Source organism: Pelophylax lessonae (genome assembly GCF_965119305.1).
Source record: "Pelophylax lessonae genome assembly, chromosome: 4".
NCBI classification, from domain to species: Eukaryota; Metazoa; Chordata; class Amphibia; order Anura; family Ranidae; genus Pelophylax; species Pelophylax lessonae.
Genome location: NC_138771.1, coordinates 565939050 through 566011138, shown reverse-complemented (window position 1 = coordinate 566011138; position 72089 = coordinate 565939050). Strand labels below are relative to the sequence as shown.

General features: G+C 45.4%; 1 protein-coding gene across 1 annotated transcript; it reads left to right on the top strand.

Annotated features, from left to right (window-relative positions):
• Nucleotides 1-18323: 18323 nt before the first annotated feature.
• Nucleotides 18324-56398, top strand: REEP4 (receptor accessory protein 4). Its single transcript, XM_082255472.1, has 8 exons — nucleotides 18324-18391; nucleotides 28403-28475; nucleotides 39813-39889; nucleotides 40131-40251; nucleotides 44376-44489; nucleotides 46403-46535; nucleotides 50436-50596; nucleotides 56084-56398. Exons 1-8 carry the CDS (start codon nucleotides 18360-18362, stop codon nucleotides 56147-56149), a joined length of 777 nt encoding a protein of 258 aa, XP_082111598.1. The 5' UTR covers nucleotides 18324-18359; the 3' UTR covers nucleotides 56150-56398.
• Nucleotides 56399-72089: the final 15691 nt, after the last annotated feature.

Below are 72089 nucleotides of genomic sequence, written 5' to 3'. Positions count from 1 at the left end.
CATTATGCTAAAATTTGCTAAAACAGTTAATATGGCAGCCTCCATTTTGATTAGTGGCACATTTCTGGTGTTTAATCTTAGTAGTTTACAATTTCACTTAAACTATATCCAACTGCCCTCTGAAGGGTAATAATATGAAAAGCGACCCACTATGTTATATTTATTTATTTATTTATATATAAAGTCGGTCTTAATTTATATATATATAAGTACATATTTTATAACCTCACAATTTTAATATAATCCATAAGTATATGTTTTAAGCTTTTATATTGGCAATCCATAAACATATTAATTGTACTGTTTTATATAAAAAACCTAATATGATCGTCTTAATGGGATAATCACGTCTATCTAATGTGTCATCTGAGTCAATCTATAGGGGAATTGTTGAATTACATTTTTTTATATATTTTAAATAATGAATACAGGGGGTATTATTATGAACTTATGCACATGAATATGCACTATATGCTATAAATAATATCTTGGGGTTGTTATAATTTGGGGTCTAATGTTTTAGTTTAATCAATTTCATGCTATCGATCGGTATATAATATGAATAATAACAACTGCTAGTATCTGGCTCAAATAGCGTCCTCATTACTATAACAACGTATTTGCATACGATTAATTGGATGATTGTAGGGCGGAGTGATGAGCGGTGTCTTCTGTATAAATACTAGCCAGTGCAAAGTGCCTTCCTTCCTACCTTTTGAAAACGTCACAGGAAGTGACGAAACGCATCAAGGTTGTGGAACGCACGTCAGTACTCTACTCACTACGTGGAACGCAAGCCGGAACACTTCGCTCGCCACTCTGCTAGGAGGTGTTTGTTAGCGGTTTCTTTGCCTGCAAACTTGGAGTTTGAGTCTTTCTTCGCTCCGATTTTTATGAATATTTGATGAATAAACTTTTAAAACGATAATGCACTATCTGGAGCCTTTCTTTTAACCCCATATCCTGAGGATCGAGATCGGGTAAGGAGGAACCTAACCTGTATCCCACCAGGATCATCCACAAAGGGGATCCCCAACCCGGCCTGAACGGCCTCCAAGCGCTGTAGGTCCTAGTGCTATACAGCACATAGGACCCAACAATTCTGGTAAGTCATTTATTTCTACCACAAGCCACAGGAAAAGAGGAATCCACATCACGAAAGTCACAAACTTTTATTTATTGAGCACGAAGCACTTTGCACCTGATCACCACTTGAAAAGACTTTATTTATTGAATTTTACATTTATTTTATTCACAGATATTGATCACCACTGGAAAAAACTTATTTATCTATTTATCAATTCCTTGGAACTTTTTATTAATTTTCATGTGTTTAATTGATTTGTATTTTCACTTCTACTGTAAAGATAAGTTTTCAACATTGTTCACATACATTAAGTTAATTGTTTTTCTGCGGCAAGCGCTGTGTATAGCCTAGGCTATTTTTCTATCATCCATTTTAAATCTACAGCTGCTGCCACACAATATATATTTTTATATTTATATCTCACTAATTACACACATTTTTATATTTTTATCTTATATTTAAACAAAACCTTTTCCGAGGCGCGGGGAGATACACTAGTATAGTGTTATCTTTTTGTATGCGCAAATCGTTGTCGGCCATTTTTACTATTGGAGGAAGTGTTGTTTCCAGTGTTTTATGTCTGAATTATTCTACTATATGTGAGTGTTACTTCTTTTAATAAATCATCTTTTAATAATGGTAAAACATTATGTGGAGTACTCTTTTTTCATGATATATGGATCACTAATACACTCGGATACTCGAGTCACAGTGGGTAGTGACAGTGAATATCAAGCCCTCTTAGCATTCGGTTGCCTGGAGGAGGAGGTGGATAGGAGCTCTCTGCAACCTGGGTGGTGGACCTACAGTATGTTCACAGAATATGAGCGAGATTTGACCACCTTTATGTAGTTGCATGAGTTCTGGTTATCACAATAAGAGCATTCTCTGGTGTCACTCTGCTTTCTCTTATGATTTTTACTTTTTAAACACGGCTTGTGGGACTGTCAGTTCTTACCTAACCATTTGGACTCTGGAGCAGGGCTTGAGTCCTACAGGAACGCATGGGAATGGCGTTCCTGCACTTTTCCCACAGCAGGAATGCTGTTCCCTTTGCTCCAGCAGGACCAGGGCAATTGCCTCTTGAGACCCGGTGCCCACGCGTCGCCTCCCGAGCCGATCCTTCTCTATGCATCTCTATGCATCGCCGCATAGTGAAGGAGTCAGGACTTGCTCCTCCTCGGTCGCACTGCTTCTCCTCCGACCTCGCATGACCGGCGGCTGCCCTTTACGTGCGCGGCTACGGAGTTCCGTCTGTGATGTCACGCGGAGCCCCGGGTCTCCTCTCCTCTGAGTGAGTCACACTCACAGTGTCACACCACACTCCTTCTGCCCAGCCAGCCTGAACCCTGAGGCCAGCCAGGCCAGCACCCTGAGGCCAGCCAGGCCAGCACCCTGAGGCCAGCCAGGCCAGCACCCTGAGGACAGCCAGGCCAGCACCCTGAGGCCAGCCAGGCCAGCACTCTGAGGACAGCCAGGTCAGCACTTTGAGGCCAGCCAGGCCAGAAACACTGAGGACAGCCGGGCCAGCACCCTGAAGCCAGCCAGGCCACATCCTGAGGCCAGCCAGGCCAGCACCCTGAGGCCAGCCAGGTCAGCACCCTGAAGCCAGCCAGGCCACATCCTGAGGCCAGCCAGGCCAGCACCCTGAGGCCAGCCAGGCCAGCTCCCTGAGGCCAGCAAGACCAGCACCCTGAGGCCAGCCAGGCCAGCACCCTGAGGCCAGCACCCTTAGGCCAGCCAGCATCCTGAGGCCAGCACTCTGAAGCCAACCAGCACCCTGAGGCCAGCACCCTAAGGCCAGCCAGCACCCTTAGGCCAGCAAGCACCCTGAGGCCAGCAAGCACCCTGAGGCCAGCACTCTGAGGCCAGCCAGCACCCTGAGGCCAGCCAGCACCCTGAGCCCAGCACAGCACTGATCCTTGACTCAAGGATGAGCCAAGTCTTCAACTCAAGTTGAGCCAGTCTTCATAACTGTAAGTAAATATAAAAGGGGAGCTATTAATTGTTTGATGGGGGTAAGGGGGCTGGGTGATTGGAGGGAAGGAGGGGTGGATTTAAAGGTGGGGGGCTAGTGGAAAAATAAATCAAATAACCCTAATACCACTACCTTTGTTTAAAAACACATTCACTAAAGGGTGGCAAACAGAATCACAAACCATATGTAAAATAAGTGATATCTGTGTCACCTTACATCCACTGGACTAGAGACTAATATATTTTCTAGTAATTTGAGACAAATTGTTAAATCCTAGTCTATCAAAACCTCAGTACTGGTATCTGTGGCTTTAATAAATACAGTATATATGCATATGAGCGTAAAACATTTTTCTTTTTTTTGTTGGGGGGGCTGGGGGGGGGGGGGGGAGTGGATCTTGGGTGAGTTCCCACACTTTTTTCCCCAGGACTTGACCCCTGCTCTGGAGACTTGAGACTTTAATTTTACTTATTTTGACACAGGAATCACTGTTAATACAAGGCAAATTAAGTCTATTTTTGTTTTTGTTTTCACTTATTGTGTCTGAGATATTAAGTCCCCGTTCACACTAAGGCGACCTGTGAGGCGACCTGGTCGCCTCACAGGTCGCCGTAGGTCGCCTTCCATAGGGAAGCTGCGGACTCGTTCTAATAGGAGCGACACAAGTCGCTCCGACTTAGAAAAAGGGTCCGGAGCTTCTTTGGGGCGACCCGGAGGCGACCGCCATAGACTTCAATGTTATGAAGTCCGTGGCGGCCGCTCCGAGGTCGCGGTGCGCTGCTCGCACCGCGACCTCGGAGGTCGCCCCCCCAAGTCGGATCGCCCCTGTGTGAACGGGGCCTTAGGTGATGCGCTGTTTTTAATAAAATCAAAGAGATACTTTTTTTCATACAAGTACATGGTATAGCAGGCATATATCAGGAATATGAAATGTTGGGTTTACATTCTTTAAAGTATAACTAAAGTTAAAACTTTTTTTTATTTTTAGATAGAGTGAAGAGGGAATATATATAGGATGTATGCAGGCTGCAGGTGAACAGAGAGGTAAAACCTTTTCCCCTTATTATTAAGGTATCGATCTCATTTGTTTGATATGACCCCTTTTGAAGTTGACTCATTTTACTTATTCTTTATTTTTTCCTTTCTATCTCTTATTTCTGGGTTCTTTTTTCACCTTTTCTTTTTTTTTTTTTTGATATGGCTTCTATCTAGCCATACCTGGGTTCTTTTTTGATAGGACCTGTAATTGGTCGTTATATACATTATCTGAGGACTTGGAAGTTCCTTGTTCCTGTGAGAGTTCTCCTGATCTCTATCGTTAGGCTCTGACCAAATAAAATTCTTTATTGATTTTCTCCTTTATTTAACAATATATATACATATTTTGTATCATTTAAATATTTTGTGTTTGTTATTTACATTTATTATCATTATTTTTATAATTATTTTTGTTTTTTCAAAAAAAAATATATTTTTTTCTCATTTTTTATCAACCTCTATGTTTTTTTTATTCTTTTTTTTATTATTATTTCCTCTATTTTTTTTTTTTTTATAAATATACAGTATATATACATTTATTTCTTTCTCTGCATTGCGTTTATCTCATATGGCTTTTCTTTTGCTGCATCTCTCTCTTTTGCTCCTTCTTTTCCCTCCTTCCCCCGCCAGGCTGCTCTTGTCCGGTTTTGCCCCTGCCCCTTGTGGTTCCCATTTGAGGACCGCCGTCCTGGTATGGTCCCGTGCCATTTGGATCACACAACCTATACAGTACAAAATTGGTAGATCCAGGACGTAAATGTGAGTGGACCACACATTCATGTAAGTTCTGCACCCATTTGCATTGGTATTGTAGATACATTGTTTGTATGATACAGATTACTTATTTGTTCTATGTACTGTATATACAGATATGTGCTAAAAGAGCTACGGACCAATATACCCCCTGAGGAAGACTTTGTTAAAGTTGAAACGCTGCTTTCCTGTGATTGATTTTTAATTTATTGATTTATTCATTCGTGTATGGTTTTATACGATTTTAGCGCAGCAATTTTACCATTTATAAGCCTATAATAAGGCTTACCTATAGGTACTGTAAATATCTCCTACACTTGCACCATTTAGGAGATATTTACATTGCATGCTGCCGATGACATCATTGGCGCGTGTGCTCTGATGGAACGGCCACCCGGTAGTGATATCATCGCGCCTCGGGCCAATCAGATGGCCGAAGGACGAGAACCAGGAAGCAGGATGGCCGAACATGTCTGCCGTGTTACCGGTGAGCGGGCGGCACTGGGGGAGCTTCGTTCTAAGGTAAGTATTTCATAATGAGCTAGTATGCGATGTATACTAGCTCATTATGCCTTTGTCTGTTAGGTTTTCCTTAATTTTTTTTCCTGAGGTTTACAACCTCTTTAACCACTCTACAACCGCTCACAGTAATACTACTGCGGCAGAGTGGTTCGTTATCGTCCAGCGACGTAGTATTAACGTCGTTGGACACTCCCCCTTCTGGGCGGCGCTTGCGCGCCGCCGGAGGCTCGCTCCCGCTGTTTTCATTCACAGCGGGAGTCGGGCCAGGGGAGGAGCAGCGGCGATCGCCGCTGCTCTTACCCGATTGTCGGGGATCGAGTCTGGAGATCCGCCCGCTGTGTGTAAACACAGCGGGCGGATCTCCATAGTGACAGGGAGTGACAGATCGGACTGTTCAGCATAGCTGGACATCCGATCTGTCCATGACTCACACAGTCACCTCCCCCCCTACACGTCAGTAAGCACCAGGCATACATTAACCCCTCCCTCTCCAATAAAATTAACCCCTTCCCTGCCAGTGTCATTTTTACAGTAACAGTGCATATTTATAGCACTGATTACTGCAGTAATGTCACTGGTACCCCCAAAAGTGTCAAAAATGTCAGTCAAGGGTCCGATCTGTCCACCGCAATGTCGCAGTCCCGCAAAAAAATCGCAGATCGCCGCCATTACGCGTTAAAAAAAAAACACCAAAAAATGACAGAAATCTTTCCCTTTGTTAGTAAACGCAATAACTTTTGCGCAAACCAATCAAAATACGCTTATTGCGATTTTTTTTACCAAACATATGTAGCATAAAACAAATTGGCCAAAATTTTTTAAAAAAATTGGTTTTTACATCTTTTTTGGGGGGAATTTCATATAAAAAAATGTTAAAAATATTGTTATTTTTTCAAAATAAACGCTCTTTTTTTGTTTATAGCGCAAAAAGTAAAAATCGCACAGGTGATCAAATACCACCAGAAGAAAGCTCTGTTTGTGGGGAAAAAAGGACGTAAATTTCGTTTGGGTACGGCGTCGCACGACCGCGCAATTGTCAGTTGAAGTCGCACAGCGCCGAATCGCAAAAAGTGGCCTGGACGGAAGACAGCAAAATCCTCCGGTGGTAAAGTGGTTAAGGAGATCCACCCCTCTTTCTATTTGCCCTGTTTATCATTATCATTGAAAGGGAAAGTATAAGAAAATCCCAAATTTTGGGTTGTCCCCAGGAAAGTTATAGAGGGGAAATCTTTCAATGGGGACAATACTTCTGGTGACCTGGGGGTCAACAAGGAATTCTCCTATTTTCAGGGATTTCCTCTCACTTTCTATGGGACACAGGTGGTGGAAAAAAAAATCTGACAGGGGTTTTAACCCTTCCATGGTCTATCCAAAATTAAAAAAATAAAAGTTTTGCATATAGTTCTAGTTTAATTATCCTCCTGACTATAGAAGTTAAACTAACCAGTCTGGAGGTGCAGCATTGTGTGGCGGCAGTCACATTGCAAAAAACAGAACTTGTATTAATGCAGAAGTCAGCAATTCACAACAAATGGAAAGGCACCCTGACCGGGAACACATTTACAGCATATAACAGCAGTGTGTAGCTGAGCAAGTCTCCTGTATGCTGACAGCGTTTGTCTTAAAGAGGGGAAAAAAAAAGAGGACGTAAACCCTCATAAAAAAATGAGAAAAAATCAGACGCTACTACCAAGCGGTCATGCTGACGAGGTGGATCGATTGGGCCCGCCACGCTAGCCTGAAACGGTGGGTTCCCTTGGAGGCCTCATTATTTCCGGTCTGCTTGCCTAGAGCACCTTTGCTGCCTCGAGACATGCCAACACTGCTCCGGCAGCACCCTACGATTGGACCAACGGTAAGGGTGTGCTCCTCGATCACGTCCGGGAGGAGGCTCGCGGATGCTCGGGGCCCCCTTTTCCTGATCCTGGGGAATCCTCGCTTCCCTCCGGGATGCGGGAGAGACCGGTTTGCCGAACTAGCCCAGGGGGGAACCTTTCAGGCCTCGCACTTTCTCCGAGATAACCAATGGCCGTCATTGATCCAACTCACTTCGCCGGGTGGTGCATTTCGTCTGTCCAGATGGCAGGCCCTGCAGTTGCTTCATTTTCTTCGGGGGTTGGGACGGCCGTCACTCTACACGAGAGAACTTCTGCCCTTTGAACACTTCCTGATGTCGCAGAGTCACATGCCTCATGCACTTTCCCAAGTGTACTCGCTTCTTTCGCAACCCCCAGAGGACTTCGTCCTGCCGGGCATCCTTAAGTGGGAGGGGGAGCTCAATCGGAGTTTCATTGAACCCCAAAGACGTAACATGGTCCGCTTTTCCCTGAAATCCTCTATTTGCATGCGCATCCAGGAGTCCAACTATAAAATTCTTACCCAGTGGTACTACTCTCCTGATAGACTTAGCCGCATCTTTCCTGGTACCTCGGATAGGTGTTGGAGGTGCCAGTCAGAAAAGGGGACTATTTCCCATATCTTCTGGAGCTGCCCAATGCTGCGGGACTTCTGGTCTGAAGTTCGCCGTATCTCCCAGCTGATGACGGAGAGAGCCATACTGGACGACCCGGCATTCTTTTTACTTCACTGCTCAGGCATGGCCCCGAAAAGGTATAAACGCTCGGTGTTACGACACGTTATGGATGCAGCGAAATCATGCATTAGCTTACGCTGGAAGAGCTCGACACCCCCGACGGTCTCCCTCTGGCTGCAGAGGGTGAAATGGATTAATGATCTGGAGGACCTGGTACTGACTGCGCGCGGCAGGAAGGAGCAATACAATAAAACGTGGGCATGTTGGAATGAATTCTTACTCTCGGATGAAGGTCGGACCTTGCGTGAGTCTCCCCAGCTGTAATAGTCTGGCTGGGGTGGGGGTCGCTCGTGCGGGAAGACCATCGGTGCCTACCCCTCTCTCTGCCCATCCTCCCCCCCCCCCGCTCCTCCACCTTCTCGCTTCTCCTAGTCGTCTCCCCCTTCTTCTGGCTATTCTTTTATGTTCTGACTTGGTACCTTCACCGGTTCCCCCTTCCCTACCTGTTCTGACCCCCTCCCCCCCACCTCCCCTTTTCCTTTCCTGTTTCTCGCCCCAATCCCTTTGGTACGCCACTGACCGATTGGCCGTTAGACGTATATGTGGATCTAAATTTGACTTAATAAGTCTGTTGGTTGGGCCTTCCTTGCAGGGCCTGCTCCCGGTAGTCCGTCGAGCAGCCCTGCAATCGGTCATACCTTTAAAGTGTGAACAACTTACATGCACATTGTTTCCCTGATTGCTCTTGAGAGTGAAACTATGCCTCTTGCACTTTCCGGTGATCTCACCGATCAACCTGTACTACTCTTTTGTTTGCTGGTGTTGTATTGCACTTTATACACTGTTATGTTTTGTGACGAATAAAATAAAATAAAGAATTTGAAAAAAAAAAAATGAGAAAAAAAAAAACATGTAAAGACAAAGGCATAATGAGCTATAATGCATCGCATACTAGCTCATTATGAAATACTTACCTTAAAACGAAGCCCTCGCAGTGCCGCCCGCTCAGCGACAGGACGGCCGACATGCGCGCTGGAGCTGCCGTTCACGGGTGGCCGTTCCTTCAGAGCGCATGCGCCGATGACATAATCGGCTGCATGCACTGTAAATATCGCCTAAACTGTACATGTTTAGGAGATATTTATAGCACCTATATGTAAGCCTTAATATAGGCTTACCTATAGGCAAAAGACTTTAAAGTGGGTTTACACTCACTTTAAGGGGTGGAATGCGGCCTGGTCTCTACCCAAATGGGGAGGTTTCCAGGAATGATGACATGTCCTTGTCTTTTCTCTACTCGTCTGGAACCTCTCCCTGGCCCTAATTACTGTCCCTGTTAGAAAGATGACGTGTCCCTACACTACACACATGTGAAATGCATGCCAAACCTGGGAGCCAGGGCCCTAAATTGGCTCTGCCTGACTCAAGATGGCCACCCGAATCACATGGGGCAGCAGCATCTAATCAGTTAGCTTTCCCAGTGACCCAGGAAACCATAGGGCAGGGATATGCAAACTGTGGCCCTCCAGCTGTTGCAGAAGTCCCAGCTTGTGGCTGTCAGTCTTGCTATGCCTCATGGGACTTGTAGTTCTGCAACAGCTGGAGGGCCACAGTTTGCATATCCCTGCCATAGGGGAACAGGGAACCATGTTCCTCTTGACTTTCTCTCCCACTGGAATGCCGATGCGGTTGAGTACAACCTTTAGTGGGTAAAGTAGAATGCACCTGCCTACTTTGGTCCCCTTTTAATTATAGGCACCACATTGGCCCTTGTGCCAATCCAGTGGTAACTGGTCAGTCATTATAATATTAGAAAGAATGTCTTCAGAATAAAAAGAGTTTAGCTCTTTAAGGAGACGTGGGTGTAAGCCATCCAGTCAAGGTCCATAATTCACCTTTAGCTTGTCTAAATATTTCTGGATCATATCCGTTTTGAGTGATTTGGGTTCTTATGGGGGTTTATTTGTACTATCCCCATTATGGACTTGAGCTCCCCCATTTTCCTTTGTATACACAGAGCTGAGGAAGGTATTTACTAAATGTACCTTCTCTTTGTTCCCAGTCACTTACTCTGAGTTATCCTGTAAAGGGCTGACGTGCTTAGACCTGACCTTTTAAAGTGGAGCTCCAGTCATATTTGTATTTATAAAAAGTCAGCAAGTACAAAAACTGTAGCTGCTGACTTTTAACTACTTAAATATACTGGGCACTTTTACCCCCTTCCTGCCCAGGCCAATTTCCAGCTTTCAGACAATTGCACATTTAATCACCACTGGGTTTTTTTTTTTTTTTTGCTAACTAAACCCAAAAAGACTGAAAATTAAAAAAAAAAAGAACACGTTATTCTTTGTTTCTGTTATAAAATTTAGCAAATAAATATTTTTTGTTCATAAATTTAACCCAAAATGTATTCTGCTACATTTCTTTGGTCAAAATAGCCCAAATCAGAGTATATTATTTAGTCTGTGTGAACGTTATAACGGAAAATTGTTATCAAATACTTACCATAATTTTCCTTTCCTGATGGACTCCATGGCAGCTTACGTGTGTTTTAGTCTCACCTCCTCCTACCTCATAGGACCCTACTCCCATAAATTTTTGCTCCGAGCCAGAGGCCGTTTTCCATAAATAGCCTACTCCAGCAGATGGGAGGGGACTCCAGCTGCCATGGAGTCCATCAGTAAAGGAAAATCATAGTAAGTATTTAATAACAATTTTCTGTTTTCTGGACAGACTCCATGGCAGTTTAGGTGTGGGAAATAACTAGCCAAACACCAGGGAGGGCAACTGCTGGTCAAAAAGAAAATTGAATTTGCACCATTAACAGATAGTATTCACAAACCAAAATTAACAGATGACAAAGAGGCTGGCTCAATACAGTAATGAGCCATAAAAGTATTAATTGCAGACCACGAAGCCGCCTTGCATATCACTTCAGGGGCTACATGACAAGAGGCCGCCCAGGACGTAGACACTCCTCTAGTCGAATGCGCAGTCACCGCTTCCGGAGGAGCCAAGCTCTTAGATTTGTAAGCCCATTGGATGGCCCGAACTCGCAAAGAGTGGATATTACTTGAGATCTGTGCACTAGGAGCAACAGATTGTCCAGATAGTGGTGGAGACAAATTCCTTTGGTCCTGATTGGAGCCACCACCGCCAATAAGAGCTTTTAAAATACCGGAGGCGATTGTAAGCCCGAATGGGAGACATGCAAATTGGAGGTGGATCTGATATACCGCGAAACGAAGAAATCTCTAGAAATCTGCTGCTATCAGAACATAGAAATAAGCATCTTTCAGGTCGATCGACACAAGCCAATCTGCTGGCTGAACCCCCTTTTGGATCGTAAACAACGTTTCCATTTTGAATTTTCCTTTCTTGATGAAAGAATTCAGGTGCGTAAGATCCATGACCGGTCTCCAACCGCTGCTATTTTTTTGAACAAGGAAGAGGGGAAAATAGAGGCCCTGGGATCTTTCATCGGCTGGAACTGGCACAGCCGCACCTTGAGCCATCAATAAAATTCACATAAGACAGAAGAACCTGTCTATTTTCTTTGGAATGAGGTTGGAACAAACCTGAGTCTGGGTGGGCTGCAAAACGTCCAAGAGTGGCCCGACGATACTGTTCTGACGACCCAATAGTCATTGATTGAGGCTGCCCAGACGTGCTGAAAACGAAGTAGATGAGCACCGACTTGCTCCGCCTGGGGAGGCGCAACATCAGAAAGACTTTGTGGCATCCTGACCACCAGAAGACCCTCCTTTGGACACTTTTGCCTCGTTTCCACTGAGCGGAACGGTTCGGGTCGGTACAGTTTGGAAGGGTTAGAATGGTCCGGTCTATTCAGGTGAGCGTTTCCACTGCAAGTCGGGCCACTAGGGACCATGCGGGGTTTACACCAAATGAGGTGTTTGTTTTGCTCTTTCATTTGATGTGAGCATTGATGGTTTCCTGTCCGCCAATCAGAGGACTCTATCGTGTGACGCCAGTAGCTCCGCCCTAACCGTACCGTACCATTTCCTATGGCCCTACATCTGAAGCAGGACCAGGAATGGTGCGGTTTGGTTCGGTTGTATGGGCCACTTTCATAATGGAAACACTCAAATTAGCGTACCGTACCGAACCGACCCGAACCGATCCGCTCAGTGGAAACGAGGCATTACTGTCCCATTTGTTGATGTCTTCTCCAGTTCCTCCTGAATTCTCGGCCAGGTTTATAGAGGCGAGCATCCCTTGCCCGATGAGACCCTTGCTTGGGCTGAGTCCTCTTCTGGCCCAGCAGGCGCCGATCCTGTGGCAGGAACCCTGACTTACCGCCCGTGGGGTGGGAAATGGCACTCTCTAGCTTGTTGCCGAAGAGAGAGGATCCTTCAAACAGGATTCGGCACCAAGCCTGTTTTGAAGCAGGATTAGCCAACCAAGGGCGCAACCAGAGAGCGCGTTTAGCAGTAACGGAAGAAAACATAACCCGTGCCGCTAAGCGAATAAAGTCAAGGGAAGCCTCCCCCAGAAAGGCAGCCACCAGCCTTAGCTCGTGTACTGCAGAGTTCCTGGCCACTTCTTCAGAGACGCTTCTTAGGGTCACGTCCACATTATCCGTCCAGGCCTCCATTGCTTTGGATAGTGTCGCAAGGGCCAAGGCTGGTTTACAGGCCAAACCTGCCGACACATAAATTATAAATAATTAGATCAGTATCAATACGCCTCTCAAGGTCGTCTTTAAAGGTCACCGTGTCTTCCAGTGGGAGAGTGACATGTCGCACCAAACACATCAAGGCCGCATCTATAAGAGGAGCTGACTCTAGATGTTTAACATCTCCAGCCTTAAACGGGTACATTTTTGCTATTTTAGATAGCAAATTCTACCTTCCTCTTCCTCTCAGTACAACCCAATTCCTCTGTGATAATTTCGCCCAAAAAGGGAAAGTAAGGGTGTTCCTTCTTGAGGTGCTTAAAATACCTCCTCTGTTTGGAAGGCAACTCTACTGGCTCCTCCCACTTCAAGGCTTCCTTAATAACTTTAACCAAGGTGAGAACCAGGGCAAAATCAAAGCCCACACTGGAGTCATCCGCTTCGACCTCACTATCCAAGGAGTTAGCTGAGAAGTGTCTCTGCTGGGAAGGACCAGGGATATAGGGACTGTCCCCAACAGTAGTGCCCACCAGGGCGGGAGAGGGGGTGCTGGCACGGCCAGGATCCAAGTTTTTTAAAGATTCCTGAACCACCCGTCTAAGCAGAGACTCCATCTGCTGGTTGCTATCCTCCCTTTCATTTGCACATGCAAAACAGGGCTCGCAAAGCGATTTGTCGTCAGGGGCCTGCGATCCACATCCCCAGCAGGATCTTCTGTCAGAGTGGCGGTGTCCTTATGCAGTTCTGGAATCTTCCCCATGACGCCTGGAGGATGACCGATGTCACCTGGAACTTGAAGATGAATGCCGGCGTTGTGACCTGGGAGGGTCTTTATCTTCATGTGCCATGTGTATCCTTTCAGACCTAGAAGGGCTTAAGAGAAAATGAAGGGTGAATAGAACAGGGAAAGCCCAAACCATACAGGGAGAGGAAGAAAGCCAATCTTACCTGTAGTGTAAGGACTGGCCACCAGGGGGTGGTGAGACATCCAAACTCCTAAAGTGGGCGCAAAAGACCTAGGCATTAGATACAAGAAGGAAGGAGGGCACACAAGCCTCTGATCCCAGCATAGTCAGCACTCACCCTTATAAGACAGCCGCAGAGCACGGGGAAGCTGCCAATGTACCGCAGAGCAACCCAAGGATAGCTGTTCTGACAGCTATTTGTATCTGCCGCCAGAATGACGTCCTATGAGGTAGGAGGAGGCGGGACTAACCCACACGTAAGCTGCCATGGAGTCTGTCAGGAAAGAGTCCAAAAGCTATGGTATATATCTGAAAATTGATCAACCCTGATTTACCGACGGCATCTCATTTCTTGCCCAAAAATGCCAGGACAGTACAATTACCCCTCCCCCCAAATGACCCGTTTTTTGGAAAGTAGACAGTCCAAGGTATTTAGTAAGAGGCATGGCCAGTTTTGTGGAGTTGTAAACATTTGTCATAATTTTGTGGAAAACTAAGAAATAAAAAAAAAAAAAATCAATTCACAATTTTTTTTTTTTTTTACATATTGTCACCAGTGCAGTACAGTGTCATCATATAACTGGTGAGGCGGTGATTCAGTGTCCACCAGTGCCAAATATCAGTGCCACGAATCAGTATCCACCAGTGCCACGTATCAGTGTCCACCAGTGCCACATATCAGTGCCACGTATCAGTGTCCACCAGTGCCACGTATCAGTGCCACAAATCAGTTTCCACCAGTGCCACGTATCAGTGCCACGTATCAGTGCCACGAATCAGTGTCCACCAGTGCCACGAATCAGTGTCCACCAGTGCCACGTATCAGTGCCACGAATCAGTGTCCACCAGTGCCATGTATCAGTGCCACTAATCAGTGTCCACCAGTGCCACGTATCAGTGCCCACCAGTACCACGTATCAGTGCCACGTATCAGTGTCCACCAGTGCCACATATCAGTGCTACGAATCAGTGTCCACCAGTGCCACGTATCAGTGCCACGTATCAGTGTCCACCAGTGCCGCGTATCAGTGCCACCTATCAGTGCCACGAATCAGTGTCCACCAGTGCCACATATCAGTGCCACGAATCAGTGTCCACCAGTGCCACGTATCAGTGCCACGTATCAGTGCCATGAATCAGTGTCCACCAGTGCCACTTATCTGTGTCCACCAGTGCCACTCACACAGACCAAGCAGAGATAATGGAATATATATACCATTATATATATATATATATATATATATATATATATATATATATATATCTCATATAGGCATGGCTGCAATGTGGGGAATGCCTGGCTAATCTCTTTCTTCTTCCTGGAAAGTCTGATAACAAGTCGCTTCAATTAAGATAAGGAGGCGACTCCCATTGAAGTATATGGGACAGTGGGATCACAGGTCGCCTCAAAGTAGTACAGGACCCTTTTCTGAAGTCGGAGCGACTTCAGTAGTGCCAATTAAGACGGCACTGATTGATTAACATTGCTTTTGTTATGTCAAGCGACCTGGGGCGACACAAATCGCCTCACAAGTCGTGCTAGTGTGAATGGGCTCTTATACTGCTCTGGGGAAGTGATTTTTTTTTTTTTTTTATACATTAAGTTTGCTTATAGCAGTGCATTACATTGCTATAAGCAAGCATTTTACTGAATGAAAAATCAATTATTTAGTCTGTTTTGTTGTGATTAGCTGTGTGATTGGTCAAAGCTAATCACTTGTTACAGATGAGCTGTTATTGGCCCTCTCTGTACCATGTGATCAAATTGACCAATCACAGCTAGCAACACAATTGTATCCATTGGATGGCATGAAAGGAAGCCATCCATTGTATACAACTGTCATGTGACCTGCCCTGATTCATGGCGGTCACATGGTACCGGCAGCGAGTTGGTACTCTGATCAGTCCACGGGACACAGCCGGTGACAGATCACGCTGCTGCGTGGCCACGTGTTTGGCGCTACCTGAGAGGACATCATATGACATCCACTCAGGAAAACAAAGCCACCGCCCGCCCATCATTTGTCTATAGGCTGGGCGTTAAAGAGGAAGTAAACCCTCCTCTGACACTTTTACCTATAGGTAAGCCTATGATAAGGCTTACCTATAGGTACTGTAAATATCTCCTAAACATGTACCGTTTAGGAGATATTTACCTTACATGCAGCCAGTGACGTCACTGGCGCATGCGCTCTGAAGGAACGTCCGCTGGTGCCGTTCTTCAGAGACCCGTGCCGTGACTGTCGGCTCCCGCGCGCGTGCGCGGGAGTGACGTCACCGCGGCTCCGGCCAATCAGATGGCCAGATGCCGCGATCTCGGAAGACGTGTCGCCCGTCATACAGGTAAGCGGCCGGCACGACGAGGGCTCGTTCTAATGTAAGTATTGCATAATGAGCTAGTATGCGATGCTTACTAGCTCATTATGAGTTTCTCTTACAGGTTGCCAAAAAAAAAAAAAAAAGTTGTCCGGGTTTACAACCTCTTTAAGTGGTAAACAGACACTCGTCTGTCCCAGGATCCAGCGATGTGCTCACCCGAGCCATCCCTTCCCTCTAGAGGTCTTCTCTCCCTGGAGCCGGCATCTCCACTGTGGGCACCCAGCTGGCCTAGGGGATCTAAGAGGAAGTGGTAGTGGGTGTCAAAACCAGGTACCGGCTCCCCCGAAATGGCAAATGTGGAGGAGGCCTTAAAGCAGAATTTTCTTTTAGGTAGAGCTCAGATTTAACTATTAATATATTTGAATAATTGCTTGGGTTTTTTCCACTGTCTTTACGACCTATCATTTGTTCTGAAGCCTTGATTTCCTCTTTCCCTGTTTTCTATGTGCCCCAGTGGTGATCAGAGTTTATCCAGTGTGGAAAAACGCCAGTCACTGCACTATGTGTGACTGAGCCCTAAGAAGTGTACTTACCTCACACCTTGCACCCCCCTCAGCACTCAGAGCTTCATTTTTCTCTCCAGTGCTCTGGGTTGTGGGTAGGCCCTCTGCATCATCACTTACAATGCAGGACCACATGTTCTGCACTGTACATTATGACATCTGAGTGTGACCAAAAGAATGGCCAAGAGAAGTAGCCTTAGGGGACACGGGTTACATAGTTATATAGTTAGTCTGGCTGAAAAAAGACACAAGTCCATCTATTTCAACCGATAGAGAAAAAAAAAAACATATATATATATATTTACAGTACATACACACACATACAGTATATACATAGGCATACAATCCTATACCCACAGTAACTCCAAAGGAAGCCAAAAAAAAGCATGATCCAATTTGCTCCAGCAGGGGAAAAAATCCTTCCTGATCCCCCAATAGGCAATTGTATATTCACTGGATCAACTTTACCAATCAGTATTATTATCCAGTTATATTACATGCATCTAGGAAAGAATCCAGGCCTTTCTTAAAACAATCTACTGAGCTGGCCAGCACTTGAGGGAGCCTATTCCACATGTTCACAGCTCTTAAGGCCCGTACACACGTACCGATCGTCGGCATACAAACGTCGGTGGACGAAGGATCTGCCGATTGTACGCGTGTTAGTATGGTGCCTCCGACAGATGTCTGCGCACAATCCGCGGACAAAAGTCTTTCGTGCAAACATGAAAATATTTGTATGCCGACACCAGAACGGACGATTGTTCGCCTGTCAGTACACAATTCGGCCGACAGACCGCAGATTTGCAAGACTGGGCATGCTCAGAAAATAGAAAACACAGGGAAAGTTAACCATTACATGACATCACTTCTGCAGTCGGCGGACAAAATTCTTGTGCTGTCCTTGTGCTGTCTTTGCACTTTTCAGCAGACACCGACATCCCGGGGAGAAAAGAGGAACATTTGTAAGCCGACCATCGGTACGTGTGTACGGGGCTTTACTGTGAAGAAGCCTTTCTGTATTTGTATATGAAATCTTCTTTCCTGCAGACATAAAGAGTGCCCCCTTGTCCTCTGTGATGACCTTAAAGTGAATAATGCCCCATACACACGTGCAGATTATCTGCAGACTTTTGTCTGCAGACTTACCAAAACCATATAATATGAGGTCAAACCTAAACACTTTCAATTTGTATGCAATCCGGCAGGCCCTTGCACTACATAGAAAAGGTAAGTCTGCAGACAAAAGTCTGCAGATAATCTGCACGTGTGTATGGGGCATAATTCAACACCAAGTTCACTGGAGAAGAGTTACACAGAGAAGGAAGGGGAGAGTAATGCCCTGTACACACTATCAGATTATCTGAAGACTTTTGTCTGCAGACTTACCTTTTCTATGTAGTGCAAGGGCCTGCCGGATTGCATACAAATTGAAAGTGTTTAGGTTTGACCTCATATTATATGGTTAAGTCTGCAGACAAAAGTCTTCAGATAATCCGATAGTGTGTACAGGGCATAAGGTAAGTAAAAATCGTATTTATTGGTACCCTAGACATAAAAAACAATGAACCCTTTGGGGGAGAAAGGTGGCCATTGCAAGGGTTTGTATTTTCCCCAGAGTTCAGCTTTAAAGTTTTCAAGCCAGAGGCAGCCAGAAACCCAGCATCCTCAGACAATGCGGTGTGTCTGGCAGGAGAGGTTTGTGGTGTCAGGAGAAGACATTCTCAGCAATGGGACACTGATAGGCACCGAGGTGTCATCACCTCCGATCACAAATCCAACAACTGTCACTCTATTAATGAGTAAACCACGATGCGTTTCCATAGAGACCTCCCCCGGAAGGCGTGGCCCGGCCTCTGCTCATTGGCTGCGAGCTATTTTCTTCCAAGTTTGAGCGGTTATGGCCCCGCCCCACGGAAGCGGAAGTAGTCCGGAGTGGTGAGGGATCCTAGTGAGGAGGAGAGAATGGTGTCCTGGATGATCTCCCGGGTGGTGGTGTGAGTAGCGATCCCCCTGTACATTATACAACCTGTGTCTGAGCTGAGACATGTATATCCTCTACACACGGAGTACAATGAGGGGACGGAGCCCTGCCTGTGTCCATCACCCCCCCCCCCGGGATCTGTCTCCTGCTTCATTGTGTGTCTATGTAAAGGGGACCTGTCATGGCAGTGAGCCTCAGACTTCCCTGTCATCACCCTGGAGGGAGGGAGAGAGAGGGGAGACAGCTGCTGTGATAGGCTGATCCATATATTTGTTTTGGGCTGAAATGAGAAGTGTGCCTGCCTGACCTGTCCCATGGATTGGGATTATTGAGGCTCCTTTAACATCTACACAGGTGCAACGGTGCATGCATGTTTATGTGTTTAGGGGCATCCCACTGACGTCACTGAGCTGCCCTATGTGTGAAAATCACAGCAAGAAAGTGCAAGCAACTTTTTATTTTTTATTTTTGTATCCTGCTGTACTGAAATAGATGACAGTTCACTCACTGTGTGATTTGTGATTTGTCTCAGGGTAATGAGGTGCGTTGGGGTGCTGTTAAGAATTACACATGCCAAAGGAATGCCCTTTCTTAGTGCATTGTGGGAACATGTATGATTTTGCACATGTTCCCTCATTGCACAAATGTGAACCCGGCCTTTACACTTCTATAGGGATCAGTGAGATCTGGGGGGGGGGGGTGATTGCATTTTCATTCACCTTTGCTTGTGAATGCAGGTCAGGAGGAGTCCGGAAGCTCCTGCCAATGAATCCTGAATGATCTCTGAAGCATCACACACTGATGTCATTGATAGAAGCCCAAAGCCCCTCCCCCTTCCTGTGTCTGAGGAGGACTCTGGGTCCCAGGTAACCTGAAGTCTAACACTTGAGTCTCTGCCAACTGCCACTCCTCTGGGTGATAACGGACAGTTGCCACCTGCCACTCCTCTGGTTGATAACTGACAGTTGCCACCTGCCACTCCTCTGGGTGATAACGGACAGTCTGCTCAGGAGCAGTGATGACCTCAGGAACGTTAGGGCTAGAATCCCAACCCATGTCTGTGTTCCCACCAGGAGGCTAAGGCCTGTTGAGTTCAATCAGGGCCCAACGTGTGACTGTGGGATGGGGATTAGTAAATAAGTGGATTATAAATTAACCTCTATGGACTGTAGATATAATAGTGCATGGGTATTGGCTGCTTTCATCTCTATATGCACTATTATCACTGGGAGGTGGAGGCTTCTCTGCTGTATTTAGTTGGTGAAGCCCTGCTGTAGTGATTGGACTTTTGCTCGATCTAAAGCTAGGTACTGTCATCTTCCTGGTCATGCTGTGCTTCCGATCATACGAGATGTGTTTTCTGTTCGATTATCTCTGTACGATTACTATACACATTGAGCGAAAATTGAACGTTGTGCTCACGTACGATAACATTTTTTTTTAGCTTGCACCTTAGTTGTTTTATTTTGTGTCTGAACATTCAGAGTCAGGTGTCGAAAGCACTATAGTAACAAAAACAGGTAATTAACCAATCGTTCGTTGTACAGAAATTTTTGTACAATTTTCTTATCGTGTGTACAGGCCTTTGATCTCTGACCAGTGTCCGGTGGCACGCCTGTCGTCTCTGTCCAGTGTCCGGTGGCATGCCTGTCGTCTCTGACCAGTGTCCGGTGGCACGCCTGTCGTCTCTGACCAGTGTCCGGTGGCACGCCTGTCGTCTCTGACCAGTGTCCGGTGGCACGCCTGTCGTCTCTGACCAGTGTCCGGTGGCACGCCTGTCGTCTCTGACCAGTGTCCGGTGGCACGCCTGTCGTCTCTGACCAGTGTCCGGTGGCACGCCTGTCGTCTCTGACCAGTGTCCGGTGGCACGCCTGTCGTCTCTGACCAGTGTCCGGTGGCACGCCTGTCGTCTCTGACCAGTGTCCGGTGGCACGCCTGTCGTCTCTGACCAGTGTCCGGTGGCACGCCTGTCGTCTCTGACCAGTGTCCGGTGGCACGCCTGTCGTCTCTGACCAGTGTCCGGTGGCACGCCTGTCGTCTCTGACCCGTGTCCGGTGGCACGCCTGTCGTCTCTGACCCGTGTCCGGTGGCACGCCTGTCGTCTCTGACCCGTGTCCGGTGGCACGCCTGTCGTCTCTGACCCGTGTCCGGTGGCACGCCTGTCGTCTCTGACCAGTGTCCGGTGGCACGCCTGTCGTCTCTGACCAGTGTCCGGTGGCACGCCTGTCGTCTCTGACCCGTGTCCGGTGGCACGCCTGTCGTCTCTGACCCGTGTCCGGTGGCACGCCTGTCGTCTCTGACCCGTGTCCGGTGGCACGCCTGTCGTCTCTGACCCGTGTCCGGTGGCACGCCTGTCGTCTCTGACCCGTGTCCGGTGGCACGCCTGTCGTCTCTGACCCGTGTCCGGTGGCACGCCTGTCGTCTCTGACCCGTGTCCGGTGGCACGCCTGTCGTCTCTGACCCGTGTCCGGTGGCACGCCTGTCGTCTCTGACCCGTGTCCGGTGGCATGCTTGCAGTCTTCGACAGCTTTCTGTGTCAAAATATTCACTAAATATGTGATCCTTTGGTAATGTCACAGGCTTCACTTGAGGCTCCCTGTACAAGCTGACAACCTCCTGCCCTTTTTTCCTAAATCCAGTAAAAGTGATTCTAAAGCCTAAACATGTTTTAACTTGATTCATTACCTGCATGTAAAAAATGTTAGGTACTATATTTTGCCCCTCACCCCCCCTCCCTCCCCGAGCCCTCATTCTCTCCAGTGCTGTGCATGTTTGCAGCTCTTCTCTCCCCCCACTTCCGTGTCTCATTGCCTTTGCTGTGGCACCAGGAGCCATTGGCTCCCGCTGCTGTCAATCAAAGCCAATGAACAGGGCGGGCCCGAGTCCCACTATCTGTGTCAATGGACACAGCAGCGGGGCTCGGGAGTGAGTATGCATAAAGCACTGGACAGAGGAGGAGCGCCAGCGGGGGACCCGAGGAGGAGGTTCAGGCAGCTCTGTGCACAGAGCAGGTAAGTATACAAGGGTTTAATTTGATATATTTTTTTTTCTTTACCCAGTTGGCCTCCAGAGCATTTTTGTTTTCCTTGTCACATACATGTAAAAAAATCACAAATTTTGGCAATAAAATTACATAAACACCTAGAACATTATATATTTTCTGAAAGCAAAGGCCCTGTAGAATCAAAAGGTGATAGTTAAAAAAAAAAAGTTTTCACGCAATATTTGTGCAACTGTTAAACGCAAATCTTTCAGGAAAAATATAATAAAATAAATTTTAGCGCAAAATCCACACCATAAAATATCCATTTTTAAAATCTAAAAGCTGAGGTTGCCTTAGATAAATGGATTCCAATTGCGTAAGCCTGTGATATCGCCAAAAACTATGGTGCGCAAAAATCGCCATAGGCGACTCTTTAAAAGCCATTACAGCTTATCAATTTAGAGTTAAAGCGGAGTTCCAGCCATTCACTCACCTGTCCAACGGTCCAGCGATGCGGCCGCCCGAAGCCTCGATCCTCTCCCTCGGCGCCGGCATCACTGCTGTGGGCACCCGGCTGTGACAGTTTGCGGCTTCACAGCCGGGTACCCACTGCGCATGCGCGAGTTGCGCTGCGCGCCGTTATTGGCCGGCAATCTTCTGGGACCTTTGACATGTCCCAGTAGATTGCAGGGAGGGAGGGGGAGAGGAGAACTTCCGCTCAGGGCGCCGAGCGGAAGTGGGAGCGGGTACCTGTCAAAACTAGGTACCCGCTCCTCCCCTGAAAAAATGACATGCCAAATGTGGCATGTCAGGGGGTCAGGACTCCCTAAAGCGGAAGTTCCATTTTTGGGTGGAACTCCGCTTTAACTAGGAGCTCTTGTACTAAAATGATTGTTCTCACTCTGACGTTTGCGGTGATATGTCACGTGTGGGGGGACCGCGGTTTACTTACACTTGCGCACCCTGGCCTTGCGGTTGTGCAGGTGTGCTGGGCAACAGGGGTTTTGGTCATTTTTTTATTTAAAAAAAAAAAAAAATTTAACATTTTATTATTTTATTTACTTTATTTATTTTTACTTGATTGCTATCAAAAGGGGTTAATAAACCCCTATGTGATAGCTTTGGGCAGGTGACAGGTACTCTTTATGGAGACATAGGGGTCTAATAGACCCCAGTGTCTCCCCTGCCCTTTACACCAGTGGTCCTCAACCCTGGCCTACAGGGCCCACTAACAGGCCAGATTTTAGGTATTACCTTGGGGAGATGCAGACTAGAATCCTGCAATCACTCAGCAGCAAATGATATCACCTGGGATGTATTTCAGTTATCTTGAAAATCTGGCCTGTTAGTGGGCCCTGTAGGCCAGGGTTGGGGACCACTGCTTTACACCATCTAAACAAGCATGGCTCGGCTTGGTTAGAGGTGTCCCCTGGCTGTACTGGCCAGGAAAGTGTGCCTATAAAACAGGAAGTGACATCACGTCCGGTTTCATTGTTTGCATGTGAGATCGAGGCATGGATTTGCCTCGGTCTCGCTGCAATCTCTCTCCTCCCACCAGCGGATGTTTTCCCGGGCACCGTATATAGTATGCCTAAAGAGCTGAACTGGTTACAATCACTTTAAACTGAATGCACATTCAAAGTGTGCATAATACCATTTTAAAATAATTCCATCCATTTCTAAATGTATATAACTTCATGTGTTCCTGCCAGTGGGATTTGAGGCCAATGAGAGCATAGTGACTTTCTTCTCCAGCATCACTCCTCTGCTGGCATATCCAGGCCTGGTAGTATGGAGAGCATGTGACCTACTGCAACCCAGCAGTGGCTGCCTGATTGGCCAATCAACATGTTTGAATGTACCACCAAACCACACACATGAGCCAGTCCAGTTTTAATCTTTGGGCAAACCTGTCTCCGTGTAGTCACTCATATATAGAAATTGTAAATAGGATTAATAATTGATTGCCATTTTCAGAGAGACGGAGTAATTGTACTTCACTAGAATGTTACTCATCCAATGTAACGTGTACAAGCAGCAGGAGTGAGTCACCCCTGGATTTACCTGAGGAGGAGCTGTGCTGCATCCGTTTGTATATGATGTATGAAGGCCTGATGTGATAACATGGGGAGAGATCTGTGATGTAACCAAAGATAATATTTTAGATTCTTAATGGATGCAAAGTAAGACCAGGTACTCGTAGATCTACAAATTCTCCATGTTAACCGCTGCACTTTTCTTTTTTTTTTTTCTTACCTGCTAGGAAAAAGCGTAATGTGTTAGTATGCATTACATACTAGCACATTATGTGAAACTTGCCTGAAAACAAAGCCTTCCAGAGATGCAATGTCATTGCTGGAGACAGCTTCCATCATCACCTGTCTTGCTTCCGGGTTCACGGACTCCGGCTCTGGGACTGGTCGGAGCCGCTATGACATCACTCCCGCGTCAGCGAGCTGCCAGTCACCGCATGGGACTCTGCTGGAATGGCACGGGTGGCCGTTCCTTCAGAACGCATGTGCCAGTGATGTCACTGGCTGCATGTACAGTAAATATCTCCTAAACTGTACATGTTTAGGAGATATTTACACTGCCTATAGGTAAGCCCTAATATAGGCTTACCTAAAGGTAAAACCTAAAGAGTAACTCCACTTTTGTTGAGGAAAAAAACATTCCCCTCTGGGTGATCTCTGTACATTACAAGGATTTTATCAAACTTTTTGTTGCAGACTCCAACCTTTTTGTTATTCTGAGGAAATCATTGTTTGTCCTCTGTGCTCAGTGGGTCTAATGGGAGTGGTTTCATAATTATCTGTCAGCTGTGGCATTTGCAGGGCTCTAATGAGAAAAGCTGCTGGGTCTGCATCCCTTTAGACGTGTTCCTATTGTCCTATTGGGAGTATCTCACCAAAAATGACATTTTTGTTGCAGGGTATGCCAGAAATCTGACTTGTATCTTAGTGCAGACTTCTGGGAAAATTGGTGACCCAATCACACAAGCAGGAAATTGTTTGATTTTACCCCCTTCCTGACCAGGGCCTATTTTGCGATTCGGCACTGCGTGACTTTAACGGACAATTGCGCGGTCGTGCGGCGCCGTACCCAAACGAATTTGACGTCCTTTTTTTCCCACAAACAGAGCTTTCTTTTGGTGGTATTTGATCACCTGTGCGATTTTTTTTTTTTTTTTTTTTTTTTTTTTCATGTGCTATAAACCAAAAAAGAGCGTCAATTTTGCAAAAATAACAATATTTTTCACATTTTTTATATATGAAATTCCCCCCCAAAAAAATGTAAAAATCAAAATTTTTTTTAACATTTTCGGCCAATTTGTTTTATGCTACATATGTTTGGTAAAAAAAAATTGCAAAAAGCGTATTTTGATTGGTTTGCGCAAAAGTTATCGCGTTTACTAACAAAGGGAAAGATTTTTGTCTTTTTTTTTTTTTTTTTTTTTTTGCGGTACTGCGACATTGCGGCGTACAGATCAGACCCTTGACTGACATTTTTGACACTTTTTGGGTTATCAGTGACATTTCTACAGTAATCAGTGCTATACATATGCACTGTTACTGTAAAATTACACTGGCAGTGAAGGGGTTAACTTTTTTTGAGAGGGAGGGGTTATGTGTGTCCCTAGGGGCGTGATTCTAACTGTGATTGGCTGTGGCTTGAGGTGTATGAACAGTTATCAACGGTCCTACATAGTAGAACCGTATGATCACCATTCATACACAGGGGAGAATGACAGGCGGCTTGTTTACATTAGCCGCCTGCCTTTCTCCCTCTGCACCGACGATCGCCGAGTGACCGGCGGACATCGGGTCCGCCGGTCACACGTGCGGGGGGGTCCGTGACCACGTGGGAGCGTGCCTCCGGGGGCGCGCGCTCGCTCGCTCCCTAGACCCTCACAGGATAGCGACATAGTACTACTTCGCTCTGCCTGTGAGGGGCTGACCGCCACGTGCGGTGGTCGGCAAGTGGTTAAAGCGTTAGTATACTCATTTTTTTACTTTTTCCTACAGGTAAGCCTATAATAAGGCTTACCTGTGGGTACAATTAAAATCTCCTAAACCTGCACGGTTTAGTAGATATTTGCCCTGCATGCAGCCGCTGACGCTAGCTGAAAGGAGACATGTCTGCTGACATCCGATCCGTCAAATCTGGACGGATGGAAACCCTATTTTCCATCCGTCCAGCAGATTGGATGAGAACGCACAGACAGTCCACAGTGCGGAGATATAGCTGCCATCCGCCTGCTCAGCAGCGGATCCCGCACTGAGAAAAACGCAGTCCGCCAGACGGACTCCCTGTGTGAAAGGGGCCTTACAATCACTTTGATTGAACGATGGAAGTTTACGTCCTTAACAAATGAGCATAAGTAGGTGACTAGTGGAAATGGTTCAAGTGTATTGGAAAACCAAAACTTTTTTTTTTAGTTTTTTTTTTTTCTGTTCTCAATAGAACTGGGAAAGGTTAGAATCCTTGACAGGTGTTGTTTGTTTTTTTTTTTTTGTCTGTCTGGTCAGGAATATTTCACTTCAGTTCCTGTCCCACCAACATCTTTAAGAAGTAAGACGACATAATGCCAAAGTAGGTGTACCTCTCCGTTTAAACAGTTGTTACCAGAATGAGTGTCCCCATGGGAAGATTTCCATCACATCCTGTTCTTGTGAGGATTCTAAGGCCCCTTGCACATGTGGGTCTAGCTGCTGTGTGCAGTCCTGGCGTTTTAGTGTGCTCGGGAGGTGGAGGTTTTAGCATCCGGCCCTGCTGCCCACAGCCTGTCAAAGTCTATGGCAGGCTGAAATATGCTGCGGCTGGATGGGACTGGTGTGGTACACATTTAGAGCCCTCTGCATTCAGGGACGACTGGCTAGAATGCAGAATTTCTAAGCTCTGGGTATTTCAGAGGCTTTATTCTGCAGTCATGTGACTGCACGGGTGCCTTTAATCTCCCCTTTCTAAAGCCGGGGGGGGGGGGGATGTGAGGACTTGTAAAATTAGGACAGATTAGCACAGATTTTTGGATGTCAAGGGGTTGTTTTACTAAAGCTGGAAAGTGCAAAATCCGGTGCAACTTTGCCTGTTAGCCAATCAGCTTCTCACTTCAGCTTGTTCAATGAAACTTTAACCATAAAACTTGGAAGCTGATTGGCTTCTTTGCAGAGCTGCGCCAGATTTTGCACTCTCCAGTTTTAGTAAATCAACCCGAAGTGTGCTTCAGAATGTAGTTTTGGCAGCGAGGCTTCTGTTAGGAGCCGCTGTCAATCAAAACAGCAGGGCTGGACGGGCGGCTGAACCTACTTTGGAGAAATTCACACACTGTGTCGGCAAGGCATTCTGCACCTTCAAACCGCAAGAACAGGGACCCATCTGAACTTGCTAGCGCAGATCTGCTTCTATGCTTCCTTTGCATGGTTAGTTTACCACTAGGAAGAATCGGCTGGGAGAATCAACCTGGTATTCATCATGAATGGAGTAAGTGAAAAATCAGAAGATTACTATGAGAAAGATGTACATGGTCAAACACACAGATTTTAAAGAACATTGTCGGTAAAGTGTCATCTGCCCACTCATGGGTGAAAGAGGCCTTAAGGAGACAAAGTTTGGGGTAACACACTGCTGTTGATGGTAAGGCTTTGTTCTCAGTCAATACTATATCCTACGCCCCCGTGCAGGGCTGAGTTTACCTGCATGGGGCTGCGCATGTGTTCCATGCAGGCAGTCACATTGATGTCAAGTCTGACACAGCGGCTGTGTTACAATATGATGTCCATTTGGATGTGTATCCCTGGTGTCACAGGGTGTGCTCGGGGACATGGACCCACACACACGGATGTCATATTAAGACACAGTTGCTGCGTTACAATATGGATGTCCGTGTGGATGTGTATCCCTGGTGTCACAGGCTGAGCTCGGGGACATGCACCTACAAACACAGATGTTGTATTAAGACACAGTTGCTGTTACACATCCACACGGCCATCATATTGTAACACAGCAGCTGTCTAATACAACATCTGTGTTTTTAGGTGCATGTCCCCGAGCTCAGCCTGTGACACCAGGGATTCACATCCACACGGACATCATATTGTATCCCTGGTGTCACAGGGTGAGCTCGGGGACATGCACCTACAAACAGTTGTTGTATTAAGACACAGCGGCTGTGTGACATTATTGGGACTGCCACAGAAACCTGTGCAACCCCATGCAGGTTAGCACTGCTCTGCACGTTTGTACAGTATAGTATGCCTTGTGTGAACGAGGCCTAAGTTTCTCCAGTTCTGCCCAGCCTCAATGATGTCATTCACAGACAGCCGGCCAATCACTGCTTGTGTCTACAGCTGTTAAACTCTTTATTGCCTAACGTATATCTACCTTGTACAATGGGAAGGTTCTGTTTGCTCTGAGTAAAAACAGGAAACTAATCGAAGTGCACCAATTACTATATTGCCAAGGCCATTTAGACTAAAGGGATTTTACATACTTGATTTCTATTGTTTCCATGAATTGTTTTATTAGTATACAAGCCACACTAGAGGGAGGCTTCAGTTTACGGTGAGTCATATTTTACATGGCGTCTCTTTGGTAACATGAGCTGTCCTGATTATGGGACAGGAGCAGTAAACAATAGTAAGCTGGGTGATTTTATGGATGTGATCGTATCAAAGCAGAAGGCTTTAGTCTAATAATGCCAGTAAGTGCCTCATGATCCTTCCTATACAGGACTGCCGATATGGATGGTAACAGCTATATATATTCTTCAGACTAGTGTGGGGGCACAGGCAGGTGATTCGTGTACAGTCACAACACCGTGTGTTTGTACTGGCATCATCCAGCTCAGCTTTTTTATAGAAGTGTGTTGATGGGTGTGTATTATGTATGAACCTTGTGTGTGTTGGGTGCAGGATACAGTAAAACGCATAATAAACCTGGCTACACCCACCTGCACCTGAGCGCTGTATTGACTTTATATATTTTTTTTTGTAATCCTTATTTATATACTACTGTCTCTGACTTTTTTTTTTTTTTTAACAGCCTTGCATTCGGTTTGTTGTACCCAGCATATTCATCATACAAAGCTGTCAAAACCAAGAATGTTCGAGAATATGTGAGTATTTCACACCTTATAAAATCCAAATGTAACTTGAGGATAAAAAAAAAAAATTGGCGTTCAAGGTAAAATACACATAAACCAGCAATAAAAGCATCAAAATATAAAATATGTTAAAGTATTGTATGGTCCGTAAGTCAGTGGATAGATTAGTCCTACAGGGGAGATGAATGGACTACAGATGGATATGACAGGCAACATGCACACCCTATAAAGTCCAAATGGGAATTCCCTTAGTCAGCATTGTGGTGATAGATGCATGCCACAAATGGTGCCCTGCCTGAATCAAACGCAAAGTCACCAGATAGATGTATTTGACATGTTCATCGTGAGAACAGCGTCCTATAGAGCCTCATGCACACTGCAGCTTAAAGCGGAGTTCCACCCTAAAAATAAACTTTGCAGCATCAGTTAGCTTAAAAAAACCTGAAAAAGAATTGGATAATTAATATATTTTTTTTTTTTTTTTTTGCACTTACCTTTTTTTTAATGAAAATAAACTTACCTTCCTTCCTCTTCCACCTTGTGCGGCCGCGGCCCCCGACGTCACGTCCTCCTTTGCATTGCGTCTTGGGAGATGAGCGTCATCAATCCCAGGATGCAATGTGATCGGCCGACCACTACTCTGATTGCTGATCGCAATCTACAGCGCATTGCGCGAGATTGCGATCAACATTCTGGGTAGCCCAGAAACAGGAAGAGGGACACAGCGGGGGACACCACTGCTTCAGATGCCCATACAGGAGATGGCCGCTCTCTGCAATCAATTTAAAGGTAAGAATTAATCTTTATTTTCGAACTGTAATGTGGGGTTAGGGTAATTGGGGATAGTTTAGGATTAGGGGGGTATTTTTAGCTCAAAAATGTGTATGTCGCTGGAACTCCGCTTTAAAAAAAATAAGCCTGTTTTAATAGCGTTTGACTTTTTTTGCCTCGTATACGCTCCTATGATAGCCTATGTATCCATACACACATAGGTATTTGGGAGCAAAAATCTGAACTCACCAAAATCACGCTTAGGAGAGAAGCGTTTGGACAGGAAAACCACCTGACATACAAAAATGTGCCTTAACACTAGGTGCATTTTGCCTTTGTGCATTCGTTCATTCCAATGGCTATTCTGGCTAATGAAATGAATGAACACTTGACCTGTCCAAATACGCCTAAACACATTTGAAGAACACAACTTTAGGCTCCTTTTTTAAATCTGCTTTTTTCTTGCCCGATAAAAGGCATTCCAAAGAGTGTGTTCATAAGACCTAAAGCCTCGTACACACAGGTCGATGTTGGGTGACATCAGCCAGTTCCATAAAAAACAGCCTACATTCTGCCTGTGTGTATAGCAGATGTTCCGACAGACTGGCTTCTGTCGGACAAGCATGCTGGGAAACCAGCAACCGACCAACTCCCGATCAGCCACCTCAGCCAATGGCAGGTAATGTCAGTCGAGTTACTTTTAGCGATTGATGACGTTTGTGTATTTTTTTTCTTTTGCAATATATAAAGATGGAGATATTACAATATACACTCACCAGCTACTTTATTAGGTACACCTGTTTAATTGCTTGGTAACACAAATTGCTAATCAGCCAATCACATGGCAGTACCTCAATGCATTTGGGCATCTAGATGTGGTGAAGATGACTTGCTGAAGTTTAAACCGAGCATCGGAAATGATTTAAGTGACTTTGAATGTGGAATGGTTGTTGGTGCCAGACGGGCTGGTCTGAGTATTTCAAAAACTGCTGATCTACTGGGATTTTCACACGCAACCATCTCAGTGAATGCTCCAAAAAAAAAAAATATCCAGTGAGCGGCAGTTGTGTGGCGGAAAATGCTTTAAGGTTAGAGGAGAATGTGTGGACTGGTTTGAGATGATAGAAAGGCAACAGTAGCTCAAATAACCAGTCATTACAACCAAGGTATGCAGAAATCCATCTCTAAATGCACAACACATCGAACCTTGAAGCAGATGGGCTCCAACAGTAGAAGACCACACCGGGTGCCACTCCTGTCAGCTAAGAAAGGAAACTGAGGCTACAATTCGCACAGGCTCACCAAAATTGGACAATAGAAGATTTGAAAAACGTTGCCTGGTCTGATGAGTCTTGATTTCAGCTATTTGAAGTAAACAACATGAAAGCATTGTATCAACAGTTCAGGCTGGTGGTATAATGGTGTGGGGGATATTTTGTTGGCACACTTAGTTCCAATTGGGCATTGTTTAACCACTTCCCGCCCGCCCTATAGGCAAATGACGACGGGAAGGTGGATACATTATCCTGACCGGACGTCATATGGCGGTGGCAGGATAATGTGCTCTGCGTGCCCCTGGGGGGCGCGGTGATCAGTGATGTGTCACTCTGACACACCGCATCTCCGATCTCGGTAAACGTAGGCTCTTTATGTAGGCTGACGTAGGCTCTTTACCATGTGACCAGCTGTGTCCAATCACAGCTGGTCACATAGTAAATAGGAAGTGCAGTTGATCGGCTTTCCTCAGTTTGTGCCTGACAGGCACGAGTAGAGGAGAGCCGATCTGCGGCTCTCCTGACGGGGGGGGGGGGGGGTCTGCACTGGTAATCGGAACATTGATTGCAGACCCTTAGGGGGGATGCCCACCCATGACCCCAGGGATGGCCACCAGAGATGGCAATCAGGGCTCAGGGAGCCCACCAGTGTCCTCCTTATCAGTGCTGCCCACCAGTGCCCTCCCCATCAGTGCTGCCCGCCAGTGCCCATTATTGCCATCTATCAGTGCCGCCTATCAGTGCCCAGCAGTGCTGCCTATCAGTGCCACCCCATCAGTGCCTGTCAGTGCGGCCTCATCAGTGCAGGAAAAAAACGTATCTATAATAATGTTAAATAACGTTATTTTTTTTTCAAACTTTTTCGGTCTTTTTTTATTTGTTTAGCAAAAAAGAAAAAACCTTGCGGTGATCAAATACCACCAAAAGAAAGCTCTATTTGTGGGAAAAAATGACATAAATTTGATTTAGGTAAAGTGTTGCATGACCGCGCAATTGTCATTCAAAATGCAACAGCGCTAAAAGCTATAAATTGGCCTGGGCAGGAAGGGGGTGAAAGTGCCTGGTATTGAAGTGGTTAAACACCACGGCCTACCTAAGTATTGTTGCTGACCATGTCCATCCCTTTATGACTATAGTATACCCATCTTCTGATGGCTCCTTTCAGCAGGATAATGCACCATGTCACAAAGCTCAAATCATCTCACCACTGGTTTTCTGAACATGACAATGAGGTCTCTGTACTCTAATGGCCTCCACACTCACCAGATCTAAATCCAATAGAGCACCTTTGGGATGTGATGGAACGGGAGATTCACATCATGGATGTGCAGCCAACAAATCTGCAGCAACTGCGCGATACTATCTTGTTAATATGGACCAAAATCTCTGAGGAATGTTTGCAACACCTTGTTAAATATACAGGTCCCTCTCAAAAAATTAGCATATTGTGATAAAGTTCATTATTTTCTGTAATGTACTGATAAACATTAGACTTTCATATATTTTAGATTCATTACACACAACTGAAGTAGTGCAAGCCTTTTATTGTTTTAATATTGATGATTTTGGCATACAGCTCATGAAAACCCAAAATTCCTATCAAAAAATTAGCATATCATGAAAAGGTTCTCTAAACGAACTATTAACCTAATCATCTGAATCAACCAATTAACTCTAAACACCTGCAAAAGATTCCTGAGGCTTTTAAAAACTCCCAGCCTGGTTCATTACTCAAAACCGCAATCATGGGTAAGACTGCTGACCTGACTGCTGTCCAGAAGGCCATCATTGACACCTTCAAGCAAGAGGGTAAGACGCAGAAAGAAATTTCTGAACGAATAGGCTGTTCCCAGAGTGCTGTATCAAGGCACCTCAGTGGGAAGTCTGTGGGAAGGAAAAAGTGTGGCAGAAAACGCTGCACAACGAGAAGAGGTGACCGGACCCTGAGGAAGACTGGGGAGAGGGAAATGCCAAAATGCCTGAAGTCCAGTGTCAAGTACCCACAGTCAGTGATGGTCTGGGGTGCCATGTCAGCTGCTGGTGTTGGTCCACTGTGTTTTATCAAGGGCAGGGTCAATGCAGCTAGCTATCAGGAGATTTTGGAGCACTTCATGCTTCCATCTGCTGAAAAGCTTTATGGAGATGAAGATTTCATTTTTCAGCACGACCTGGCACCTGCTCACAGTGCCAAAACCACTGGTAAATGGTTTACTGACCATGGTATTACTGTGCTCAATTGGCCTGCCAACTCTCCTGACCTGAACCCCATAGAGAATCTGTGGGTTGTTGTGAAGAGAAAGTTGAGAGACGCAAGACCCAACACTATGGATGAGCTCAAGGCCGCTATCGAAGCATCCTGGGCCTCCATAACACCTCAGCAGTGCCACAGGCTGATTGCCTCCATTGAAGCAGTCATTTCTGCAAAAGGATTCCCGACCAAGTATTGAGTGCATAACTGAACATAATTATTTGAAGGTTGACTTTTTTTTAAATAAAAACGCTTTTTTCTTACGTCCTCCGACAGTCGCCGCCTCCTCTAAGTCATCACTATTGGGTATTGTCCACCTATCCGTAGGAATAGCTAGGCATATAGACTTAGTCAAAAGACAAAAGGCATTAGCATATACACACCCACGGGGGCTGTCCCATCTGGTCAATACCCCCCCTGCATCACCACTCCCAACTCAGTTTTAGTTTGCCTAGCTTAGGAATAGTCAGGCTACCTTGTGCTGGGGCTTCAGTCTCAGCCTTCCTAAATCTTTTATTTGATTTTCTTTTACATGTCAGTTTTTTTTTTTTTTCTCACTTTACTAGCTGTTTATTTTACCAGCTCTAGTGTTAGTTTATTCTTCGGATGAAGATGGATCATGCGGTGCTGGGATTCGGACTGGCCGCCCTGGTTCTCCAGGGCACAGAGGGTCAGATGGACCCCCAGCCCGCCATCGAGCGTTCAGCTGTGGTTCGCCCTGGCATTAAGAACGACCCATCCCTGTTCGCTGCAGGGATGCAGCCGTGAGGTGGCTACCTCACAGGACTTGTCTGCGATACTGCAGCGCCATGTCCCTGGCTCACGGCACTCCCTGTCAGATGAGGACAGAGGTTTATCCGTGCATAGAGGCTCCCCCACGCCATCGGGTACAGGTAAGTACTTTCTGTGTGGGGCCTCTGCCTGGGGTGGCAGTCTGTGTTGCTGTGTGTCCCCATGTCTGTGCCGGTGTGACTCCCTGTGCGATCCCTGCGGGGTTCGCTGTGTGCAGATCTGTATGTTTGCCGGGGGTCCCTGTCCCAGTGTCACCTTAGGTGCATGTTTGGGGGTACAGACTTGTGTGTTGTGCGGCGACCGCTGCGGGGGAAAAATCGCTCGGTCTGCCATGTTTTTTACTATGCACAAGCGTATAGCCCCTCTGGGGCGAGTATACAGCTCATTTTGGCGCCATCCGCCGCCATTTTTTGTGGGCGGTGGAACGATCGGTTTGGCCGCATGTCGGCGGCCATCTTGGCGTAGCCTCCTATGCATCCCTATGGGGGCATTTTCCCTGGGGTCTGGCTTATGACCAGCCCCCTCCAGCAGCATTTCCTCTTCCTCTCAGACAGCACAGGCACAGGTAGCAACGATCTGCGGGCTCTGCAGTTTATCTCTGTCTTCTTCTGCATACTGCTTCTGGCTCAGTTTCTTTCTCCTTTTGGGGGGGTCTTCATAGCTGTGACAGTAGCGGTGGGCTGCGCACTCCGCAGCGCTATTTTAAGGGGACAGTACACTACTTTTTTGCACTGTAATTTATTTATTATATTGAGCCATGGATTCTCAGGAAAGCAAGTTTCCTCCAGCTTTAGTGGGGGGCCCCAGTTCTGTGGCCCCGCTGCGACCTGATCTGGCTGCTGTGGTTGCGACTTTAGTGGCAAATATGGAAATGCTGATGTCTGAACGGGCTGCGAGAAAACGGCCAAGGCTGTCTCTCTCTTCTGATTCAGATGGGGATATGGATGCTGTTGCTGCTGCGAGCGTGCCCTTTTCAGGGTCCCGCTCATCCTTGGACCCCCCGGGGTCTGAGGGGGAGGCTGAGGTGGAGGGTGTTGATACATCCTCCCCAGGGTCACCCGAAGAACGGGCAACCATGGATGAGTTGATTGTTTCTGTTAAGGAAACCTTACATTTAGAGGATGAGCCCTGTCCTCTGGGCGTTGTGTCCTCATTTGGGACGCACAGGACCCGCAAGTCTGCGCAGGTTTTTCCCTGCCCAGTGGAATTCCATTACACTGTTAAAGAAATGTGGCGCACGTTAAAACGTCCATTCCTGGTACCTAGTCGGTTCAAATTGCTTTATCCTTTTGCGCCGGCTAAGGAATCACGATGGTGTGTGCCTCCACAGGTAGATCACACTGTGGCCGTGCTGAACAAGGCTACCTTGGTTCCTACTGAGGATACCCCGGCTTTCCGGGATCCCACGGACCGGCGGTTGGAGTCTCTAGCCCGCCATTCCTATACGGTGGCGGGTTCGTTGCTCAAACCCGTTTTCGCGTCCGTTATGGTGGCTCAGGCGGTGGCTGATTGGATTAAGGTGCTTAGAAGCAACCTGGTGTCCGATGACGTGCCGCCTGCACGACTAGAAATGGTGGATCAGATCCATCAAGGAGTCATGTACCTGTGTGATGCAGCCCTAAATGAGGCCCCCTTGGTGGCTTGCCTCTCGAGTGTCGCGGTACTTAACCGGCGACTGATATGGCTGAAGAGCTGGTCGGCCGACCAGTCCTCGCGGAAAACTGTTGCTGATTTTCCCTATGCTGGCTCTCGCCTTTTTGGCGAGGCGTTGGATACCCTGGTGAAGGGCGTCACGGGGGGTAAGAGCACTATGCTACCCCAGAACCCGAAGAACAAGTCTTTCCGTGGCAAGCGGGGTTCTGCGCCTAGATCTACTCAGGGGTCCTTTCGTGCCTTTCGGAACCAATCCAAGGGCAAGCCCTTCAGGGCAACCAGAAGAAACCCTGGGCGGGTAAGCAGAAGACCGACAATGCCTGTTCAGCGGGACACTCCGCTTCTGCCTGAAGGGGCGCCCTCACCCATTTCTGGGGTGGGGGGACGTTTGCGCGGTTTTCTCCAACCTTGGCTGCTCCGGATCTCGGACAGGTGGGTCCAGGAAATCGTTCGATCAGGTTAGAAGATCGAATTCCTTTCCTGGCCGGCGGATAGATTCTTTCCCTCCAATCTCCAGCTGCTTCCGGGGCGTCTGCAGGACTTGCATCAAGCGGTGCAGGACCTGCTTGCTCAGGGGGTGATTGTCCCGGTGCCTCATCGCGACAGGTTTTGGGGGTTTTATTCGAATCTGTTCACTGTGCCCAGGAAGGAGGGCAAAGTGCGTCCTATTCTGGACCTAAAAGCGCTGAACCGCTTCGTGCGTGTTCGGAAGTTTCGAATGGAGTCTCTCCGTTCGGTTGTGGCCTCCTTGAGTCCAGGAGACTTCCTGGCTTCGATAGATCTGAAGGATGCGTACCTGCACATTCCCATTTTAGAGGGTCATCAGCGGTACCTTCGGTTCGCTATCGCGGAGGACCACTACCAGTTTGTGGCGTTACCGTTCGGTCTCGCTTCGACACCCAGGGTATTTACCAAGGTGTTGGCACCGGTTCTGGGCCTGCTGCGGGCCCAGGGCATTGCGGTCCTGGGGTACCTGGACGATCTGCTTCTGAGATCGCGTGCCAGTCAGGACCTTGTGCGTGATCTGTCCATCACGGTACAGACGCTCCACGAGTTCGGGTGGACCACCAACGTTCAAAAATCAGCGTTGTCTCCGTCGCTTCGCCTTCCCTATCTGGGAATGGTTCTGGACTCTGGTCAGGCAAAGGTATTCTTGCCGGAGGACAAGCTCCGGACTTTGCGGGACGAAATCTGATCCCTCAGGGACAATCCGTCCTCGTCACTCAGGGCCTGCATGCGGGGCCTGGGTTTGATGGTGTCGGCCTTCGAGGCAATTCCCTTTGCCCAGTTCCACACACGAGTTCTCCAGACGAAGATCCTGGCCAGGTGGGACAGACTTCCTCAGTCCTTGGATCTGGAGGTCTCCTTGAGTCGCCGGACCAGATTGGCTCTTCTGTGGTGGATCCAGTCCCCGTCTGTGGCGGAAGGCAAGTCCTTCCGCCCGTTGGTGTGGACAGTGGTTACCACAGATGCCAGCCTGTCGGGCTGGGGTGGAGTCCTGGGCACCCTGTCTGCCCAGGGCACTTGGTCGGAGGAGGAATCCTCCCTCCCGATAAATGTGATGGAACTACGAGCGATAAAACTCTCCCAGTGGTCGGACCGTCTCCAGGGCCTGCCTGTTCGCGTACAGACGGACAATGCCACCACGGTGGCTTACATTAACCACCAGGGGGGCACCAGGAGTGCCTGAGCGGCCCGGGAGGTGACCGACATCCTGTCTTGGGCCGAGACTCCTGTCCCAGTGATTTCGGCAGTTCACATTCCGGGTGTGGAGAATTGGCAGGCAGACTATCTGAGCCGCCAGACCCTGGACCAGGGGGAATGGTCCCTACACCTGGAGGTCTTTCAGATGCTGTGTGCGAAGTGGGGATCCCCAGACGTGGATCTGTTCGCATCCCGGCTAAACCGAAAGGTGGAAAGGTTCGTGGCAAGAACGCGCGACCCGTTGGCGGACGCCTCGGATGCGTTAGTGGCCCCTTGGCATCAGTATCGTCTGATGTACGCCTTTCCTCCGATTCAGTTACTATCCCGGTTCCTTCGCAGATTGGTCTCGGAACCCCACATGGTGATTCTGGTGGCGCCGGACTGGCCTCGCCGGTCTTGGTACGCCAACGTTATTCACCTGGCAGTGGCACCTCCGTGGCGTCTGCCTCTGCGGGAAGATCTCCTGTCTCAGGGTCTGATCTTCCATCCTGCTTTACAGTCGCTGGCTTTAACGGCCTGGCTGTTGAGACCCAGGTCTTGAAGGACAAGGGTCTATCTTCTGAGGTTATCCCTACCCTGATTAAGGCTAGGAAATCTTCCTCTGGTAAGATCTATTACAGTACCTGGAAAGCCTACTTCACCTGGTGTGAGTCCAGGGGGTTTTCCCCACGTTCTTACTCGGTGTCGAGAATCTTGGCTTTCCTTCAAGTCTGGAGTGGATCAGCGCCTGGCGCTGGCCACTATAAAGGGCCAGGTGTCAGCACTGGCAGTCCTTTTCCAACGCCCTGTGGCGTCTCATTCCTTGGTGCGCACTTTCATTCAAGGTGTGCGACATTTGGCTCCTCCTAGGAAGGAGCCTTTACCTCCATGGGACTTGAACTTGGTCCTGTCCGCATTGCAGCGTGCTCCCTTTGAAAATATCAGGGAGATATCGTTGCCTCTGTTGTCGAAAAAGGTTGCTTTTCTTGTGGCGATCACTTCGGCTCGCAGAGTGTCGGAGCTGGCGGCGTTGTCTTGCCGCTCCCCTTACTTGATAATTCACAAGGATAAGGTGGTGTTGAGAACACCCCCGTCCTTTCTTCCCAAGGTGATCACTGAGTTCCACCTTAATGAGGAAATTGTCTTGCCTTCGCTTTGTACAAAGCCTAAGCATCCGAAGGAGATTGCTTTGCATTCCTTGGATGTTGTCAGGGCAATCAAGGTTTACCTGAAGTCTACGGAATCCTTTCGGAAGGCGGACTCTTTGTCCTTCCTGAGGGACCTCGGAAGGGCATGGCTGCTTCGGCAGCGACTATCGCCAAGTGGATCAGACAGACCATTGAGCAGGCCTATGCCTTGAAGGAACGGGTTCCGTCCTTCCCTGTTAAGGCGCACTCTACCAGGTCTTTGAGTACTTCCTGGGCCTGTTGGCATCGGGCCTCGGTGACCCAGGTGTGCAAGGCGGCGACTTGGTCGTCGGTGCACACTTTTTCCAAGTTCTACAAAGTAGACGTTCTGGCATCAGCTGATGCTTCTTTTGGCCGCAAAGTTCTCAGTGCGGCTGTGCCATGATGGACCCTTGCATTTTTTTCTCTGGGTCCCTGGCTGTTGGCATTTGCTTTCCTGGGCTGTTGCTCCTGTTGAGCATTGTTTTTTTTCTGTTGCCCAGTTGGTTCTTACGGTGCATGTAAGATTCCTTTCTCTGATGTGGGTACTGCGTTGCCTTTTCTACGGTTGCGTCTCCCACCCCTCATGTCTATACTGCTTTGGGACATCCCAATAGTGATGACTTAGAGGAGGCGGCGACTGTCGGAGGACGTAAGAGAAAACTGAATTTTTGTAAAATCTTACCTGTAAAATTCCTTTCTCGGAGTCCTCCGACAGTCGCCGCCCCCGCCCCTCTTTTGGGGTTCTTATTACCTACTGCTATGCTACCAAACGGAGTTGGGAGTGGTGATGCAGGGGGGGTATTGACCAGATGGGACAGCCCCCGTGGGTGTGTATATGCTAATGCCTTTTGTCTTTTGACTAAGTCTATATGCCTAGCTATTCCTACGGATAGGTGGACAATACCCAATAGTGATGACTTAGAGGAGGCGGCGACTGTCGGAAGACTCAGAGAAAGGAATTTTACAGGTAAGATTTTACAAAAATTCTGTGTTTTTTTTTTTTTTTTTTTTTTTTTTTTTTATTGGTCGGATGAAATTTGATAATTTTTTGAGATAGGAATTTGGGGTTTTCATGAGCTGTATGCCAAAATCATCAATATTAAAACAATACAAGGCTTGCACTACTTCAGTTGTGTGTAATGAATCTAAAATATATGAAAGTCTAATGTTTATCAGTACATTACAGAAAATAATGAACTTTATCACAATATGCTAATTTTTTGAGAGGGACCTGTATGCCACAAAGAATGAAGGCATTTCTGAAGGCAAAAGGGAGTCCAACCCAGTACTACCAAGGTGTACCTAATAATGAACTGGCCGGCGAGTATGTATGTGTATAAATAAAAAAAAAATATATATATATATATATATATATATATATATATTCATATTCCCATCTCCCTATATCTCTCTATATCTCTCATCTCTCTATCTCTCTGTATCTCGCATCTCTCACTGATCGTAATCAGGAGAGAGTTACTCCTCTTGTCCAAGGAGAGGTGTCAGTGGGCTCCCAATCATCCACCAATTTCAAAAGTAGGAAGTGAAGGGACAAAATCTCCAATGCAAAAGTTTAGAGTATAAAGAATACTATTCAGTATACTTTTGCATTGGAGATAGTGTGTATACACATACACACAATCTCCTCTCTATCTTTCACTGTCCTCCAGATGTATTTCAGTAACCATATATGTACTGCTAATATAGGTAGGTATGTTGGTGTATTTTATGGTACATTTAATGGTACATTTTATTTCAGGTGCGCTGGATGATGTACTGGATCGTTTTCGCACTCTTTATGACCGTAGAAACGTTTACAGATATTTTCATTTCATGGTAAGGTAACCCCTGCCCACCAGAATGTATAAACTGTCACATTTACAATATCTAAACAGCCTGGCAGTATCAACTGTCATCCTTAATGACATTTTAATACATGATCTCTCTACATGGGGTGTCTTTTTTTTTTTTTTTTTTCTTTGCATTTGGTTTTGAGAGAAAAGGAAGGGAGATTAGTCATTGGCGTTTTTTGCTCTCATCGTTTTCATTGGTTCCCATTCTCTGGTTGGTTTTGCAGGTTCCCATTCTACTATGAGATAAAAATGGCCTTTGTCATCTGGTTGCTGTCTCCATACACAAGAGGGGCCAGCCTTCTGTACAGGAAGTGCATTCATCCTGCATTGTCTTTAAGGGAAAAGGTAATTGGAGTATCCTTTCCTCCTCTCCACAACTTATAACATTCCTGTATATGTACCCTGGGGCTGGCAGAGTTTAATCCTGCTGTGAAGTTATAGCAGAAGTAAAGTCCTTGCCTGATTTTATCAATTGAAGTTTCCACATGACGGTAGACACGGTCCTGCTCCCAGAAGCTTGTTTTATTGCTTTGTTATATTATCCAGCAAAAATGCAATTTACGGTATATCGGGGCCCAGAGATTAACACCTGGCTAGAGATAAGTAAATGACTCCTTGTCTTGCTGTAGCAGTTATAAAGTTTATTATGTGATTAGTCCTTTGGGTCTCTAGTCTGTAATTTTATTTCTTTTCTAGTCTTTTACACTGTTTCAACAACCATATAGTCTAGGTATAGGTCCACTTGTATTATACATCTTTTACTACAGCTTGGATTGCTGGGACAGTCCATTGATCACTTTTTATCATTTATAGAGTGATGTGTGTCTGTGTTTTTTTTTTTTTTCTTTTTTTTTTTTTTTCTTTTTTGTTAGAATGTCATATGGGATCTATCCCATATGACATTGTAACAAAAAAAAGAAAAAACACCCATACACATGCACACACCACTCTATAAATAAGTGATCAATAGACATCAGTAAAAAAAACATTGCATTGACCTTTTAGTTGTGATGATATACAGCCACTGTATTCATTTCAGAATCCTCTGTGCTGATGGCTGCTGCAGCCCACTATCACAGATCAGGGATCCCTTGCTGACTCACTCACTCTTTAGAGAATGTACATGAGTGGGTGATCAGAGTTGGGGAGGGGTAATTGCAGGAGTGAAAAATGGCCTTGCCTGTAAGAAGATAGCAGCATGAAGAAAAATAATGGCTGATACCATGAACCCTTTAAGACTTGCTTAAAAAGAAAAATGCCATTGCCGTTTTTAGCTGTATAAAAAAATAATTGTACAACAGCAAGCCATAGTGTGTGTGTGTGTGTGTGTGTGTGTGTGTGTGTGTGTGTGTGTGTGTGTGTGTGTGTGTAGCCTAGGGCCTTTTTTATTTCCATGGTCATAAGATTTTCAAGTATAGCCAGGGGCATGCTTGCGGTTGGGTGTTGGCAGCAGCCATAGAGTGTGTAATAACGCTACCCATTGTTATTTGTTTGTGCTAATTATTGATAGATAATGAACTTTTAATAGTTTTACACTGATAGTACCACTTTAAAAGCAAATTCTACTCTGCTAAAAAGGAATACCCAGCCACTGCTTCTTTTATCTCTCTCTCCACTTTAGGGCCGTTTCATACTGGTGCACTTAAAAGCACAGTATGCGTTTTTTCAAAAATGCATATTGCGCTTTTAATATGTTACTTTAAATAAATTTTAATGTGACACATATGCATTTTAGATTTTGGGCACCCACCAATGGCCTAACAAACTTTGACCTGCTGTCAGCTGGGGATTCCTCAGAAGAATGGAACCATCATTTAAAAAAAAAAAATGGCTTGGGGTCCTCCCACAATCCATACTAGGCCCTTTGAGTCTGGTATGGATTTCAAGGTGGACCTGACAGCAAAAAAAAAAAAAAAAATGGTGTGGGGTTCCCTAACGCATACCAGACCCATATCTGATTATGCATTCTGGCTATGCTAGGCTGCATGCTTGAATAAGGGTTTAGCCTGTATACAGGTGCTGAGTCTGAAGTGGTTAAGCATACTGTAATAGTCTAATAAAGCAAATGCAAGGAATCGGGTTCTGCAGTCATAGCAACCAGCAGAATCCATCATTCATTTTAGTGCAGACACATAATGGATTATTCATTGCCAGTGTTAGCTGTAATTATGGTTAATATTGCATGCTTTAAAGATTTGTGAACTCGCCCTGTAGTAACTATGTGTTTTCCAGGATGATTACGTGTGTGTGTGTGTGTGTGTGTGTGTGTGTGTGTGTGTGTGTGTCTTAAAATACAACTTCTACATTATCAGAATCTGTACTCTGGTTTCCCCTACAAAAAGTATTCTTAGACTGTTGTCGATATTATAAAATAATTATTGCAGCACTTTACATACAGAGTCCATTCACTGCACTCCTTGCCCTCGTGAAGCTTAAAGTGGTTGCAAACTCTCCCCCATAATTTTGGCACATATACATAATCATTAAAAGTACTGCTAGTCGCTGTATGTAGATGTCACCTTACTTGCTCCATTGGCTTGTGATCTTGTCTCGTTCCTTGTAGTGACTTCACTGGCGCATGCCCATTTCTCTCCCGATTCATGGCATGGTCTTTCCATTAGGAAGTGTGGCGTGTCTATCATATCAGCTCCCTGTGACACTGCGCCGAGATATCGCAAGACTTCAGTTTCAATCAAACTTTCCCCATACACCCCATGTCCATCCACGAGATTGCAGAACAGATTAGCTGAAAGGGCGGAAGTACATTGCACTAAGGACTCGTAGACAGTAGTTAAGATGGCCCTGGCTTATCACAGGAATCACAAATTTTAAAACACCTGGAATAAAGTAAGGAACATGCGATTGGGGCTGAAATTGAATGCAGAATGTATTAGAGTAGCTTTACATACTGGCTTGTTTAAAAAGCAGCATCAGAGGGGGATAGTTTATTTCCACTTTAAGGTATCTCACATGCACACATACACATTAGGGCCAGTTAACCTACCAGCAGGTCTTTGATACATGTTTAAACTTTGTTTCTTCCTCCTTTGGGTAGTAATGACAGTTCATACGCTTTCTCCTCTTATGGGTCAAGATGGTACAGATTTCTGTGAGGACGCAGCAGGGTGAAGGAGATAATGCGAGCCGGGGCACTCGCCAAGTATCACAGAGTTAAAGTTGTCTTTCTGTCTAGGCGTCAAATTGCAAGTATATACGGTGCTTTAAAGTGGTTGTAAAAGCTGAATGATTTTTACCTTGATGCATTCTCTGAGGTTAAAAAAACCTTCAGGATGCAGCTACCCCTGTAGCCCTCCTAATACTTACCTGAGCCCGATACTGATTCAGCGATGTGCACGAGAGCTGTAGCTCTCCCGGATCTCTGCCTCCACGTTGGCTGAGACACAACAGCAGGAGCTAATGACTCAATCACAGCCAGTAAGTAGGGAGCTTGGGGGGGGGGGGGAGAACTGAGTCACACTGTGTTGCATAGACAGAGCTGGCTCTGGAGCAAGCACACACGAGTGCCCCGTCTAGAGCAAGCCGCTTTCTGTGGGGGCACTCGGCAAGGGGGAAGGGCCAGAAGCATCGGCAGGGGATACGAGAATAGTAGGATCAGGGCTGCTCTGTGCAAAACTATTAAAACACTTTTAGTAGTGATTAAATAATGCATTTTGCACTGGCACATTCTTTCTATGCCTCTGTTTTTTAGATCTCTCTTTTTCTGTGCCTATTTTGCTTGTTGTTCTGCATGTCTTCATTATTCTCCCTGTGCTTACTCGGCCATTCACTCCTGTTATGGCTGATCTACTGAGTACGCCATCTTTACTGCTAACCAGTGTTCTTTCACACATACTTTATATGCCTCTTTTATGCCTTACACTTTTGAATGGCTGATAACCGTACATAATAATAATATTATTATTTTTATATAGGATTTAGGTCCGTATACCTATATTTAGATGTGTGTGTATGTATGTATGTATGTATGTATGTATGTATGTATGTATGTGTGTTATATATATATATATATATATATATATATATATATATATATATATATATATATATATATATATATATATATATATATATATATATATATATATATATATATATATATATTTATGTGCACATACCCGATACTGACAGTGTATGACAGTTGTGTGTAATTTTTTCCCTATCTTCTATACCTGCTTTGATAAAGACACTTGATGTGAACTCTATGGAAAGGTCTAGTAGTGATTCTTCTGCTGGTATGGGCCTCTCCACACTGGCCTGTGATATGAGGAGTCCTCGGTGATGGAGCTTCCCCCGGGCTACTCCCAGATTCCAGCAGCTTCTTCTGTCCTGACCTGTTTCTCCGCTCAGAGAACAGCTGCGGGAAGAGCGTCTGAGACCTGCAAATACCTCTGTGTTAACCCCTTCCCTGCTGAGCATGACTCATGACCTGAATCTGTTTTTCTTTCTAGGAGATAGATTCTTATATTGTACAAGCAAAGGAACGAGGCTACGAGTCTGTGGTCACTCTTGGTCGAAAGGGTCTGAATATTGCAGCTACTGCTGCCGTGCAGGCAGCCACTAAGGTACTTCATAATAAGTCTATTTGGGAGATTTTATTAAACTACAAAGTGAATACACAGAATAATGGATTGGTAAAATATTGTTTTTATAAAGGAGTTAGGCAAGCTAAACCAGTCATAAAATGCAGGCCCCAATGTGGAGCCATCGGAGTTCAATGACATTCTCTCTGGTTAGCGCAGCAAAGAGAACTCTGATTGGTAGAGAGGCTGGTCACACGACCATGACAGGTCAGATAACTGGGCTTCTCTCCTAAATTTTTATGTTTTTTTTTCTCCTACTCCATTTAGAAGAATATTTTGCAGCAGTGGAGTAACCACATGCATAAGAGTCCTTTCTTTTGTTTTTTTTTTTTTTCTTTGCTCTAAATTAATGGGATTGCAAAGCAATATATATTCTACAGTTAGAACAAATACAAACGTAACTCGGAAGATAAATCCTCCTTAACATCTCCAATTAGATAAGGGCTACATATTAATTTTATTTATACAACAATATAATGATAGAAACTAGACGGGATACCAAAAACACCATACAGGCATTCAGAACAGAACCCGTGACTCAGGAGTCTAAATGACTCGCCGCCACAACTTTCAGGTAACTTGGTTCCCCCTGGTGGTGAATTTTCACATCGAATAAACGTCTAGTATGATGTAATTTTATACAAAGGACCGCATGTAACAGCTTGGCTTGAATGTAAATAAAATCACATTTATTGACTTTAAAGTGGGATCAAACCCAGAAGCAAACTTTTTTATTATATTGAAACATATCAATTCTTTACTGTGATGGCTGCATTAGTTTTTCTTTTTTTTAGGTTTTCTTTTCTTCATTTTCACCTTGTGATCAAGCCAGTAAGTCTGTTTTTAAACAGAACATGTTGTTCTCGATTTGTGGCAGTTGGAGGGTTGAGAAAAACCATTTACCACTGACAGGGGTGCTTTAACAATGGTCAGATTTTATTTATGTAAAACCTTTATCCTAGGAGGAAAAAAGGTTTTTGCAACTGCTTTTAAAGTGTTAGCTGGAGTTCAGCTTTAATTTGTTAGTGTATCTAAGTCTGCTAGTCCATTTAACACTCCTCTCCCCAAGACTAACAATGCTGCTATCCAAAGGTGCCCCCTGTGCTCCTTAATCCAGAGTGGAGGCACTTTAATACAGGAGGTGTCACTGGCGAAATCACCAGGTGAATGCAAATGGGGAAAATAAGCCTAAAGACCAAAAAAAAAAAAAAACCCGAATACAGCCACCACATATTAGTATTGGAGCTCCAATATATTACATTTTTGGTTTGGGTTTAATACTGCTTTAAGGTACTTGTGGACATGATCAATGTAGTTTAAGGCTGGACTGAGCAGTTAAATGGGATTATTTTGTGTGGAAAAGAGTTTGTCATCAAGTGTAGAAAATTCATGTTGGTATGATTAGATGAGCACACACTACAGATCAGGCAATGCCAGGCAATTTCTTCTCTGGTGGCTCTAAAAATTGGCTTTGGCTGATCGTACCTATGCTTTGCGGTAGCACATACCACGCTGCTGCTGCTCCCTTGTGGTGCCATGCATTTTATTTGGCACCCCGTGCAGTATGGCAATACACCTACATTGTAGCACACTGCCGCACAAAGTAGTCCGTTGCATCATGTGCGATTTTTAAGCCAGTCTGGTGCATTGGCAGTCCATTATTTATGAATATACTGGCTTAACACAGCACTAATGCGCCACCACATAGATGTAAATAGACCCTTCGTGTTTATCTGACTATGAACTGACTGCTGAAGAACTGTCTGACTGGGGGGGGGTCATGAGCCATGCATGCTAGAATCGTTGGTGGCACAGAATTTGCTAAGATTCATTGTTCTATGTTTTTGTTTTATACTGAAACAGTTTTTCTGTAGCTAATACCTTTTTATGTTTAGGGACAAGGAGCCCTGGTTGGGCGTCTGCGCAGTTTCAGCATGCAAGATCTAAGGGAGCTCCCGGATGATGCCCCCTTACACTACAGAGACCCACTTTATCCAGATCCAGCGGATCTCCAGCGACGCCCCATTGGTGAGTCATGATTGGGGGGATCACTATATTTTATAGTGGTAGCTGGAAATCTGTCTTTTTTTTTTTTTTTTTTTTTTTTTATATAGCTGTGCTTGGTGTTACTAAGCCCAGGACCCTGCATTTATTATTTCTGGTTTCCCACGGTAAACAGAACATGGAAATGCAATTATTTTAGGAAATATAAACTGATAAATACCTCTTCTCATCAGCAGTATATAGCAGCCTTGTGACTTCTATCAGTGTCTGGCGGAGCACTGGTTAAAGCTTGTAGGAGTTTTCATTCTCCTCTAACTGTTCTATAAGGATGCATGACCCCTGACCCTTTGTCTGGACCTATGCTGATCACATCCTCCCAAGTTTAAAAAAAAAAAAAAAAAACAAAAAAAAACTTCAGCAATACACACCAAACTGAGCATGTGCAGAGTGCCCTCAAGGCTCTGTTCTATCAGCAGATGGATTTGGGACTGTGGAAGAGGGGAAGGATCAGAGAAGACAGGATCAAACAGCCTTTTTACACAATGCAGAGGATTACCCCTTAGGTTCCACAGTGAGTATGTTTTAAAAATGGTGCAGTGAATAGAAAGTAAAAGCAGCGGTCTGTCTTGTCTGTTCCCAGACATCTGCAGGTAGTCTGAGTCAGCTGTGTCTGTTTTAGGACACTAGTGCATAGGCATTATGTCATTTTATGATGGTGAATGGGTTACAGAAGTGTTGCTTTCTCTGCTGTGTTTTCCTGGTTTAATTCTGTGGACGGTGGACTGACACTCATTAACCACTTGCCGACCGCCGCCCGACTATATACGGCGGCGGTCAGCCCCTCCCAGGCAAAGTGACTTACCGGTACGTCACTAGCCTGGGAGCCAATAGGGGACGGGCGCGCTCCCGCCCCCGCTCGTTCCCTAAGAAGCCCGCGCACCCGATGTCCGCCGGTCACTCGCGATCATCGGTGGAGAGGGAGAAGCAGGCGGCTAATGTAAACAAAGCCGCCTGTCATTCTCCCCTGTGTAAAAGCACAGATCATACGGTCCTGCTATGTAGGACCGTTGATCTCTGCTGTTACACACACACACAGCCACGTCCGATCACAGTTAGAAGCACGCCCCTAGGGACACACTTAACCCTCTCCCTCTGTCCATGAACTCAGAGAAATGGATTTTACGGTAAGCACAAAAATCCCATTATCTCATTTTTTTTTTTTTTTTCTTTACATTTACAGGTCTTTTTTTGTTTATATTGTAAAAGGTAACTGATGCTAAAAAACGTCAACCACCCGCCCGGCGCTAAAATATATATATATATATAAATCAGTGTAAGGTATAAAGAAATAAATATATCTACTCAAATCATGAATAAATAGTAAATAAAATCATGTAGATAAAATCATGTAAAACATGTCACTCTGTGCATCCTTTTTATGCACTAGCTGCCACTGTAAACGTAAAACTTGCAAAATCAAATGTATAATAATAGCCCAATCTGTGCGTCTCAGTTCGTTATATCATACATTCAGCGGCGCTTCAGCACACACAATGTATGTGTGCAAGTATATTAGTCAGTTCCTGCAGTGCTTCAGAGCCTGCAATTGCAAACTAGTCCCAACTCCACAGGATGTGCAGTCACAGCCAGCAAAAAGATTTCTCCTCTGATGTTCAGCACCAGTGATTGTACACACAGTATCACTAATCCTTCACCACACCGACTGTGCACCCCTATGAAGTGGCCACTCACCGAATTGCCCTTGAAATATCGCCTTTATGCATAAGCTGCATGAGCCCTTGCTTCTAGTCGGTCTGTCGTCTCTTAGGCACGTCCAGATCCTATCCGTCCACCAGGGGTCACTATCAGGCTGTATATCTCCTCAGTGCAATTTGTAAGCAAACGACATGAAGCAAGAGAGTAGTGTAATACTGTTTCGACTTTATTAATTAAATAAAACTTCCCTCCCCTTCAGCGTATATGCTTACATTTCAATCACCCTTTGCACGCATATCATAAACACAGAGGCTTTGAAAGGTACCGCCGCTCGCCGACCGCGAGCTAGTCCCTGCTGTGGATTACAGCGCTCCTGCGGCTAACAGGCGAGATCCAGAACAACAGCGGTATCCTCCCTTCGTCTCCTCAGCAGCAGCGTACGTGCATCCTGACCGGTTTCGTCTGGTAGACTTCAACAGAGGACTAACGTGCGCTGCTGCAATCAAGATTAATGTATGCAGCCGGAGGACCTCCCTCCCATCATGATTGGTTTACACCACTGATGGGTTCAAACACCTCTTCATTGCCATTACCTGGCCTGAAGGAAATTCAATATGGACATACCATAGAATCATTTTCTAAATACCGGAAAAACAAGTTTAATACCGCTATTAACTCTCTTATTACTGCAACCAGTATCTGAATGCCCGATCTCATCTGATCTCAGAAGCTAAGCAGGGTCGGGCCTGGTTAGTACCTGTATGGGAGACCACCTGGGAATACCAGGTGCTGTAGGTTTATTTTTGTGTCAAATTTTGGTTATATCGATTTTAGCATAACCGTTTTAAATATTAGTAGTACTTAAGATGTATGCATCCGGATAGGGCAAGATGGCATGTAGAATTAGGGGTAGAAAGAACTCCATGACCAATTTTTACAAATCGATAGGTTTGGAAATTTTGAACATACATGCTCAGATCGGGCAAAGATGGCCAATCTGAAAAAAACTGGGGTTCTGTATGATTCAAACCCGGGGAATACCCATTCAGATACTGGTTGCAGTAATAAGAGAGTTAATAGCGGTATTAAACTTTGTTTTGTATCGATTAATCTTGTTTTTCCGGTATTTAGAAAATGATTCTATGGTATGTCCATATTGAATTTCCTTCAGGCCAGGTAATGGCAATGAAGAGGTGTTTGAACCCATCAGTGGTGTAAACCAATCATGATGGGAGGGAGGTCCTCCGGCTGCATACATTAATCTTGATTGCAGCAGCGCACGTTAGTCCTCTGTTGAAGTCTACCAGACGAAACCGGTCAGGATGCACGTACGCTGCTGCTGAGGAGACGAAGGGAGGATACCGCTGTTGTTCTGGATCTCGCCTGTTAGCCGCAGGAGCGCTGTAATCCACAGCAGGGACTAGCTCGCGGTCGGCGAGCGGCGGTACCTTTCAAAGCCTCTGTGTTTATGATATGCGTGCAAAGGGTGATTGAAATGTAAGCATATACGCTGAAGGGGAGGGAAGTTTTATTTAATTAATAAAGTCGAAACAGTATTACACTACTCTCTTGCTTCATGTCGTTTGCTTACAAATTGCACTGAGGAGATATACAGCCTGATAGTGACCCCTGGTGGACGGATAGGATCTGGACGTGCCTAAGAGACGACAGACCGACTAGAAGCAAGGGCTCATGCAGCTTATGCATAAAGGCGATATTTCAAGGGCAATTCGGTGAGTGGCCACTTCATAGGGGTGCACAGTCGGTGTGGTGAAGGATTAGTGATACTGTGTGTACAATCACTGGTGCTGAACATCAGAGGAGAAATTTTTTTGTTTATAGGGTAAAAATTAAAAAACTCTGATAAAATACCACCAAAAGAAAGCTCTATTTGTGGGAAAAAAATCACATAAATTACATTTTTGGACAGCATTGCATAACCGCGCAGTTGCCGGTTAAAATAATGCAGTGCCGTATTGCAAAAAATGGCCTGGTCATGAAGGGGGGTAAATCTTCTGGAGGTCAAGTGGTTAATATCAGACTCCAATATCAGGGCCAACGTTTTTTTTTTAAATCAGTTTTGATGACCAGGTGGAATTTTCCATCGGTGTACTTTATATTGCTGGTTTGTGAGTCTCGATTTGTCATGTAGATTAAGGGCTTGGTTGGGATTTGCTAAAAGCTGACTTTTTTTTTTTTTTTTTGCAGGTTATTCCACTCAGTCCCAAGCTGACAGCGACTCTATGGATGAGAGGTGGTCCGATTCAGAAACCAGAACTGCAGCGCGAACACGGGGCGGTCTGCCTGCAAAACCATTGCAGAGGAGTCAAAGCCTTAAAGTCAGCAAGAAGAAGGGGCTGAGTAGAGAGGTGAGAATTGACCTATTGGTGACACTGTCAGCATTGTACACATATCACTGAAGGCACTGTGTCCTGCAGCAGATTATGTAGACAGTCCAGTCCTAATGTAAAATATATGATGCATAATACAACACCGTGCTGCTATATTGTACAGCTTGATATGTGGAGCAGATAGCACTTAAAGTGTTACTAAACCCAGGAGCCTGCATTCCCTAGATCTGGTCTCCCACAGTACACAGAACATGGAAATGCAATTATTTTTATTAAATATAAACTGCTAAATACCTTTTCTCATCAGCAGTAGAGCAGTCTTGTAACTTCTATCAGTTTTTGGTTAAAGCTTTTAGGAGGAGTTTTATTTTTACTCTGACTGTCCTATGAGACTGCATGACTCTTGATTCTCTGTCTGGGCAGTGCTGATTGGCCCTGTGCTAATCACATGCCCCCTCACAAGAAAAGAAAAAAAAACTCTTTAGTAATACACATCAAACTGAGCATTTTCAGAGTGCCCCAAGGCTCTATACTATTGGTAGATGGATTGGGGACAGTGGAAGAAGGGGCAGATCACAAAAGACAGGATCAAATTGATTTTTTACACAATGCTCTGGATTACCTCCTTTGGTTCCACAGTGAGTATAACCAGCATGCTTTACTGCATATACACACTGATTTTACCGTTGTGGGTTTAGTAACACTTTAAACACTGTACAGCATGCCATAAAAATGGATCTGTATTGCTGTATCTTGGTGTCCTTTACACAGTCCTATGTTGAGGTATATCACACACTTAACGTGGCGTTATACACATTGTACAGATTGCTGTACAGACAATTTGCAATAAAGTAGTATAATTTGGGCAAGAGTATAAGTTGTGTGGAGAGAAATGGTCTATCTCAAACTGGCACCGTCCCCTGGGGTAAATTGTATAATAGTAAGTAGCCAGGTTGGTAGGCCATTGCAAGGGATGGGGGGGAAGGGGAAAGGTGGGGGGCATAAAGGGAGAAGAAATCTACCAAACTGGGTATGGGGATTTAATTGTGCCAATAAGTCAACAATCATTTTTCAATTTTAATTTTAATTATAAGAATAACATACAATAAAAATATAAATATATTGGTATAGAAGGCATAAAAGCATCACAGTTCATATCCATAATATATCTTGTAGATCTACGCGTTTCGCTCAGCAGAGCTTCAGGATCCAAGAGAATATTTTTTCAGACACTTTCATTCAATCATTAAATATCTTTATATTTTTATTTTATGTTATTCTTATAATTAAAAAATCATATTTTCCCTTTTTATTAATATTTTTTTCGGTCTTGATTGTTGACTTATCGGCACAATTAAATCCTCATACCCAGAGTTTGATAGATTTCTTCTCCCTTTAGTCCCCCCCTTCCCCTTCCTTTTTCCCCATCCCTTTTCCCCATCCCTTGCAATCGCTTACCAACCTGGCTACTTACTATTTTATATAGTAAAATTTGTGCTTAAATCTTACCGCAGAATGCATTAGTACTAAAATGTGGGTATAGGATGCTGTTATTGCGACTAAAGGCAAGAAAGGCTAAATACAAAATGCAGATGGCTACAATAATGGTTTTACCTGATAATGGACTTTCCATGTATTTTTCTTTGCACATACTTGCCATACTGCATAGCTAGGCATGTAACTTCACATTTTTCTATCACCGCTTTGCGGCATTCTGTGTTGCCTGCCTGCTGATTTGACAATGTGACCATGAATCACCAATAGGATGATGCACTTTGTAGCTCAGTAAGTAGCCAGGTGAAGCAGGTAGCCTCAGTAGCAAATATTAATACCTGCCAGGCTATGCCTTGTGGTAGAGGTATCTGAATCCCAAGATGAGCTGAATATGTAGAGTAGAATTAAAGGCAACATTTTTTTTTTTTTGTTCTTTTTTTAAGCCATCTGTGTCCCATAGGGGAGATTTTCCTTCACTTCCTGTTTTGGCAATCACACAGGAAGTGAGAGAAAATCCATCCCCTCCCCATTGGACGATATTCACCTCTGTTACTGTTCTGATGTTATGCCAAAATTTGCCATTTTCTTTTACTTTTATTTTTATGATGGTAAACAGGACAAACAGAGGGCGAATCTTCTTAACAGGACACCGACAACAATGAAAACTGACAGGTGTTCTATTCTATCCCCACTCTATCCAAAACTAACAAAGCTACTTTAACAGTGAAAATTGTTTGCTTTTAAGCATTTCAGCTGTGTCTTGGATGTCTACAATAAAGCGGTTTATTTTTTGTTAAAATAAACCTGTTCTACTTACCTGCTCTTTGCAATGATATTGCACAGCGTGGCCCTGAACCACGTCATCTGGGGCTCCCCCGCCGTTGCCGTCTGCTCCTCCACTTCTGTGTCCCCAGAATAAACTGCATGCTGTAAGGGCTCACTCAAGAGCCAGGCTGTGCGCGTCCATAGGTGTACACAGCCTGACTTGGCCCTGTCCCCCCCACTACCTACTCACAGGATTTGATTGACAGCAGCAGGAGTGTTGCCTTTGTGTCCTTTTGAGGAAACAAACAAATCAGCACCTCTGCAGATGGGCACAGCGCTGGACGGAGATAGGTCTCTGATGGGTATTTAGGGTGGTGAGGAGATAATACAAGTAATTGGACATTTTTTACCCTAATGCAGGGAATACATTTTAAGGTTATAAATGTTATGGCTTTATAATCACTTTAAATTTACACACTTATACAACCGAACAGTGTGTGTGTGTGTGTGTGTGTGTGTGTGTGTGTGTGTGTGTGTGTGTATGTATGTATGTATGTATGTGTGTATATATATATATATATATATATATATATATATATATATATATATATATATATATATATATATATATATATATATATATATATATATATATATATATATATATATAATATATTTTACAGTATCTCACAAAAGGGAGTACACACGTCACGTTTTTGGAAATATTTTAGTTTATCCTTTTATGTGATAACATCTGAAGAAATGACACTTTGCTACAATGTAAAGTAGTGAGTGTACAGCTTGTATAACAGTGTAAATTTGCTGTCCCCTCAAAATAACTCCACACACAGCCATTAATGTCTAATCTGCTGGCAACAAAAGTGAGTACACCCCAAAGTATTGACACTTTGGGCCAAATCTGGACATCTTTTTGTGTGGCCACCATTATTATCCAGCTCTGCTTTAACCTTCTTGGGCAATGGAGTTCACCAGAGCATCACAGGTTGCCACTGGAGTCCTCTTTCACTCCTCCATGATGACATCATGGAGCTGGTGGATGTTAGAGACCTTGTGCTCCTCCACCTTCCATTTGAGGATGCCCAACAGATGCTCAATAGGGTTTAGGTCTGGAGACATGCTTGGCCAGTCCATTACCTTTGCCCTCAGCTTCTTAAGCAAGGCAGTGGTTGTCTTGGAGGTGTGCTTTGGGGTCATTATGTTGGAATACTGCCCTGCGGCCCATTCTCCAAAGGGAGGGGGATCATGCTCTGCTTCAGTATATGTTGGCATTCATGGTTCTCTCTATGAACTGTAGCTCCCCAGTGCCGGCAGCACTCAAGCAGCCCCAGACCACGACACTCCCACCACCATGCTTGACTGTAGGAAAGACACACTTGTCTTTGTACTCCTCATCTGGTTGCCGCCACACCCGCTTGACACCATCTGAACCAAATAAGTTTATCTTGATCTCATCGGACCACAGGACAAGGTTCCTGTAATCCAGGTCCCTAGTCTACTTGTTTTCAGCAAACTGTTTGCAGGCTTTCTTGTGCATCATCTTTAGAAGAGGTTTCCTTCTGGGACGACAGCCATGCAGACCACTTTGTTGCAGTGTGCGACATATGGTCTGAGAACTGAGAGGCAGAACCCCCCACCCCTTCAACCTCTGCAGCAATGCTGGCAGCACTCGTACGTCTATTTCATAAAGACAACCTCAGGATATGATGGTGAGCACGTGCACTCAGCTTCTTTGGTCAACCATGGCGAGGCCTGTTTTGAGTGGAACCTGTCCCGTTAATCCGCTGTATGGTTTTGGCGACAGAGCTGCAGCTCAGTTTCAGGGTCTTGGCAATCTTTATGTAAAGCAACAATTCTTTTTTTCAGATCCTCAGAGAGTTCTTTGCCATGAGGTGCCATGTTGAACTTCCAGTGACCAGTATGAGAGAGTGATAACACTAAATTTAACACACCTTCTCTCCATTCACACCTGAGACCTTGTAACACTAACAAGTCACATGACACCGGGGAGGGAAAATGGCTAATTGGGCCCAATTTGTACATTTTCACTTAAGGGTGTACTCACTTTTGTTGCCAGCGGTTTAGACATTAATGGCTGTTTGTTGAGTTATTTTGAGGGGACAGCAAGCTTACACTGTTAGGGCTCTTTCACATGGTCTGCCTCCGTAGGCGGATCCGTGCTGCTCAGCGGGGATCGATCCGCCGATCCCCGCTGAGCCGGCGGATGACAGCTCAGTCTCCGCTTGCAGTGCGGAGAGGGAGGTGTCACAGACCCCGCTGCTCTCTATGGGGGATCGGATGAGAGCGGACCGCCTGTCTGCTCTCATCCGATCTGATCCCTGAACGGATGGAAAAATAGGGTTTCCATCCGTCCAGATTTCACGGACAGGATCGGATACAGATGGCAGCGAGTGTCAGCGGAGGTGTCTCCGCTGACATCCGCTGCCCCATAGAGCTGCATGGAGGATCCGATCAGATCCGCCTAAAAAACTGACAGACTGATCTGATCGGATCGCCCGTGTGAAAGAGCCCTTATACAAGCTGTACACTCACTACTTTACATTGTAGCAAAGTGTCATTTCTTCAGTGTTGTCACATGAAAAGATATACCGGTAATATATTTACACAAATGTGAGGGGTGAACTCACTTTTGTGAGATACTGTGTGTATGTATGTATATATAGGTGTGTGTGTGTATGTGTGTGTATGTATGTGTGTACATACATACAGTTCATCATCATCATCTGCAGATTAAATACAAATAAATGTGCTTTTCACATGATTGGGTAATTGAAGTGAATATTCACTCGATTTATTGAGTAGAGATTCTCAATTCCTTTAGTAAATCAGCCTTGTTGTGTTAATATTGACATGTCATGTTCCTAGCTCATTCTAGCTGTGTTTACCATGTGTTCTATCCTGATCCATGTAGCTGTTTTGATATGACAGTACATCCATGACAATCTGGGTATAGGACCTGTATATTACAGATGTGATGATATGAGTATATGACCTATGGATGTTGTATATCCTAATCTTCATGGCTGGTATGAAGTGGTGTATACCTTTGATCTTCAAAGCTGTTCTGTGTTGTTCTGATCTTCATGGCTGTATTGTGTATATGTTTTTATTCCCTGATTTTCATGGCTGTATAAAAGACCCCCTCCCCCCAGTCAGTCTTTTATTCAGTGCCTGACCTCTTGTAATTGTGTGTGTGATGAATTGCAGGGATCTGTAAAGATCAGCAGAACGCGATCGAAGAAGAAGGTGGTTCAGTCTGAATCAGAGATGTAACCAATGGAAACCAGGAGTATACCGGAGGAACGAACTCCACCCATGTCCTCAATAAAGAAAGCTGAAAACACTGAATTTTACTTCCCTGCTCACACTGGCTGTGTTACAAGGCATGCCTTCACAGTGTGCGTCATCTGTAAATATTGGATATGTGTTGCTGTCTGTCACTATGTCTGATGGGATATGTCCATGTATACAAGTACATGCATATCTATGGATATGTCTCACTCTACAGATACAATTGTTTTTTTCTTTAAAATTCCTTTTATCCTTTTGCCTGGAAAGCCATAATTCTCACTGTTACCAGCCCTTTAGCTCATCATAATTTATCAGTAATAATGGGAGTGGTTTACAGAGGCCCCTCCCTCTTGTCTGCTGTACAGTGCTGTTAACATATAACTACATGGAAGGGCTGGATTCCTGGAACTAGAATCTAATGGATGGGGCTGAATGCCTTACCTCTCTATATATCCTTCTACTATCTGTTCCTATCACGGTCACATTCCCTTACTCTTATTTCATCCTGGGAGAACAAAGTCTTACTTCCAGGCATCCAGGTAGAGATTAATCTCTCTAATCAAGTCTGTTTGATTGGAATCCTGCATGGTTGGAGCTGATGGGGAAATTGCCACTTCCCTTTTAATTGATTCCTTATACAATTTTTCCTTATCCTGCATTTTCCCTCTGTGTTTTCGTCTTTACTAAATTTTTACACCGCAACCAGGAGTCGGAGAAGCCGCTGTGCTCCATCATGACAGACTGCATGCCTCCGTGCACACTTCAGTACTGAACAACTTGTGTAAGACTGCAGTGCAAACTTTGTATGATGAACACTGCCAAAGAATTCAGTATATGTCTCTTGTACCATATAAATGTGTTACTCTATTGAGTTTTTTTCCTAACTTTTTCTAACTTCTTTTTTTTTTTTTTATAAACTTTTTTTACATTATTCTGATCTCTGGGATTGGGGATTCTGTCTCCTGAAGAAAGTGTTCATCTTTGCTGTTTGCTTGGTCTGTGTTCTGATGCCACCTTCCAGTTCTCCGCATTGAGCCCCATGTTCTAGAGACTTTCATACAAATTCATTTTTATTAGTGAAGCAGCTGATGAAAAGCCAAAGAGCTGTGAGCAGTCTCTAGTTTAGCAAACTTTTAATGTGTGTCGCCGCAGCATCAGATTTCTGCACCTAGACAAACCCAAATGTTCCATACTTGTGTTTTTATACCGTACAGCTGATCTTATTGTGTGCAAAAGCAGAGGGAGGTGTGTAGTTAGTGCAATGTGATTGCAGAGCTCTACTATCATGCTTCATTGCCAGTTTTGGCATTTATTTACATGTGTGGGTTTATTCTATGAATAATGCAAAGAGCCAAGTGGCTTTACTAAAGTCAGACCAGTATAAAATGGATTGTGATTGGTTGTTGTAGGTACATCAATTTTGTTCTCTGCACTTGTTTTAGAATACGCCCCATAGTCTTTAACAATGCATTCCTGCAGACATTGCATTCCACGTAAATCCTTTTTTTTTGTGATTAGCGGTGTTTTTGGGGTTTTTTTTGCTTTTGATAAAATGTTACCCAAGCCCTGAATGAGCTGTTAGCGCCTATTGGTGCATTTTGCGTAGATCAGCATAAATCTGCCTACTCTAAGGTATGAAGTGACCTTCTTTTATTCAGCACAAGTGTGTAGGGCAGACAAATTCGCTATGTAAATGATATTCTACATCTTGTTCTGTTATGCCCCTTGTACCCAGTAGGAAATGATCAGACAGTTTGTCTTGTGGAAAATGTTATATAGATGTTCTTAAAACGTGAACACTTCTTGCTGGTCTCATTGGATATCTTTTCGGTCTTTACAAGCCTAGCAAAACAAAATGAGTAATGAATACTACTTGTACGGAGTTTGTTTTTGCCCTGCCTTACTAAATCAAGATTGTCATAAGGTGGAATAAAATTTTTAAAGGGAACCTGCCTGTTCCTAAAGGAATACCAAGTTTGTACCGCAGGCACCTTTTTAATGCCAGCAAGTAGTTTGTGTTAACCTAGCATGGCAGGAAGTTGCACACGGCCATTGCATTAGACATAAAAACAAACTTTATTGTTCCCGCATTGTTGAACACTCGCTTCAGCTGCCCTGGTGGGAAAACAGTGATTACTGCTAGCGACTTTAGCTGCTGGCAATCAGCAATCAGCCCACCCATAGATGGATTGAATCTCTACCGGTCCATGAAGATTCAGCCAAGATTCAAAGCATCTATGGCCAGCCTAAATCTTGACATGAAAAAGTAGATTAGTTCTTGTGTGCAGCCTTGGTCTAGGATTGATGGGGACCCACAGACCCACTGGATTTCCAATGGGATTGATAGATACCTGCACTACAGATTTTATTGTTGGCAAAAGCACTTTTAAGGACAAAACCAAGTTGGTCAGAAGGTCCGGTTTTACACCAATGTAGACAATACCCTTTTTTTTTTTTTTTCCATTTTGGATACAGTAGAGAAGTTTAAACCCCTGTAAGGTTTATTTTTTGCCATCTGTGTCCCATTGCGGAGATTCCCCTTCACTTTTATGCCCCATAGCCTAAAGGGAAGTGAGAGGAACTCCATGAAAATTAAGGGAATCTATTGGGATCATCAGAACTAGTGTCCCTGTTGGAAGATTTTCCCTCTATTACTTTTCTGGGGACAGCCCAAATTTTGGGATTTTCTTTTAAATTCACTTTCAGTGCTAATGCTAAACGGGACAACAGAGGGTGAATCTCCCCAATGTGGGGGCACAGATGGCAATAAAAACTGAAAGGTGTTCTAATCCATCCCCACTCTGTCCAAAACTTAAAAAAAAAAAAGAAAAGTTTGCCTTTTAGCTATGCTTTCAGCTCCGCTAGTGAGCGATGGACTACCAGCCACAGGGCTTGTTTTAAAGAGCATCTCCAAGCAACAAGTGAAAGCTGACAATGAGTAGCTTGTTTAATCAGTTAATCTTTATTATGTGTTTTTATGTTCCTGCGTAGCTAGATTTAAGAAACCTCTGCACCCCTTTGTCACATGACTCCTTGCTGTGCACATTCCCCTTTATATGAAACATGAGGGCCATACAAAACACTTGCAATCTCAGGAATTGGTGTTCCCAGAATTTAAGTAGTAAAGTGGCCTGGGCCATAGGCTGCACCTTGTTAAGGCTACTTTACATTTTCCAAAAGTATATTTAGATTTCTAGCATGTTGTGGTGCTGGGCAAAATGATATTTTATCTATGCTGTAAACTTCTTTTTGCAATCAGAATATACAGCTGCGTGTGCACAGATACTACTTTTTCCTTCTTGCAAGTGTGCCTCTGTTGCTTGCAGGATGCACAGTTGCTATACACTTCTTTCAGTTATTGTGAAGGTGTGTGTGTGTTTGTACAACACATTTGTTGGGTGCACTAATTTATTTTAACGGTTCCATATTTGTTTTTTTTTTTAATAGTATTATTTGATCATTTTGATTTAGACAATAATTTGTTGTACTGATTCAAACCAAAAAAAAATTGCAATATTAGTATGTAAGAAAACCTTTAACAGGCTAACATTAAAATTGGACCCTTTCTCCTTTTGGAAATTGAAAAACAAATTTGATTTTATATATTGTGTGTCTTGTGGTTTTATGGCTGTACCTTGAATTATCTAGTGGCGCCTTAGTTGAAACGGTCATGCGCTGCCATGGAGGAACTTTAGACCCATAGGGGTTGATTTACTAAAACTGGGGAGTACAAAATCTGGAGCAGTTTTGCATAGAAACCAATAAGCTACCAGGTTTTTTTTTTTTTTTTTAATAAAGGTAAAAGGAGGGGAAAACGCCTCTTGAGTGTGATAAAAGTTATTTTTATTACAGCAAAAATGTAGTAACTTGCATATTGGTAAGAGAATTCGTGAGTCAGAATGTGACGCTCCGAGAGCAGCTGGTGGTTAGTGCAGCGTCCAGGTGTCCAGGCAGTCACTGGGTTCCGGAGGACTGGAGAGGCCCACTCTTGTCTTCCGGATCTCAAAGCACAGCGGTGAGGAGGCTGGTGCGGAGGCCGTCGGCGGCGTCTGACGTCACGGAAGTGTGGGCAGTCTGGGCTCACAACGTGTTTCGGAGCATGCGCGGATGTCCGATCCTGGGCATGCGCACTCCTTTGTCAAGACTTGACCTTTTGTCCTTTGAGATCCGGAAGACAAGAGCGGGCCTCTCCAGTCCTCCGGAACCCAGTGACTACCTGGACGCTGCACTAACCACCAGCCGCTCTCGGAGCGTCACGTTCTGACTCATGAATTCTCTTACCAATATGCAAGTTACTACATTTTTGCTGTAATAAAAATAACTTTTATCATACTCAAGAGGCGCTTTCCCCTCCCTTTTACCTTTCTGCATAGAGTTGACTTCACTCCTTCGGTCAGCAGCCCTGAGTGCCCTTCGATCCATCCATCCACTCCTGGATCCACCCCGGACCTGTTCATCCCCCACTGGATTCCAGGTCAATTAAACTTTCTTTCTTTACTTCAGGGACTCGCACATGGACTCTCCATCCCCCCCCCTTGTGCTTACTGTATTATGCCGACCTGTATCCTGGTCATAAACCTAGGATACACGTCCTAACCCTGTATTGCATCTTGATACTTCCTAGCACTACCTATGAGCGCCATACTGCTAACCATTTTTAGGTTTTTTTTTTTTTTTGATCCATGCTTAAAGCTTCAGAACCTTACCAACAACAATATTGTTCTCAGCAAGGAACATACATTCCACATTAATAATTATGTTAACAAAATGCCTCCAGTAGTGCTTCGGTTTCCTCTTGCTGGTGGCTGCCATTTTACTGAAGCCCAGAGCCCCTAAACAGCAGTAAATCATTTGGTGGGAATAAACACATTGATTTAACAGCTTCAAAAAAGTTACATTCCTGGAATGCTGGGACTATAACTCACATTTGCTTGTGTCCTCAACCAAACTGTCAAACCATCAAATGGCTGGTGTCATGGACCACATGTGCAGCACCATGGCAGTTGCAGGTCAAACAGAAGCAGCTTACTTGACTGTAAAGGATAGGAGGGTTTAATTTCCGCTTGAATGCTGTCAGCAGATCGGCCTCTACATATTCTGCAGTGCCTAAAAATTGAGAGCAACTGGGCATGTGCAGAGCAGGGAGAGAGAGTGTATCACTGGATTTTAAACCTGCAAAAGGGCCCAGCCTGAGGTCATTTAGCAGGACTTAATTATCTGACTAAAGTTCCACTTTAAAATAGTTCTGGAGGCAGAAGGTTTTTTATCTTGATACACTCTATGCATTAGGATAAACTTTGTGTGCAGTGGCCCACCTAACACTTACCTGAGCCCCATCCCAATCCAGCGATGTTGCACAAAAGTCTCAGCTGTCTGGGAGTCTCCCTCCTGATTGGCTGAGACACACAGCAGGTGCCATTGGCTCCTGCTGCTGTCAAAGTCAGTGAGCCAATAAGGCGAGAGAAGGGGTGGGGTCGAGCCACAGCTCCCTGTCTGAATGGACACACAGAACAGCGGCTGGGCTTGGGTGCCCCCATAGCAAGCTGCTTGCTGTGGTGGCACTCGGCAGGAGGGAGGGATCAGAGAAGAGAAGGATCTGGGTTGCTCTGTGAAAAAGACCTGTTCTGTGCAGTGAAGTGTAACATGTTTTTGATTTTTAAACAAACAAAGACTTTAGTATCACTTTAAATGAACAATCTGTAGTTCGAAGCGGATTGGCTACCGTGCACAGCTGCACCAGATTTTGCACTCTCCGTTCTTGGTATATTAGCCCCAGAGAAACCTGGGTCTGTAAGTGTGCTAGTGAACAGCTGTAGTTAGGAGCTGAGTGCTGTATCTATCTATAGGATACTCGTAAAGGCTCTAAAAGATGTCCCCAGATTTAGTTGAGGGGACCTAAACCGGAGTTCTATGTAATGCAGGATTTTTACATCTGGATTGGCAAACAATTTGTGTGTAGTAGGGATCGACCGATATCGGTTTTTCGTTGCTAATACCGATATTTTGGCCAATGCACATCGGTATCGGCATATATGTGGCAATATTTTTGTACATTTAAAAAATATATATATTTTTTTTTTTTTTCTTGACAGGTACTCTTGTGGAGGGATCTGGGGGTCTTAAAGACCCCAAACCCCTCCTGCACTTAAAAGCATTTAAAATTCCAAGTTTGGCTGTTTTGAATGCTGTCATTTCTTTGAATCTGGCGCCAGTACACGGAAGTGATGTCATGACATCACTTCCGGGCATGGAAACCCGATCAGAGCTGAATGCGGCTTTGATCGGGCCTTCAGTGGCCATGCAGGCTGGTTGCCAGGGTCTCCCATCCCACCGGAACAGCCCCTCCTGCTCCTTGTAATGACAGCCGAGTGGCTTCTCAGCCGCATCGGTTGTCATTACAAGACAGCCGACCGTCGACTATGGACACCGGTACCGGGGTGATGCCTCTAGCTGCAGGCATCACTCCGGTACAGCACTTTCCGAAATATCGGTAACCTCAGGGGCGATTCCGATATATCGGGGAAAGTGCAGATCGGCCCCCAATATATCAGCTTTGCCGATAATCGGTTGATCCCTAGTGTGTAGGCAACTGAACGGAAAGTAATGAGCCTATGATTCATGTTCAGCATTGCGTGTGCTGGCAGGTTTGGAGCTTTGGTAACTTTTATAAGCATGCAGAGCTTAAAGTACCACAGGGCTAATGGAATAAGATATTTCATTAGGATATATAACATTTTCATAATCCCATCATTCTATTAATTTATGCTTTCAAAATCTGTGGCTGATCTGTGCAGCTATAATGGAACAAGAGATGTAATGAATACTTCTTGCAAAGTTTTACTTGACTGCCCCAGTGCTTATTCTGTTATGTTTATCAGAAAGGTGGAATAAGATCAGATGAGCGTTCTCTCATTTGTTTCTTTACTTTTATAGAAGTGTTTCTTGCATATACTCTACAAGCCCAACATAGATCTTTGTGGGGATTAATCTTTCCCGGTCACCTACAGTATGCATGGAGGCAATGCAGAGAGATCATGCCCCAAAAGTCAGTCATGTGACAGGGAACAGATAAATGCCCAATCAAGCCTGTAGTGAGCTGGTGCAGCACACCAGGAACTGTATACACTGCTAGGTGTGTTAAAGGGACTTGTATAGCGGCAAAATTCCTGGCGGAGAGGGCCCTGAAAGCAGCTGCTTATTTCAGATCTGGGATTCAGTGAATGGATTTAGCTTCACTGCCCTGGAACTAGAAAGTGGCATATAAGATGGGGAGAAGCCAGTACAGCTTTCTCTCACAAGCGTTTCCCTGTTGAAGGTTCTCTTTCAGAAGATGCAGAGGATGATTTTACCCTTCATGTGAAGGCTATTCACGCTTTTACTTTATAAATCTTTTACTACCTGGTAACCATTTTGGACGTTTTGGTATTTTCCAGTTACATACAACGGTCCAATGGCCATGTTGAAGGTCGTTGTTATAAAGATACAGAACATTGTTTTATGTTTCTATTCTTAGTTTTTCCTTTTTGATCTGGGAACATTTTTAGTTTTGAGAGGGACTTGGGAACATGTGTGTTTTGGGAGGGACTTTAGTTACGAATTTGCACTCTGTCCCTTGTAGTCCTGAAATTCTGATCCCATGTCTACGCAAAATAGAACTACAAAGGTCCTTTGTCTTTTTTTTTCTATGTATTTATATATGTTAAATGTCTACTGTATATGAAGCTGCCCAGTGTTGGGTTAATGGAACAGCGTAATGATTTTCCAAATACAATGAGTTCCATGTATTGTGAAAATGCACATTCATTATGCAGGTGCCAAAGTTTTAGCCGCCTCTGGTGGAGAGATTGAGAGCCGTGCTGTCACCTGATGAACAAAGTGCCCTTTTCTCTTGTCAAATCTGTTTACAAGATGATCCTTATGTAGATTGCAGTCTTCACCTCAAGTGCCTGCTATTTCTTACCAGTTTTATATTGTTGGCAATTGCTATCCTTTTTTTTTTTGATGTACATGTAAATAAACTTTTTTTGTTTTATTGGAAATTGTGTAGTTGACTTTTTTTTTTAACTGTCTATTTTCAAGTAAAAGCACGTTTTGGTCATAGTTGCAGGTAGGGAATGCTTGGACTGGGTTACTGAAATGGTTTTTGAGTAAATCTAATGAAGCAGACTTGCAGTGTTCTCCTTCAGCTTACAAAAAAATAACTTGCATATGTGTCTCTCTATTACCCCATATGTAAGGATCGAATGTTTGTTTAGCCAAGTGACATGTAATCCAGAGTATTGCCTTTTTCCTCTGTCCTGAGGACTTCCTCCCTCCCTGCCAGTTCTGGTATTGCCATTTGTTCTTGTAAACCCCCTTTTCTTTGGTGTGGAAACCCTGGTGTCTACTTCATCATGTACAATACAGTACCAGTGGCCATGGGTGAATTCATCTGAACACCAAGGCATGCTGAAAATATACACTGAGCTGTGCATGCGTGGCTCAGAGTAGATTTAGAAGAAACCTGTGGCAAGCGGTCGGAGGGAAAGGGAGAGAGAATGTTATAATTTTTTTCTATGAGAGCAATGCCATGAATACAGATGACCATGGAAAGTGTAAGTTTTGCCACTGTAGAATGCAGCAAATATGTTCAATACCCCAGGCCCTAACGCCAATGAGGGGAGGTGGCCAACATGTCTCACTTTAATGCACTGAAAGTGCATGCAGCATTTTTAAATGTGTTAGTGTATTGAGCAAGTCTGTTGGGGTGCCATTCAGAATAAACTGCATGGCATCCAACCAATGTTTGTACAGCGTGTTATGTGCTGTGGAAATGTTAGTGCATTATGCTGCCCTGCGTTGGGAAGGTGCATTGGTGTGCCAATCAGAAAAAATGGAACACTGTAAAGCCAATGTGACTTACGATGCGTTGAAGTATTGTGTGCATACCACAGCAGAAGGATGCCAATGGACTTGCAAGGTAAAGCTTCAGTTCAGCTTTATTTAACCACTTCAATTCCAGGCACTTGCACCCCCTTCCTGCTCAGGCCAATGTTCAGCTTTCAGCATTGTCACATTTTGAATAACGATTGCGCGGTCATGCAATACTGTACCCAAACAAAATTTTTATCTTTTTTTTTTTTTTTGAGACCGAGCTTTCTTTTGGTGGTATTTATTCACCACTGGGTATTTTTTAGATTTTGCTAAATGAAAAAAGACTGAATTTTTTGGGGGGGGGGGGGGGGGGGAAGTTTTTTTTTCTCTTACATCCTGTGGCAACACATATGGTGTGAATTAACTGCATAAGGGGGGGTTGTATGTCTGGGATATTATAAAATAAGACAATTGAGAAGTGAGAGTGTAATGTCTTTAGCAGCTAATTTATTAATCAGAGTGAATACCTCTTTCCATGTATGAGAAAGCTTGTCGCAGCTCCAGAATATATGTGAGAGAGTACCTGGGGATGCACAACCTCTAAAGCAGTTCGGAGAAGCATCAGGATAGAATGTATTTCATATGTTGAACTGCATGGACTGATGTCTTTTTTTCAACCTCACTTACTATGCAACTATGAGCCGGTGTATAATACCACCTAGCAAAAAGTTTCACCGCCGTCTCTCTGACGTTCAGAGACTTAGTGCACCTTCTCAGGTTGGTCCACATTGTAGACCACTCAGAGGGGGATAATTGGGTATTAAGTTCTGTTTCCCATTTTTGCATATAGGAAAGCTTATCAACATGAGGAGAGGTATTCTGCATAACATATATAAGTGAGATCAGACCTTTTCCTCTTGGGTTTTTAAGACCGATGTGTTCGAATATGGTCATTGAAGAACTAGAGGGTTTAGGATAGTGTTTCTCATAAAGTTTTTGTAGTCGAAATTTTGTTGCTCAGAGATAGGAATGTTATGAGATGACTGCAGAGTGTTAAAGGTGATAAATTGTTTAGCATTATAAAAATCTGAAAGTTTGGTGAAGCCATTGTCAATCCACCATTGAAAAATGTTTGGGGAGAGATAGGCAAGGTTAAATCTTTGGTCCCCTAAAAAGGAGGAACCAGGGGGAGGGTGTGAAATGAGAGGCCAATCTTTTATACATTTGTTCCATAGTTTTATAGAATTAGAAACAATGGAGTTAAGGTATGTGATGGAGCGGATGGGTAAAGCGTTGGACCATAATAGGCCTGGGAGGTAGAAAGGATGAACTGAGGGGGGGGTGGTCGCGGGAACCGCCGATTTAAATGACCAGCGTCCCCTTTTTCATTTAAGGCAAAAATGGTCTCCCATGATAATAAATCCCCCGCAGACCTCGTGGGGCCTTCGGGTGCACCTGAATCCGCTCCCCTGGCACCCATATCTGCTGCTCTGGCGACTTTGGCGTCCCAGGTGAATCTGCTGATGTCGGCACGCTCCTCCATAAAAAAACGGCCTGTGCCCTCCCAGTCCTCTGACTCTGAGCCAAATTTGGTTGCCATGGACGATGGTCCCCCTGAGGGGTCCCGGTCCTCCACGTTGAGGGGGAATCTTCCTCCTCGGTAGCGCGGGAATGCGCTACGATGGATGCTCTCATGGGTGTCATAACAGAAATTTTCTATCTTAACAATGAGCCAGCTCAGTCAAGTGAGCGGTCTGTTTTACACGGGTTCTGCAGACCCCAGACAGTCGGGTCAGGTTTTTTTTTCCTGCCCGGTGGATTTTCACGAGATCGTGGACAGTGGGGGGCGCTTTTAGAGCATGTTGGTGGGGCCTAGGCGGTTTTCCACCTGCTCTCCGTTTTTTTTTGTTTTTTTTTTTTGAGGCAGAGGCGGTAGACTAACGTTGGTCGGTGTCCCCAAGCAGGGGATCACACTGGGTCTAGGCTGAATAAGTCCACCTTGCTGCCAGTAGGGGATTCCCGGTATTCAGGGATCCGGCTGATAGGCGTGTGGAAGCGCTTGCCCGCCTCATTTATCTAGTGGCGGGTTCCCCGTTGAAACCTGTGTTTTGCCCCAGTGGTGGCCTCTCAGGTGCTTATGACATGGTGCAAGGGGCTTCGTAGCAGGATCAGCTCATCCACACTGCGATGTTCCTGGGCGACGCGGCCCTGGACGTGGTTCCGTTGGTCGCCCGGTTGTCGGCGGTGGGAATTGCGATCCACCGCATTACATGGTTAAAGTGCTGGTCGATTGACCATGAGTCTATAAAAGACGGCGTCTGAGGTCCCCTATGAGGGGGATTGTCTTTTTGGGGTAACTCTAGCTGAGTTGATAAGGGGCTCACGGGAGGTAAGAGTACTTGTCTGCCCCAGGTCACCAAGGGAGAGCCCATCGCTTTGCGGTGGCTGGGGAGCATTACCGGTTCATTGCGTTGCCTTTCGGTTTTGCTTCGGCTCCCAGGGTTTTCACCAAGGTGTTGGCTCCGGTCTAGCTTTGGTGCGTTTATGGGGCACTGCAGTCCTCAGTTGCCTGGACGACCTTCTTGCTAGGTCGAACTCCATGTGTGACCTTGGCAAAAGATCTGGCTGTGAAGGTTCAGACACTTCAGGAGTTTGGGTGGGCTGTCAATTTCAGAAGTCGGCACTGACTCCCTCTACTCGTTTCCAGTACCTAGATGGTCCTGGACTTTGCTCAATCTCGGGTCTTCCTTCCGGAGGACAAAATTCGGGACTTTGCAGAAGGACATCGGAGCTAACAGGAATGACTATCTCTCCTCTTTGCGGACCTGCATGCGGGTTCTGGGACGGCTGGTCTCGGCCTTCTAAGCAGTTCCGTTTGCTCAATTTCATACCAGGTCTTTGAAAGCGGAGATCCTGGACAGGTGGGACAGGACACCTCAGTCCTTGGAAAGGAGTATTTCCTTGAGTCATCCGGGTCTGATCTCCTTTGATGGCGCTGGCCGCTGTCCTTGACACAGGGTCAGTCTTTCCGACCTCTATTATGGACAGTTGTCACCACGGATGCCAGCCTGTCGGGCTGGGGAGGAGTTCTGGGCACGTTTTGCGTCCAGGGGACGTGGTCGGCAGGGGAGACTTTGCTGCCGATCAACGTCTTGGAGCTCCGAGCGATCAAGCTTTATCTGTTCCGGTGGTCACCTCAGCTTCAGGGGTGTCTGGTGTGGGTACAGATGGACAATGCCATGGCTGTGGCTTATATCAATCCCCAAGGTGGAACGTGGAGTGCCCGGGCGGCCACGGAAGTGGCCGAGATTCTGTCCTGGGCCGGATTGCAGGTACCTGCGTTTTCGGCCATTCTCATTCCAGGTGTGGAACTCTGGTAGGTGGACTATCTACGTTGTCAGACTTTGGACAGAGGGGAATGATCCCTACATCCGGAGGTGGTTCACCGCCTGTGCGCCCGGTAGGGGACCCCGGACGTGGTTTTGTTTGCGCCCCGTCTCCACAAAGTGGTGGTAAGGTTTGTGGCCAGGGCTCGCGATCCTCTGGCAGATGCTGCGGACGCGATGGTGGTGCCTTGACACCACTATCGGCTACTGTATGCCTTTCCTCCGATTCCACTGTTATCCAGGTTCCTCCGCAGGTTGGCGTCGAACGGATGTCAGTCATTCTGGTGGCCCTGGACGGGCCTCAATGGTCCTGGTACGCCGACGTCGTTCAGATGGTCATCGAACCTCGATGGCGGCTTCCGCTGCGAAACGATCTGTCTCAAGGACCGATCTTCCATTCTGTTTTACAGTTGCTGGCTTTGTCGGCATGGCTGTTAAAAGCCAGGTCCTGAGGGATAGAGGTCCTCCTCAGGCGGTCATCCTTCCCTTGTAAGAGGCTCGCAAAGCCACTTCAAGGTTTTTTTTTAGCTGCACCTGGAAAGCTTATATCGCTTGGTGCGAAGTGCATGGTTTTCACCCTCGTTCCTTCTCGGTGTCGAAGGTCTTGGATCAGCATTTGGTGCTGAATAAGGCCAAGGGTCAGTTGTCGGTCTTGGCCATCTTGTGTCAACGACCTTTTGGTGTTGCATTCTTTAGTCCGCACCTTCATTCACGAGGTGCGGCATTCGGCTCACCCCGAGGGGAGCTCTCTTGCTTCCATGGGACCTGAATTTGGTTGTTGTCAGTGTTACAATAAACCTCTCTTCGAGATCATCAGAGAGATGTCTCTGTGTTGTCACGAAAAGTTGCTTTTCTGGTGGCCAGCACATCGGCTCGCAGAGTGTCTGAATTGGGGGCCTTGTCCTGCCGTTCTCCTCATCTGGTACTTCATAGAGATAAGGTGGTTCTGCAACTGAGTCAATCTTTTTTTCCCAAGGTGGTTTTCTTCATTCCACCTCAATAAGGATATTGTGTTGCCTACACAACCCAAGCATCCTAAGGAGTTTGCCTTGCATTCTCTGGATGTGATCCGGGCGTTCAAGGTCTACCTGTCCGCCACAGAGTCGATTCAGCAGTCTTATTCTCGGTTTGTTCTTCCGAAGGGACCTCGGAAGGGATTGGCCGCCTTCGCGGCATCCATTTCCAAGTGCATCAGACAGACGATTGTTCGGGCCTATTCCATCACGGGTCAGGTTCCTCCTTTCCCGGTAAAGGCTTTTTCTACTCGAGCCATTAGTGCCTCTTGGGCTTTTTGCAATCAGGCGTCTGTGGCTCAGGTGTGCAAGGCGGCGACCTGGTTCGTCCGTGCACATTTTCACTAAGTTTTTACAAACTTGACGTTTTGGCATCTTCGGATGCTTTCTTTTGGCTGCAAAGTTTTGAGTGCGGCAGTCGTTTGAGGGGACATTCTTTTTCTGTCCCTCCTTATGGGGTGTTGGTTTTGGTTCCAGTTTTTTTTTTCCTGTGGGCTCAGGTTGTTACTGGCCTGGTTATTTGCGTTACCTTCTAAATTGGTTGCGCTTCTTTCCCACCCCTCATACCTGCACTGCTTTGGGACGTCCTATTAGTGAAGGCTAATACCATTGGGCGGCGACTGTCAGAGGACGTAAGAGAAAATAGAATTTTTGTAAGAACTTATCGTAAAATTATTTTCTTTGAGTCCTCTGACAGTTGCTGCCCCCACCCCCATTAGTGAAAGCTAATACCATCGGGTGGCAACTGTCAGAGGACTCGGAGAAAATAATTTTACGGTAAGTTCTTACAAAAATTCTATTTTTATTTTCTGTTATAAAATTTTGCAAAGAAGTATTTTTTCTTCTGGGCTGATGAGGTGGCACTGATCATCACTGTAAAGAATGTACACCCTGTGCCTCGTCAGATCAGCTCTCCTTTCCTCACACTCGGTCTCTGTGAGAGCTGATAATGGGCAAGTCTGTTTACATGTGACCAGCTGTGATTGAAAACAGCCAATCACATGGTAAAGGACCGCTGTGACTGGCCCTTTACCCCCTATCTGTGATCAGCTGTGTCCAAAGCACTCAGCGGGCACAGAGCATGCCTGATGTGCACAACTGGAAGGACTGTGCTGTAGCCATCGTTTGTCTATTTTATACACAACATGAGAAATATAAGGGGAAATTCCTCAGATATAATGGCAGAGCTGTAAAAAAAAAAAAAAAAAATACTCTGGAAATAGTAATTGGTGTGTCTGATCAGCTGCTACATTATGATCACCCACCATACCTTGACCACTCGCCTCATATTAAGTAGGTGCCCTTTTCCTGCCATAGCAGCCCTGACCTATCGAGACATGGGTGCCACTAGACCCAGGGCCGGCCTTTGGGGTGTGTGAGCTGTGCGGCCGCACAGGGTGCCATGGGCAACAAGGGCACCCTGCGGGTATCACAGCTCGCAGAAGATCAGGCGATTCAGGCCGCACAGCGGGAGGTAAGTGGCGACCGTGGCCTGGACAGGGTTAACACAGGCTGCGGCCGCTGCTTACCTCCCGCTCTATGGCTGTGCCTCGGTCACCTCATCTACTGAGGCAGTCTGAGACGAGCTGTGTATCACACACAGCTCAGCCCTCCGATCCACAGTGACAGATCTCTCCTCCCTGCAGAGGAGAAATCGTCAGCCCCTTCTCCTCCTGCCCCGCCCACACTCCCTGGGGATGTGTGGGCGGGAAGTTTAAAGAAAAAAAAAAAAAAAGCTGCAGAGTGCAGACAGCGTGAGGTAAGTGAGGTCTCCTTCAAAAAAATGTGAGGGGGGCTTTGTAAGGGGGGGCTCTGTGATGTAAGGGGGCTTTGTGTGTGAGGGCTCTGATGTAAGAGGGATTTGTGTGTGTGGGGGGTCTCTGATGTGAGGGGGCTCTGTGTAGGGGGTCACTGTTAGGGGGGCTCTGATGTAAGGGGGCTTTGTGTGTGAGGGCTCTGATGTAAGGGGGCTTTGTGTGTGTGTGTAGGGGGGTCACTGATGTTAGGGGGGCTTTGTGTGGGGTCTCCACTAGATTAGCTCACACAGGGTGTCTGAACACCTAAGGCCGGCCCTGACTAGACCTCTGACGGTATGCTGTGGTATCTGGTACTAAGCTGTTAGTAGCAAATCATTTAACTCCTGTAACTTGCAAGGTGGGGGTCTCCATGGATCAGACTTTTTTTTTTTTTTCCAGCACATTCTACAGATGCTTGATTGGATTGAGATCTGGATAATTTGGCCAAGTCAACCTCTCAAATACACCTCCTTCCATTGCTCTGTTGTCCGATGCTGATGTGTCCACTCTACGCACTTGTGGCTGTGGGCATCGGTCAGCATTTAAGCCCCGTACACACGTAGCGATTGTCGGCCGTAAATATGCGGCCGCCGAATGATCGGCCGATTGTAGGCTTGTAAGACTGGGAATGCTCAGAAAAGAAAAAACACAGAGAAAGTTAACCATCACATTACATCACTTCTGCAGTCGGCTGTTGTTGGCCGACAAAATTCATGTGCAGTCTTTAGCAGTTTTCAGCTGACAGGACAGCACCGGGCAAAAGACGGCCGATCATTCGGCCGACATTCGGTACGTGTATACGGGGCTTTACACCCTGATCGGTCCGCTGCTTTGCAAAATGTATTGCACTCTGTGTGTGTCCTGACCCCTTTCT

Coding starts and splice junctions, on each gene's coding strand:
- REEP4 (XM_082255472.1), top strand. CDS start 18,360: ATGGTGTCCTGGATGATCTCCCGGGTGGTGGT. Junction 39,890..40,130: donor ACAGATATTTTCATTTCATG/GTAAGGTAACCC, acceptor TTGGTTTTGCAG/GTTCCCATTCTACTATGAGA. Junction 50,597..56,083: donor AGAAGGGGCTGAGTAGAGAG/GTGAGAATTGAC, acceptor GATGAATTGCAG/GGATCTGTAAAGATCAGCAG.